Raw genomic sequence first — 72089 nt, 5'->3', positions numbered from 1 at the left:
CTGGCTGTGCTAGTATTCTATACATGCTATGGGTCTTGTACTTTTATTATTTGGATATTTTGATACTGTGACCCTTTATGATCCATTTTATATATGACCCAGAAATAATTTTGCATTATAGTTGTACTATTTACAATATATGGGGGTGCCTCCTTGGGGTATTTATACAATATTTCATCATGTTATACTGCATTTTGGCTGTTTTTTTGTTCAATCAATTATCCATGGTGGAATTCCTATTGTCCTTAATCTGCATCTCGTGTTTTTGTTATATTTTCTGTCTATACTACACATATCTTATACTAAACATATCTTATTGTGGCCTCTCATGTATATATCCACTTTTAGGTTATCTAGTTGGTTCTCTTTTTCTTATAATGGTTGTTTCTAATTTGCCCACACGTAATATGTCCCGTATTGTACCTGGTTTGGTCTGCCCAAGCGCCGTTTTCCCTTTACTGCTTTGGCTCTCGCAGTTCATTTGATGTCCGGCCACGTGGGGCGCCACGTGTTCTGGTATCAGCTGATCTGACGGTGATGCATCCAGCCGGTATAGTCGTCACTATGGCGACGCTACCTCATTTCCTGTCGCGGCTACACACTATACAGTTAGGTCCATATATATTTGGACAGAGACAACATTTTTCTAATTTTGGTTATAGACATTACCACAATGAATTTTAAGCAAAACAATTCAGATGCAGTTGAAGTTCAGACTTTCAGTTTTCATTTGAGGGTATCCACATTAAAATTGGATGAAGGGTTTAGGAGTTTCAGCTCCTTAACATGTGCCACCCTGTTTTTAAAGGGACCAAAAGTAATTGGACAATTGACTCCAAGGCTATTTCATGGACAGGTGTGGGCAATCCCTTCGTTATGTCATTCTCAATTAAGCAGATAAAAGGCCTGAAGTTGATTTGGGGTGCGGTGCTTGCATTTGGAAGGTTTTGCTGTGAAGTAAACATGCGGCCAAAGGAGCTCTCCATGTAGGTGAAACAAGCCATCCTTAAGCTGCGAAAACAGAAAAAACCCATCCGAGAAATTGCTACAATATTAGTAGTGGCAAAATCTACAGTTTGGTACATGCTGAGAAAGAAAGAAAGCACTGGTGAACTCATCAATGGAAAAAGACCTGGGCGCCCACGGAAGACAACAGTGGTGGATGATCGCAGAATAATCTCCATGGAGAAGAGAAACCCCTTCACAACAGCCAACCAAGTGACCAACACTCTCCAGGAGGTCGGCGTATCAATATCCAAATCTACCATAAAGAGAAGACTGCATGAAGGTAAATACAGAGGGTTCACTGCACGGTGCAAGTCACTCATAAGCATCAAGAAGAAAAAAACTAGACTGGACTTTCCTTAAAAACATCTAAAAAAGCCAGCACAGTTCTGGAAGAGCATTCTTTGGACAGATGAAACCAAGATCAACCTCTACCAGAATGATGGAAAGAGAAAAGTATGGCGAAGGCGTGGTACAGCTCATGATCCAACGCATACCACATCATCTGTAAAACACGGCGGAGGCAGTGTGATGGCGCGGGCATGCATGGCTGCCAGTGGCACTGGGTCACTAGTGTTTATGGATGATGTGACACAGGACAGAAGTAGCCAAATTAATTCTGAGGTATTCAGAGACATACTGTGTGCTCAGATCCAGCCAAGTGCAGCCAAACTGATTTATCATTTCATACTACAGATGGACAATGACCCAAAACATAAAGCCAAAGCAACCCAGGAGTTTATTAAAGCAAAGAAGTGGAATATTCTTGAATGGCCAAGTCAGTCACCTGATCTCAACCCAATTGAGCAGCATTTCACTTATTAAAGACTAAACTTCAGACAGAAAGGTCCACAAACAAACAGCAACTGAAAACCACCACAGTGAAGGCCTGGCAGAGCATCAAAAAGGAGGAAACACAGCGTCTGGTGAGGTCCATGAGTTCAAGACTTCAGGCAGTCATTGCCAACAAAGGGTTTTCAACCAAGTACTAGAAATGAACATTTTTAAAAAAATTATTGAATCTGTCCAATTACTTTTGGTCCCTTTAAAAACTGGGTGGCACATGTTAAGGAGCTGAAACTCCTAAACCCTTCATCCAATTTAAATGTGGATACCCTCAAATGAAAGCAGAAAGTCTGAACTTCAACTGCATCTGAATTGTTTGTTTTTTTAAATTCATTGTGGTAATTTCTATAATCAAAATTAGAAAAATGTTGTCTCTGTCCAAATATATATGGACCTAACTGTATATTCCTACGCACATGGGACTTAAGACACGCCCCGTGTGGAAGGTTTCATTCCGAAACGCGCATCGGGGTGAGCTGTGGACAGCGCGGTGGTTGGAGTTTACACTAAGGGTATGTTCACTGGCAATTCCCCCTTTTATGTTTTATTCCTCTCTATTGTTGAGGTGTCATTTAGTTCTGGGTGCTAGCTCATTACTGACTGTGCTATATACAAGCCTCATCATGACTTTGTTTGGTGGAATTGCCCTTTTTACACCTATGATTAACCCCTTGTGCTGTCCACCGCTCTTTTGTGCACATACATGTGCCGCATTGCTGCATGTCTCTCTCATGTTTTACCTTGTACCTGTTTGTACAGTTACAGTAGCGTAGCTCAGGGAGGGCCCCCTCAGAGCACCAGGTCCGGGGCGATGGCCCCCTCTGTTCCCCCGGTAGCTACGCTACTGGTGCAGCCTGAGAAATAAATTAAACACTTTTTTGGAGGGTTGCATTGGCTCCTATAAGAGATCAAAGGAGTTGCAGTAACTCCATTTACAAGATTTTAAGTGTAATAGTCATTGTTTATAAGGTATAAAACTGGTGACAGGTTCCCTGTAATTGGGCCATAATTATTATAATTAATAAATGATGGTAATTATAAATAATTATTTATAGTGCTGGTGTAAAAGAGCAGGAGGAAAAGTCTTGGATAGCATAATTTCCATCAGTGCGTTTGTGTTAGACACAATATGTAATGTTCATTTTAAACCTGGATTAAAAGATATTTTTAGCAACCTACGCCCATCGCTGGATCCTTGTTTTTTCCATATCCTGCTGTGGTTGCCTCACGCTGTTCCTTGCAAGGAGCTGGTTTGCATCGCGGAGTACACACGCCTATGCTGGTAAGCTGACCTTTTGCATTTTTCTCCTGCATCTTCACCATAAAATTCAGCATCAGAAGTATGCGAAAGAACATCTAAACAAGCCTGATGAATTTTGGAAACAAGTCCTGTGGACCAAAGAGATTAAAATAGAACTTTTTGGCCACAATGATCAAAGATATGTGTGGTGAAAAAAGGCCACAGAATTTCAGGAAAAGAACATCTCGCCTAACATTAAGCATGAGGGTGGATCAATCATGCTTTGGGGTTGTGTTGCAGCCAATGGCACGGGAACATTTCACAGGTAGAGGGAAGAATGGATTCAATGAAATTTCAACAAATTCTTGATACAAACATAACACCAGCTGTAAAAAAGATGAAGTTGAAAAGAGGATGGCATCTGCAAATGGCTAATGATCCTAAACACACGTCAAAATCCACAATACACGACCTCAAAAGGCGCACACTGAAGTATATACAATGGCCCTCAAAGTCCCCTGATCTGAACATCATTGAAAATCTGTGGCTAGACCTCAAAATAGCAGAGGATGGAAGACGACCCAAGAATCTCACAGAACTGGAAGAATTTCCCAAGGAGGAATGGGTGAAAATACCTCAAACACGAACTGAAAAAGTCTTGTCTGCCTACAAAAAGTGTTTACAGGCTGTGATACTTTCAAAAAGGGGGTGCTGCTAGGTACTAACCATGCAGGGAGCCCAAACGTTTGCATTGGACCATTTTCGTTTTTGTAATTTTTAAAATGTAAAAAATGAAAATATACAGTGCAGACCAAAAGTTTGGACACACCTTCTCATTTAAAGATTTTTCTCTATTTTCATGACTATGAAAATTGTACTTTCACACTGAAGGCATCAAAACTACGAATTAACACATGTGGAATTATATACTTAACAAAAAAGTGTGAAACTGAAATTATGTCTTATATTGTAGGTTCTTCAAAGTAGCCACATTTTGCTTTGATGATTGCTTTGCACACTCTTGGCATTCTCTTGATGAGCTTCAAGAGGTAGTCACCGGGAATGGTCTTCCAACCATCTTGAAGGAGTTCCCAGAGATGCTTAGCACTTGTTGGCCCTTGTGCCTTCACTCTGCGGTCCAGCTCACCCCAAACCATCTCGATTGGGTTCAGGTCTGGTGACTGTGGAGGCCAGGTCATCTGGCGTAGCACCGCATCACTCTCCTTCTTGGTCTAATAGCCCTTACACAGCCTGGAGGTGTGTTTGGGGTCATTGTCCTGTTGAAAAATAAATGATGGTCCAACTGAAAGCAAACCGGATGGAATAGCATGCCGCTGCAAGATGCTGTGGTAGCCATGCTGGTTCAGTATGCCTTCAATTTTGAATAAATCCCCAACAGTGTCACCAACAAAGCACCCCCACACCATCACACCTCCTCCTCCATGCTTCACGGTGGGAACCAGGCATGTAGAGTCCCTCCATTCACATTTTCTGCGTCGCACAAAGACATGGTGGTTGGAACCAAAGATCTCAAATTTGGACTCATCAGACCAAAGCACAGATTTCCACTGGTCTAATGTCCAATCCTTGTGTTCTTTAGCCCAAACAAGTCTCTTCTGCTTGTTGCCTGTCCTTAGCAGTGGTTTCCTAGCAGCTATTTTACCATGAAGGCCTGCTGCACAAAGTCTACTCTTAACAGTTGTTGTAGAGATGTGTCTGCTGCTAGAACTCTGTGTGGCATTGACCTGATCTCTAATCTGAGCTGCTGCTAACCTGCAATTTCTGAGGCTGGTGACTCGGATAAACTTATCCTCAGAAGCAGAGGTGACTCTTGTTCTTCCTTTCCTGGGGTGGTCCTCATGTGAGCCAGTTTCTTTGTAGCGCTTGATGGTTTTTGCCACTGCACTTGGGGACACTTTCAAAGTTTTCCCAATTTTTAGGACTGACAGACCTTCATGTCTTAAAGTAATGATGGCCACTCGTTATTCTTTACTTAGCTGCTTTTTTCTTGCCATAATACAAATTCTAACAGTCTATTCAGTAGGACTATCAGTTGTGTATCCATCAGACTTCTGCACAACACAACTGATGGTCCTAACCCCATTTATAGGGCAAGAAATCCCACTTATTAAACCTGACAGGGCACACCTGTGAAGTGAAAACCATTCCAGGTGACTACCTCTTGAGGCTTATCAAGAGAATGCCAAGAGTGTGCAAAGCAGTCATCAAAGCAAAAGGTGGCTACTTTGAAAAACCTAGAATATAAGACATAATTTCAGTTGTTTCACACTTTTTTGTTACGTATACAATTCCACATGTGTTAATTCATAGTTTTGATGCCTTCATTGTGAATGTACAATTTTCATAGTCATGAAAATACAGAAAAATCTTTAAATGAGAAGGTGTGTCTAAACTTTTGCTCTGTACTGTATATATATATATATGTATATATATATATATATATATATATACTTTTTGCCTAAAATACAAAGAAAATGTCTCATCTTTAACTGTAGCCCTTGAAGAGATCACTTCATTTTCAACTTGCTTAATTGTTCACAATAACAGTAATTTTGTCTAGTGATGCCCATTTTTCCATGTCACTGTACATAAGGAAAAAGCATAGAGCTCAAGTGTATAAAAAAAGCCTGTAAAAAATACAGGAAAGGTGTGTGGTAAAGGCCATTTTCACACAAAACCCACCACCCAGATAAAAACCATTCCATATATACCAGAAGAGATATTCTGCGAATACTACTGAGAATATAGACAAAATGCCTAAAATATCACAAGTTCCTAGGACCCTTGAATTTGTCAGGATAATATAACGCAGCCTTTTTATTCACGGTGACAGTTCACTTTCCAATTTCAATACATTTTTTTTTCCAGAAATGTGCTAATCTTCTTAAACTGCGATCAAATGTCTAGAAAGACTTTTCCCCAATTGTGACAGTTTCCTCGGAGCATCAAGTCATCCTCCACAAAGGCCTTCAATGGTTTGTTCTAAGTAGACGGCGACGATATTAGAAGCTAAAGGCGTTCCTATTAACAAAGTGATGTAGGCAATTCATACCGCACAATGGATCGCATTACCATGTTCAAACAGCAGGAGAAAATGGTCTGTGAAAATGGATTTTATTAAGCTATTCTGCAAAAAAAAAAAAAAGTGTCAGAAGTAGACGTGTATATCAAGGTTTCCGGAGTAAAAGTTTCCTAAAGTGGAAATAAGTTTGAGATATATACAGGTAATTTCATACTTTTCCGGTTGCCTCGTTAACAATGTACAGGCAATTTATGTATGGCGTCTTCTCTAAAGCTGCCCCATGTGTATGGAATTTTGCTATTGAAAGACGTTAATGTCAAACTGTAAATTGTACTGAGCTCCACGGGTAGATTAATCAGCTATAAATGGCAGCCAGGTCACCGGTGTTCAAACTTTAGAAAACTTTTAAAGATTCAATTTCAATTCTCATAGTAAAAAATTCAAAATAAATATGGCTCTTGGTAAAATAGGGATATTTACGTCCTGCCCCGAGACCCAATTCTAACTCCACCAAAGAGTAAAAGTGTCATCTCTTGTGCCCCACACAATAATAGTTCTCAATTCTCTCCAACAGTAAAGTAATAGCATGCGCCCCCAACTGATCCATCCTTTTGCCCAATAGACAGTAATAATGACCCTCGACGTATGAACCATAGAAAATAATTATGACCCAATGTTTAACCAATAAGAAATAAGGCCCCATTTTGACCCTAATAACCCTTTAAAACCTTTGAAAGTAATGATGCTTCATGTAACCCTTTAAAGGTTATAAGGTTATATTGCCCCAAGTGTCCCCTTCCAATACAAATGCTGCCTGAGCGCCCTCATACAGCAACAATGCTGCTTAAAAGTATCAATGCTCCCAGAGTGCCCCCATAAAAAGTAATAATGCCTTGAGTGTCCCCTTAAAACACAAATAATGTCCCCTAACTGACCCTTCAAACTTAATAATGCCACCTTTATTATTGAAAAACTGATGGGCATTCTCACTGAACCCTGATACACCGCCAACCACCGCCTCCGTGTCCTCTTCTGACTTACAGATAGTAGGACGGCACTCGAGGCCAAATGCTGTATTACACGTAGGCAATTGAAAAGAAGGGTCGGCGGTGTAAATCATGGAGGTGTCGGGTCTGACAGAGTCACTGTTTGTTAGAAACGCTCCACTTTGATTCACACGGGGGGTCCGAACCAAGATCCCCTTGCGTGATGTCTAAATACCCTAATAGAGTACATGTAAAGGTTGGGTTTGACAGTTTGTCAACCTGATAACCCAATAAGTGCCGTAAACTACTGGCATTTGGTTATGGGTTTTAATTCAGTGTTATTATGAATATACAGCATTAAAGGGGTTGTCCAGGCATCTGATATTGATCATCAATATTAATTAGATGATTGCAGGTTCTGTGACTGAGAGGGTGGAAACACTTGACTCCTTCCACAAATTGGATTTTAATAACCTCCAATAAAGCTTTGCTGCTTTTACCTCGAATGCTTGACAGATTTATTTCTTGAGAAGTCCTACGCACGACATGTCCACCGGTCAGCCATTATAAGCCTCAGCGCTGATGGCAAGAACTGCAGATCTGCTCCTATTCTCTTTCTGATCCGTAGCTGTCTGCAGCGGTCGTTATTCACCTGTTGTTCGTCTCCGTTCAATGATGCCATCGAGAGAATAGGAAATCATGTTAGGTCATGGGTCCTTGTGAATTTAGGGCGTTGGATTAAGGGGTTGTCCAGGCATCTGATATTGATGATCTACACTAAGGACCCATAGCTCCTATATAACTCCTACAGTCTATCAATAGCAGATCCGGTTTATAACCGCTTTTGTCTTCTCTTTCACCAAGTACATAGAGCTCAATGAGAGCTATATATTGAATAGATGCAGCATCATTAAAGTTGGCGCAAATCGATTCTCGGGGGCCCAGTACAGCGGACACGTCAGTAATCTGTGGCCATCGGATGGTCGCCCTCTAAGGAAGTGGAGATATTGCCCACAACCTCCCTTGGAGATATGTGATGTGTTATAATGGTTACAAACACTAGCAACAAGCTAACTGTCACTATATCAGTGCTCATAACCATGGATACCTAAGTTCCTGCAATGCCAGAACATGAGTAAAGAGACATAGAGAATCAGAAGAACTATACTACATTTCTAATTGGAGGTATTTGCTAATATTATTATTACACTTACTACATATTGGTATACGATCTTGGAAATGGGAATACCACTTGTAGGGATATCACTCACTCAGGTGCGACGGCTGACACTCAGGAGGCACGTTCCTTTAAAAGTTCACAGGGTTTATTACTTCATAAACCACATGACAAAATAACAGCAAACAAATAGCCTTTAGCTCAGGAAAAGAAAACAAAGTGTCCAGTCCATCAGGCTCAGTCCTGGAGCCTTGACACACTCAGGAGGGTTTTCACCTCCACACATATCTGCTGTGTTAAGCATTAGCCTGTCTTATATAAAGCTAACCACACCCAGTAACCCATCACATGATTAGCCATGTGGTCTGACATCACCACAGGTCCTGAAACACATATATATACAAGGTTATGTGCAAGAAAGAAATACTCCGGGCTACATTACAGCAACAAGGCACTTATGTGGCACATACCTCCCGTCGACTACACACCCTTTAGCCATGCTACATACCTCCCCCCTCTGCCTAAAGCCGTGGGGCTTGGCACTTTCCCCCACTAAACAAGGGATTCTTGATAGGGCATCCGCATTACCGTGCAGCTTTCCGGCCCTATGTTCCACATGGAAACTGAAGTCCTGCAGGGCTAAGAAACAACAGGTGACCCTAGCATTTCTACCCTTTGTTTCCCTCATCCATCTAAGTGGGGCATGGTCAGATATTAGTAACAAGACCAGGCAACATAATATAAACACGAGGGGAATTAAAAGCACTAGATAGTGCAAGAAGACCCCTCACCAGACACAAGAACCAACTCCATAAAGCTTATGAGAAAAGGAGTACGACAGGAGCATATAGGTAATCAAAAGAGTAACAATACTTTATTATATCACATATATTACTATAAAAGTGTAAACAGTACCATCAAAATAGTATCAAAAAATACGATGTGCAAGGATGATAAAAACCATGAGTGGGTATCCCCCCGGTGCGCACTGACTATGGGGCCAATACACTAGCTTAATAGCAGAGAAGTGCTGCTGTGGATTATATAGAGTATATTCCAATAAATCACCAGAGCCCAGTGGCATGGAAGGTAAAATAAATTATATAGAGCAGCGCTTACCAGTGCAAGATCCCAGAGCCAGGCGCACCGGGTGCGATCCACGAACGCAACCCCCAACGCACGTTTCGCCCACGAATTAGATAGCTTTATCAAGAGGAGATAGCGTTGTCTGGGTATGGCGTCATTAAATAAGGCCGGCCGGCCACCATGTAACTCGTCACCTGTTACATCCCAGCCAATGGCAGCGGAGTATTCGGCGCATGCGCGCGTGCCAAACGCCACGCGCCGCGTCGCAGAAAGCGTCACGCATCGCGAGGGTGCCTGGGACAGGACCCAGGACGCACGCGCGATGCGGGAGAGACGCCGCTGCGACGGGGGGCGGGCGGAGAGACACAGCGCATGCGCGCCACCGCAATAAGCCGGCTCAAGGATATTGAACCTCCCACTGCTGTGAGCTCCAGTACCAGATCTTACAGGAGGAGGGGACAGACACAGCATGGGATACGACACCAGAATACCGACCCTCAGAAAATCTGTAACAGCAGGTTTAAACAATATATAAACCCGGCGGTGCGGTCCAAAAATTGTCCAATTAAAACGGTATAAGCCGCAACACACTGGGCTCGTAAGGTCGGTTGTATATTCAAGATGAGATGGTGGCGTTCCCATGAGATTTAAGGAGGAGGTCCATTCCGGCCAGTACCGATGAAGCAGGTGAAATGCCAATAACCCAGTCATTGCTACGAAAAGCTAAAAGAAACAATAAACATATAGAAATAAATAAATGAAAATTAAAACATAAAGTAAAACCATAGCACGAAAAGGATCCCCAATGGGGACCCACTCAGAGGGGGAGATGTAAAAAGGATGGAGGGGCAGCAAGTGCATACAAGGAAAAGTCACATTGTAAATTAGAATAGATAAATGACAGACATCATCAAATAGCGTTATAAGTCTAAAAAAGAAACAAGTGCCACCATAGGGTCCCCGAACTATAGACGGTTTAAAGAAAAGAGGAAAAACTTAGGGACTCATTCAGTCCTTTGGGTACCATGGTATCAACTCGAATGATCCAACCTGCTTCCCGCTGGGCAAGGGCTTTCTTATAATTACCACCCCTAGCTCCAAGGTGAATACTCTCGATGCCCCTGACCTGAAGAGACCCCGCATCACAGTTATGAAATTGTTTAAAGTGGCGGGGAATGGTCTTCAGGTCAGAGGCATCGTCCAGAGCCCGCGCTGCCCGTATGTCCCTAACGTGTTCGGACACGTACCCGTAGCTCCCTGGATGTCAGTCCAATATAAATTAAAGAACACCCACACGTGGCGTAGTAAACCACGTTGGATGTGCACATCCAACATGGTTTACTACGCCACGTGTGGGTGTTTCAGGTCAGGGGCATCGAGAGTATTCACCTTGGAGCTAGGGGTGGTAATTATAAGAAAGCCCTTGCCCAGCGGGAAGCAGGTTGGATCATTCGAGTTGATACCATGGTACCCAAAGGACTGAATGAGTCCCTAAGTTTTTCCTCTTTTCTTTAAACCGTCTATAGTTCGGGGACCCTATGGTGGCACTTGTTTCTTTTTTAGACTTATAAGTAACGCTATTTGATGATGTCTGTCATTTATCTATTCTAATTTACAATGTGACTTTTCCTTATATGCACTTGCTGCCCCTCCATCCTTTTTACATCTCCCCCTCTGAGTGGGTCCCCATTGGGGATCCTTTTTGTGCTATGGTTTTAATTTATGTTTTAATTTTCATTTATTTATTTCTATATGTTTATTGTTTCTTTTAGCTTTTCATAGCAATGACTGGGTTATTGGCATTTCACCTGCTTCATCGGTACTGGCCGGAATGGACCTCCTCCTTAAATCTCATGGGAATGCCACCATCTCATCTTGAATATACAACCGACCTTACGAGCCCAGTGTGTGTTGCGGCTTATACCGTTTTAATTGGACAATTTTTGGACCGCACCGCCGGGTTTATATATTGTTTAAACCTGCTGTTACAGATTTTCTGAGGGTCGGTATTCTGGTGTCGTATCCCATGCTGTGTCTGTCCCCTCCTCCTGTAAGATCTGGTACTGGAGCTCACAGCAGTGGGAGGTTCAATATCCTTGAGCCAGCTTATTGCGGTGGCGCGCATGCGCTGTGTCTCTCCGCCCGCCCCCCGTCGCAGCGGCGTCTCTCCCGCATCGCGCGTGCGTCCTGGGTCCTGTCCCAGGCGCTCTCGCTATGCGTGACGCTTTCTGCGACGCGGCGCATGGCGTTTGGGACGTGCGCATGCGCCGAATACTCCGCTCCCATTGGCTGGGATGTAACAGGTGACGAGTTACATGGTGGCCGGCCGGCCTTATTTAATGATGCCATACCCAAACAACGCTATCTCCCCTTGATAAAGCTATCTATTTCGTGGGCGAAACGCGCGTTGGGGGTTGCGTTCGTGGATCGCACCCGGTGCGCCTGGCTCTGGGATCTTGCACTGGTAAGCGCTGCTCTATATAATTTATTTTACCTTCCATGCCACTGGGCTCTGGTGATTTATTGTAATATACTCTATATAATCCACAGCAGCACTTCTCTGCTATTAAGCTAGTGTATTGGCCCCATAGTCAGTGCGCACCGGGGGGATACCCACTCATGGTTTTTATCATCCTTGCACATCGTATTTTTTTAAACTATTTTGATGGTACTGTTTACACTTTTGTAGTAATATATGTGATATAATAAAGTATTGTTACTCTTTTGACTACCTATATGCTCCTGTCGTACTCCTTTTCTCATGGTCAGATATTAGTCTGAATTTACGACCCAGCAGATAGTACTGTAAAGTGTCCACCGCCCACTTTATGGCCAAACACTCTTTCTACGACTGAGTAGTTCCTCTCAGATGAGGACAGCTTTCTACTCAGATAGAGAACAGGATGCTCCTCCCCATGTAGCTCTTGGGAAAGGACTGCTTCTACCCCAACATCTGAGGCATCTGTCGGAAGAATAAATTCTTTCTTGAAGTCTGGGGCCATCAGAACGGGCTGCTTACATAGAGCCCCTTTCAACTCTTGGAAGGCTGACTCTGTCTCTTCGGACCATTTAACCATCACCGATTTTGTCCCCTTTAGCAGATCAGTCAGAGGCGCAGCCACTGTGGCGAAGTTCGGGATGAACCTCCTGTAATATCCCACGATTCCCAGAAAGGCTTTAACTTGCTTTTCGGAGAGTGGTTTCGGCCATGTTTGGATTGCCTCCACTTTCTTGATTTGGGGCTTTATTTCTCCACGACCCACTATATAGCCTAGGTATTTAGCTTCTTCCTTACCCAAGGCACACTTCTTCGGGTTTATTGTAAACCCCGCCTCTCTTAGAGCATCAAACACCGCTTGGACTTTCTCCAGATGACTCTCCCAGTCCGGGCTAAAGATGACGATATCATCTAGGTACGCAGCAGCGTAGGCCTTATGGGGTGCAAGGACTCTATCCATAGCCCTCTGGAAGGTCGCCGGAGCTCCCTGTAGGCCAAACGGCATCCGGACATACTGGAAGCATTCATCAGGTGTCGAAAAGGCCGTCTTCTCCTTGGCTTCCTGTGCCATGGGGATCTGCCAATACCCCTTTGTCAAATCCAAGGTGGATATACAGTGGGGCAAAAAAGTATTTAGTCAGTCAGCAATAGTGCAAGTTCCACCACTTAAAAAGATGAGAGGCGTCTGTAATTTACATCACAGGTAGACCTCAACTATGGGAGACAAACTGAGAAAAAAAAATCCAGAAAATCACATTTTCTGTTTTTTTTACATTTTATTTGCATATTATGGTGGAAAATAAGTATTTGGTCAGAAACAAACAATCAAGATTTCTGGCTCTCACAGACCTGTAACTTCTTCTTTAAGAGTCTCCTCTTTCCTCCACTCATTACCTGTAGTAATGGCACCTGTTTAAACTTGTTATCAGTATAAAAAGACACCTGTGCACACCCTCAAACAGTCTGACTCCAAACTCCACTATGGTGAAGACCAAAGAGCTGTCAAAGGACACCAGAAACAAAATTGTAGCCCTGCACCAGGCTGGGAAGACTGAATCTGCAATAGCCAACCAGCTTGGAGTGAAGAAATCAACAGTGGGAGCAATAATTAGAAAATGGAAGACATACAAGACCACTGATAATCTCCCTCGATCTGGGGCTCTACGCAAAATCCCACCCCGTGGGGTCAGAATGATCACAAGAACGGTGAGCAAAAATCCCAGAACCACGCGGGGGGACCTAGTGAATGAACTGCAGAGAGCTGGGACCAATGTAACAAGGCCTACCATAAGTAACACACTACGCCACCATGGACTCAGATCCTGCAGTGCCAGACGTGTCCCACTGCTTAAGCCAGTACATGTCCGGGCCCATCTGAAGTTTGCTAGAGAGCATTTGGATGATCCAGAGGAGTTTTGGGAGAACGTCCTATGGTCTGATGAAACCAAACTGGAACTGTTTGGTAGAAACACAACTTGTCGTGTTTGGAGGAAAAAGAATACTGAGTTGCATCCATCAAACACCATACCTACTGTAAAGCATGGTGGTGGAAACATCATGCTTTGGGGCTGTTTCTCTGCAAAGGGGCCAGGACGACTGATCCGGGTACATGAAAGAATGAATGGGGCCATGTATCGTGAGATTTTGAGTGCAAACCTCCTTCCATCAGCAAGGGCATTGAAGATGAAACGTGGCTGGGTCTTTCAACATGACAATGATCCAAAGCACACCGCCAGGGCAACGAAGGAGTGGCTTCGTAAGAAGCATTTCAAGGTCCTTGAGTGGCCTAGCCAGTCTCCAGATCTCAACCCTATAGAAAACCTTTGGAGGGAGTTGAAAGTCCGTGTTGCCAAGCGAAAAGCCAAAAACATCACTGCTCTAGAGGAGATCTGCATGGAGGAATGGGCCAACATACCAACAACAGTGTGTGGCAACCTTGTGAAGACTTACAGAAAACGTTTGACCTCTGTCATTGCCAACAAAGGATATATTACAAAGTATTGAGATGAAATTTTGTTTCTGACCAAATACTTATTTTCCACCATAATATGCAAATAAAATGTTAAAAAAAACAGACAATGTGATTTTCTGGATTTTTTTTTCTCAGTTTGTCTCCCATAGTTGAGGTCTACCTATGATGTAAATTACAGACGCCTCTCATCTTTTTAAGTGGTGGAACTTGCACTATTGCTGACTGACTAAATACTTTTTTGCCCCACTGTATATCTGGCGTGCCCAAGCCTTTCAATGAGCTCATCAACGTGGGGCATGGGATAAGCGTCAAACTTGGAGACCTCATTCAACTTCCGATAGTCGTTGCAAAACCTCCACTCTCCATCAGGTTTTGGGACCAGGACAATTGGGCTCGACCAACCGCTCTTGGATTCCTCAATGACTCCAAGCTTCAACATACGCTCCACCTCCTTGGAGATAACTTCTCGACAAGCCTCAGGAATACGATAGGGCTTCACGTTCACCCGCACATGTGGCTCTGTTAGGACCTCGTGCTCTATGACCTTCGTGTGTCCTGGCAACTCTAAAAACAGGTCCCTGTTTTTCTGGAGTAACTCCCGGCACTGCTGTTTCTGGGTCTTCGATAGCGTCTCCGCTATAGTAATCGCTCCAACCTCACCTTCTGGGTTGCTTAACAAAGATGGAATTACTGCCGGCTCTCTATCTTGCCATGGCTTGATGAGGTTGACATGGTATACTTGGAATGGTTTCCGTCTTCCTGCTTGGTGATTTTTATAATTTACTTCACCAAGCTTCTCGACAACCTCATATGGCCCTTGCCATTTGGCCAAGAACTTGCTTTCCACCGTTGGAACTAACACAAGAACTCGGTCTCCCGGATTGAACTGCCTCACTCTTGCAGACCGGTTGTAGACTCTGGCCTGAGCTTCTTGTGCCTGGAGGAGGTGTTCTTTCACGATAGGCATCACCTTTGCAATCCTCTGCTGCATCAGGTCCACATGCTCAATGACGCTTCTGTGAGGCGTGACTTCGGCTTCCCAGGTTTCCTTGGCTATATCCAGGAGTCCTCGCGGATGTCGGCCATATAGAAGCTCAAACGGTGGGAACCCTGTGGAGGCCTGTGGAACTTCACGAATGGAAAACATCAGATAGGGTAAGAGACAATCCCAGTCTCTACCGTCTTTCTCTATAGCTTTTCTCAGTATGCTCTTCAGTGTCTTGTTAAATCTCTCAACAAGGCCATCTGACTGGGGATGGTACACCGAGGTCCTCAACTGGGAGATTTTCAGGGCTTTGCATAACTTCCTCATTACCTTGCTCATGAAAGGTGTCCCCTGGTCAGTCAGGATCTCCTTCGGCAGACCTGTCCGGGAAAAGACATGGACCAACTCGCGGGCTATACTCTTCGAGGAAGAATTTCTCAAGGGAATTGCCTCAGGATAGCGTGTGGCATAGTCCAGGATGACTAATATATACTGATGGCCCCGGGCTGATTTAACTAAGGGACCAACCAAGTCCATGGCAATTCTCTCGAACGGCACCTCAATAATGGGCAGTGGCACAAGGGGGTTCCGGAAATGAGGAGTGGGAGCAGTTAGCTGACATGTAGGGCAGGACCTGCAATAGTTCACTATCTCCCGGTGACACCCAGGCCAATAGAACCTCTGCACAACCCGTTCCTGTGTTTTTTCCACCCCTAGGTGTCCACCCAAGATGTGTGAATGGGCCATGTCCAACACCTTCCGTCTATATGGACCCGGCACTACCAACTGCTCTACCAACTCCTCCCTTATTTTCGTGACCCGGTACAACAACTCCCCACTCATCAGAAAATGGGGAAATCTTGTGTCTGCCCCCGGCTCCTGTACCACCCTGTCAATAACTGTGACATTATTAAAGGCTTCCCTCAGAGTGGGGTCCCTATGTTGGGCAGTCCCAAAATTTTCACCGGTTACCTCTAACTCCAGAATGTCAGATGCAGGGGACACTTCCTCCTCATCCCCAACCAGAACACAAAAAGGAAAACTGTCTGGCTCCGGGTGTGGTGACACCCTTCCAGGGTTCATTGGTTCCCTACTCTTGCTAGGGAGCTCAGAACCTTTTCCCCACAAATCCCAAAACAAACAGAAATCCCGGCCAATAATTATAGGGTGCAACAAGTCCTGCACGATGCCGACTATGTGGGACTCAGTGCCACATGCCGTTTCAATGTCCACCCTGGCCATAGGGTAGTCCTTTGCATCACCATGTATGCACCGCACTCCGACCTTTTATTCCCGGGAGCAGGTGGAGAGGAAAAGTGGCCCTCACCAGGGTCACTAGGCTCCCCGAGTCTAACAGTGCCGTTACTGCTCGAACGTTCACCTTTACAGGACACGCTTGAGGTCCCTCGTTGGGCGGAGAGTTCACGCTGCAGGCTGGATACGCATAGTATGAACAACGGCGTCCCATGCTGCAGTCCATCTGCTCAGTGGTGTGGGAACAATGGGCAGCTATATGTCCTGGCCCGTGGCACCTCTAAGAAATAATATCACCCGTAGGGACCTTGGGCACCACCTCCCCCGCCCTTTGTGACCTTGGACGCGCCACCCCTTTTTGGGACTCAGCTCCCTTCTGGGACCCCAGTACGGCATGGGTGGTCTCCCAGAGGAGCCTTTCAAACCTTGGTATCTCTCAACTAGTCCGATCAGCTCGTCGGCATTCTGGGGATCACCCTGGGCAACCCAAGTCTGTATGGACCTCGGGAGGGAATGCACAAACCGATCCATCATTACTCGTTCCACCATCTGAGCAGGTGTACACGACTCTGGCTGCAGCCATTTCTGGACCAGGTGCAACAGGTCAAACATTTGAGAGCGAGGCGGTTTGTCCCGGTGATAGGCCCAGCAGTGAACTCGCTGTGCCCTGACAGTCAGTGTCACCCCCAAACGTGCGAGAATCTCAACTTTCAATTTGTGATACTCTTTGGCATCCTGCAAGGTCAAATCATAGTACGCCTTCTGGGGTTCTCCCATCAGGTATGGTGCCAGTACCTCTGCCCACTGCTCTGGCGGAAGTTTTTCCCTCTCAGCGACCCTCTCAAATACCGTCAGGAAGGCCTCAACATCATCCCCGGGAGTCATTTTCTGCAATGCGCATCTTACCGTCTTCCGGGCGTGAGTGTCACCAGCCAGACCTGGGGTTGGGGCGCTCGTCCTGCCCTGTATGGCGGTTGCCAGAAGCTGCATCTGCTGCCGTTGCTCCTGCTGGTTCTGTTGCATCTGTTGCCGTTGCTCCTGCTGGCTCTGTTGTATCTGCTGCATCAACAGCCTGTTGGTCTCTTGCTGCCGTTGCTCCTGCTGTGACTGCAACTGGACCAAGTGTTTCAGCAGGTCCTCCATTTTCCCCGGCAATGCTTGCTGGCTTACAACAGACTTGACCCAGGACATTCAATAGTAGACTTACGTCTTCCGCTGGGAACGCTGCCCGCACGTCTACCACCAATTGTAGGGATATCACTCACTCAGGTGCGACGGCTGACACTCAGGAGGCATGTTCCTTTAAAAGTTCACAGGGTTTATTACTTCATCATCCACATGACAAAATAACAGCAAACAAATAGCCTTTAGCTCAGGAAAAGAAAACAAAGTGTCCAGTCCATCAGGCTCAGTCCTGGAGCCTCGACACACTCAGAAGGGTTTTCACCTCCATACATATCTGCTGTGTTAAGCATTAGCCTGTCTTATATAAAGCTAACCACACCCAGTAACCCATCACATGATTAGCCATGTGGTCTGACATCACCACAGGTCCTGAAACACATATATATACAAGGTTATGTGCAAGAAAGAAATACTCCGGGCTACATTACAGCAACAAGGCACTTATGTGGCACATGCCTCCCGTCGACTACACACCCTTTAGCCATGCTACACACTTTAAAGACGTTTTCCACTACTATAACTTTTTTTTGCCATAAATCTTGCTATTATGTGCCACTCAAAACATCCACTGTGTTTATGTTAGCATTATTACCTTTTATCATGCTGTAGCAGCACATCCTCAGTGCTGGCTCCAGCTCTCATGGGGTTAATCGACAACTTCCTTTCTCCTGAGTTATTGTGCTCTAATACTACAAGTTCCATGATGCATTGCATTCGCCTGTAACTCTGCACCTGGCACACCCACTCCAAAACACACCCCAACCCCTCCCTCCTCTCCCCCTCTATCTTCAAAAAGATTTGTGATGTCATTTCTGTCCAACCTCCTCTTTTACATTTGTCCAACCCACACTCCATTACACACACAGAGATAGGTAGATAGATAGATAGATAGACAGACAGACAGATAGATAATAGATAGATAGATAGATAGATAGATAGATAGATAGATAGATAGATAGATAGATAGATAATAGATCGATAGACATTAGATAGATGATAGATAGATAGATAGATAGATAGATAGATAGATAGATAGATAGATAGATAGATAGATAGATAGATAATAGATCGATAGACATTAGATAGATGATAGATAGATAGATCGATAGATAGATAGATAGATAGATAGATAGATAGATAGATAGATAGATAGATAGATAGATAGATAGATAGATTGATAGACCATAGATAGATGATAGATGATAGATAGATCGATAGATAGACAATAGATAGATGATAGATAAGATAGTTTAACACCACAAACCAAAAGAAACCCTTAAAATATACCTTTTATTAAAATATTTTAAAATGTCAACGTTAGTGAGAATCAAAGAATTCACATATATCTACAAAACGTCAAATGACTAAGAATTATATTTATTAGGGAGGGAACGAAGACTATTTTTGCCCTAGAAGGTGCTAGATGATTCCCTACCTGACTGCGGAGGTTGGCACCCTAGTTATTGATGATATGGCGCCCCCGCTCAACGTCGGTATCCCTAGAGTCCCTATATCACCCTTAGATACCAAAAGAAAGGGACACACAAAAAACACACACACAAATCACCAAAAAAATACCCTTAGTGGGGAGGCAGTTAATGTCTCAAAGCGTATCAAGAACTTATCTCGTAGTACCCAAGATGCTGGGTGTGCTGTCACTATATGGTAGGGTCAGTGCCCACTTAGAGGTGTCAATTTAAATCCTCACCTCACAGTATTGAGCCTAGAAAACGTTTTCACAGATAGGCCCCAATCAGGGTCTCTATTGAGTCATTACAAGGCCGGTCTGGGACTAAAATTCAGCCCTGGCATTTAAAGTTACACAGGCCCACTTGTCACATGGTGACTGTATAATATCTTTGTACACTTGTAGGCAGGGCCGGTTTTATACGCCGGGTCTCGTCTTATAGGGCGGATGCATATGGTGGGTGGGGGGGAGTGGTCCCGATGACGAAGAGATGGGGCGTCTCACTGGGAAGGTGTAAGTGGAGTATACCCCATTACTGCATTGTGGCAAAGCAGTGATGCTCTCTGTGCTGGGGGGCGGCGTCAGCGTATCTCTGTGCAGCATCGGGGCTCCACCGGCATTTCCGCAAAGCCCCGAGGCACCGGCAGCTCCATTGCTGCGATGCGTTGGCCTCTGGGAAAATGGCCGCTGGGGGCGGTGTATGCTCAGATTTAGATCTCCCCCCGAGATCTCAGGAGACGAGATCTGAATCTGAGCATGCGCCTCCCCCAGCAGCCATTTTACCGGAGGCCACCGCATCGCAGCAATGGAGTTGCCGGTGCCTCCGGGCTTTGAGGAAATGCCGGTGGAGCCCCGATGCTGCACAGAGATACGCCGCCACCGCCCCCAGCACAGAGCCCCCACACTGCACAAAAAGAAGCCGCCGCCGCCCCCAACACAGAGACCCCACTGCGCATAGAGGAGCCGCCGATGCCGCCCCCACCAGCACAGAGAGCATCGCTACTACAATGAGGTAATGGGGGATACTCCACTTACACCTTCCCTGTGAGACGCACCCTCTCTTCGTCATCGGGACCACTCCACCCCACCATATGCACATTAGTTGTTGTGAATTCCGCTCTTGGGCTCCCTCCGGTGGTTGTAAGTGGCACTTTTGTGAGTTCTGCTCTTGGGCTTCCTCTTGTGGTTTCTAGTGGTATGGCTGCTCCTTGGAGTTAGCTGTCATCAGCTGCCTCCACTTATCGTCTCTTCTGCTCGGCTATTTAAGTCTGGCTCTATCTTCAGCCTGTGCCACTTGTAAATGGTTCCTGCTTGGATTCACATCTCTTTGGAGTTCCCTGTCATCCTGACCAGTTCAGCTAAGCTAAGTTTTTGCTTGCCCTTTTCTGTCCATAGATTGTGGACTTATCCATTCTGTGCTTTCTATGTTTGTCCAGCTTATCAGTGTGAATTAATTCTGTCTTGCTGGAAGCTCTGGGAGGCAGATTTGCCCTCCACACCTTTAGTCAGGTGTGGAGATTTTTTGTAAACTCTGCGTGGATTTTTGTAGTGTTTTATACTGACCGCACAGTATTCCATCCTGTCCTATCTATTTAGTTAGACTGGCCTCCTGTGCTCATCCTGGTTTCATTCTGTGTATGTCTTTTCCCTCTCCACTCACAGTCATTATTTGTGGGGGGCTAATCTATCCTTTGGGGATTTTCTCTGAGGCAAGATAGCTTTCCTGCTTCTATCTTTAGGGGTAGTTAGCTCTTAGGCTGTGACGAAATGCCTAGGGAGAGTTAGGAGCATTCCACGGCTACTTCTAGTGTTGTGTTGAGCTTAGGGACTGGGGTCAGTACAGTTACCACTTCCTTCAGAGCTCGTTCCATGTTGCTCCTAGACCACCGTATCATAACAATTAGTCACCCGCCCTATAAGACGACACACAGCGTATATGAAGACCCCTGACTTTTAAGAAGATTTTATATTTTAACTAGAAAAGTTGGGGGGTCGTCTTATACGCCGGAAAATATGGTATATGCTCACCCCGACAAATATATAAATCTGCATTAGATCCTTCAAAAATCAAAGGACTGCTTAGGTGCAAAAAGCACATCAGTGTGAACACCTCATCTCAAGGTATGAACAAAATATTCAAAATATTCCAAAAATAGATGGACCAAAAATTAATCCAGGCCAAAGGCCAAGGTAAGTATGGTGGACCTATCCAAATCCGTATTGTTCAAATAAAGCTTGTAAAATTGAATAATTCATTAAGGACTTTGGGGCTCTGTGATTCCAGCCAGAAGGTCCAGAGCGCTTCACGTTGTAATATTTTCTGGTCCCAGTCACGCTGTCTAACTGCAGGTTCCATTTTCTCAACTACCCGGAAAGAAATGTTGCTGACATCACCCCCATGCCTAGAGTTCACGTGGCGAGCAAGCGGAGTGTCCCTACCGTGTCTAATATCATCCAGATGTTCACTAATTCGAACACGTAGCTCACGTTTGGTTTTACCCACATAATCCAAAGGGCATGTACATAGATATACCACCTTTCATAGTATATACTCTTATCGTGTAGGAAATGGAGGATGTTTTAGGCTAATTTCACATTTGCGTTTAAATCTGCAGCGTATAAAACGCATCCGCAAGTGGTTGAAAAAACGCATGTAAACGTGCACAAACTCAGCGTTTTTTAGACGCATGCGGTAGCGCATGCGGTTAAAAAAACGCCGCGTTTGTACGCGTTTACATGCGTTTTTTTCCTGCGTTTGCGTTATTATATCCGCATGCGTTTTGTATTCCTATATTTATCATTAGGGACGCATGCGTTTTTGTTTGTTCGCGTTTTGCCGCGTTTGACGACGCAGTGTCTACACATGTTTTTTCTTGTGGAACGCATGCGTTCACGAACGCAAGTGCTTGTGAACGCATGTGTTCATATAGACAGCAATGCATTTTTTTGCCGCAAACCTTGCGCAATCGACCGCATGCGTTTCCAGGCGGCAAATTGACGCCTCTAAAAATTACTACATGTTGCATTTCCGCGCCAAGCCGCAAACGACGAAACGACGCATGCGTCGTCAAACGCGACAAAACGCGAGAAAACAAAAACACATGCGTTTTTAATGTTAAATATGGGAATACAAAACGCATGCGGATCTATGCGGTACAAACGCTGCAGACACAACCGCAAATGTGAAACCAGCCTTAGATGGACATATGTATTTGCAGAAACTACAGTTCCCGCACCTAAAGGTTCCAACTGATCTATTTTGCAACCAAGTCCCTTCTCTCTTGAGGCGTTGGAGGTGACTATGTACCACACAGTCCCTTAACGATTTTCCTCTTCTGTATGTAACAGATGGTTTGGGGGAGATATGATTAAAATTGCCCAGTGTTTTTCTAGGGCCTCCATTACTTTCTTAGATTGATCATCAACTGTGCCTATCAGCCTTGTCTGACTATTGGAATCTTGTTTTTCCTTTGGGACCAGTAGGGAGGATCTACTAGTGAGCTTAGCATGATTATACGCTGACTCAATAGTGTTCATCGGATATCCCCTATCCCCGAAGCGTCTCTTCAGATCCTTTGCCTCAATTTTAAAGTCTCCCCAATCCAAACAGTTCCTCCTGACCCCTGGGGATCCCTCTCTTCAGCGGGGGAGGGTGATAGATAGATGATAGGTATGAGATAGATAGATAGATAGATAGATAGATAGATAGATAGATAGATAGATAGATAGATAGATAGAAAGAAAAAGGTTCACATCTATTTGAACCAAAACATTGCTGAGATGGGCTAATAAAAGTAGCTCCTGCTTTTTCACTATGAACACAACACATTACCCGGATGATGGGACTACTACTGTCCCATCATTGGCTAATGTGTCACTCACTGTCACTGTAGCAGGCATAGCCGGATGGGACTTGTAGTCCCATTGGACGATGCCTGCACACACACACACACACCAATGTCCCCCTGCACAGTCCCACAGACCCCAGCACCGCCCGCCCTTAGACACCAGCACCACCCGCCCACAGACACCAGCATCGATTGCCCGCAGATTCCAGCCCCGCCCACAGACACCAGCATCGATCGCCCGCAAATTCCAGCACCGCCCGCAGACATCAGCATCGCCCGCAGACACCAGCACCGCCCGCAGACACCATCATCGCCTGCCCGCAGACACCAGCACCGCCCTCCCGCAGATCCCAGCATCGATCGCCCGCAGACACCAGCACCGCCCGCAGATCCCAGCATTGATTGCCCACAGATCCCAGCACCGCCCGCAGACCCCAGCACCGCCCGCCCACAAATTCCAGCACCGCCCGCCCGAAGACCCCAGTACCACCCGCCCGCAGATCCCAGCACCATCCGCCAGCAGATCCCAGCACCGCCCACCCACAGACCCCAGCACCGCCCGCCTGCAGATCCCAGCACGCCCGCCCGTAGAGCCCAGCACCGCCCACCCGGAGATCCCAGCACCGCCCACCAGCAGACCCCAGCACCGCCCGCAGGCACCAGCACCGCCTGCCCGCAGACAACAGGACCGCCCGCAGATCCCAGCACTGTCTGCCCGCAGACCCCAGCACCGCCCGCCCACAGATCCAAGCACCGCCCACAGCCCAGTCACTCTTGTGAAGTAATCCAGAAGCTGTATAGCAATCCAAAGTCAGAACAGAGACAGAGAAGAGGGAGTGTATTGAGGCCTCGGCCAGGAAGCCCAGAAGAACATTAGAGATTTTTCAGCTGTGAAGGTAATGGAACTGGAAAAGGAAAGGAAACAAAAAGAAGAGAAAGTGCACCACGTGGTAGTTCAGAAGCGTCAGAAATAAGGAAGCGTAGAAAAAAGGAAGCTGAGTAGCTGTCTTATTGGCACAGAGACTGTCCTACGGAGAGAAGGACGCAATATCGCGGGTTGGAGTTTAAAACTCTTGCTTACTGGACTTTAGTGAAGTTATTTGGGGAAGACTGAAGCTCCAAAGGAAGTGTGCTGGGCTGTGCTAAGAGTTGAGAGAAGAAATGAGAGAGACAGAGTGATTTCAGCAAGGTAGGAAACATGTGTGATGTTGTGTCCTACTAAAGAAATGTCCAAAGTTATTCTACAGTAAAAAGAAGTTACATTTTGAACTGCGGTCTCCCTCACATAACTCCTTAACATCTGGTCCTGGCCGACCGAATACATACGCCATGCGGTCTGAAGCGGCGTATCTCCAAAATACCCAAAGTGCACACACCCAGCTAGGACCCTCATGTTCATTCTATGTGCCAGAGCGTGAATGATGAGTACCTCGCTCACGGCTACCACTGCACACCATGTTGCACTTGGTGTAGTTGGCAGGATCAAGTCTTGCAAAGGAATGCGAGGAAGGCTCGAAATACATCGAAAATGGCAACTATGGTGCACTTTAAGATGGCTCAGAGAGTGGACCCTAAGATGGCTATTGGTGGCGCAGCACGAAAAGAAGAACCCGCACATAGAGAACACCAGAGGGTGTGAAGAATCGCCTCAAGAAAGGAGTGTCCTGCTGAGAATAACAGAAAAAGGAAAAGGCCTGCCCACCGAGATGTGATGAGAGAAAACGGGAGGAGACGCTAGTGAATTGGCATGACGCATCAGGGAAAGTTGTATATAGTTCTTAATAAGTTATCCTTCAGTAAAAAAGAAGACGTTCATTTTTGAATTGTGGTCTCCATAACTTAACTCTGTAACATCTGGTCCTGGTGGCCGAATGCAATGGCACAATGAGGTGGCAAAATAACTCAAGGCCACACACCAAGCCAGGACCACCATCTTTACGTAGGGTGCTGGGGTGTGGAACATGAATACCTCACCCACGGCTGCCGCATCGTGCCACGTTACAGCCTTGTAAGCCGCCCCCTACCTACATTCGTGACTCTTCTTTTAGTTAGCCAGTCTGCCATGGCATCATATGTGCGTCATGCCGCAACAAAGACTTAACGCCAGGAAGACTAATCAAAACAAAAGCCTTGGATGCCATCAGGTAAGAGGCGGTTCTCAGGTCCACAGATTAAAAGGGTTGTCCGGCCTAAATTGATAAGTCAACCCCTTTAAATGATTTGGCTGCTGGACCAAGTCCTGTGAATTGATTCACAGCATCTACAACTATAACGTCCAAAAATGATATGTTTCGTTTTTCACATGAATTAAATTTTATTACATATTCATAACTTAAAAGGAAAAACACATTAGTCATCCACCCGACTGTATTAACATAAAAAATTAGTTTGATGGGTTATTTAATTTGAAACGTGAACAGTAAAAAAAAATGGAAAAGAAAAACAATTCTAGAAATTGTTTTTATCTGCATTATTCAGTCATTTATATGTACATGTGTAATACAAAAGCTCATACAATGTCAGAAAAATAATAATTGAAAAAAAAAAAAAAAAAAGCATGGCTGCTTTCAGACCTGGTCATTAACAGATTAATTTAGTAAGTTCGTAGGGGAAAAAGGTAAAAAAAAAAAATAAAGTGGAAATAAAATGCAAAATAAAAAATGAACATCGTGTCACCTGTTTAAAACATTAGATTTGTGACTCGGCACAGAAAACATATTAAGATTCCAGCAGGGCTGCGGGAGAACACCAGATTATCTGCCCGTTGTGATGTATTTGATTGGGGAAGGAGAAAGCTACATGCAATTTGTCTTACTTAATGGCTGTACAGGCAGCAGAGCAGATTTGCTTTTTTTTCCCTCTTATTCTTTTTGTTAAAGCTTTACGTTTGCTAACAATGCAAAATAATAAAACACACAACCTGATAAATGAACTCAATTTACATTTTCTTCTATCAGTACACCAAGGAGAATGCAGAAAACAAGCCAGAGGAATAGTAAATCATTAAGTATTACAATCATATATTACTTTTTTTCTCAAATTTACCAGGTCACGTGTATCACCCATGACATTTTCTTATTAAGATCTAATGAACCAAATCTGAAAATGGGTTATAAGGCCTGGTGAGGCTCGAGAGCAATATTCATCTATTCTAGAGGCGGATATCAGCGCGGTCCTGTGATAGGACAAGTCCATTCGTAACATTTCTTCCTCCTAAATCTTCCCCCATCACCTGTGAGTGATATTACTGAGAAGTGGAAAGAACTCGGCGATGAAGTATTGACCTTGTAGCGGCACAGAGCGGGGGAGGAGCAGAGGGGAGAAAAGTCACCAATGTTCTGCTGACCCCGTAACTGCGGAGTCCAGACCTCTTCTGGTGTTAACATCATCACAAACACTGCGCCAGGTGTTGGCCTATTAGTTCCAGTGAAGGGAAATCGTGATGCTTCAGTACAAGACATTTTAAACAATTCTAGTTTCTAACTTTGTGGGAACAGTTTGGAGAAGGCCCTTTTCTGTTCCCCATGGCTGTGCCCAGTGCAAAGGGTCCATACAGACAAGGTTGGAGGAGTTTGGTGGAAAAACATGACCGGCTACATGAGCCTGGACTCCAATCCCATCCACCACCTTTGGGATGAGTTAGAATGGAGATTGCGAGCCCGGCCTCTCCACAACGTCAGTGTCCGACCTCACAAATGCTCTTCTGGATGAAGGGGCAAAAAGTCCTAAAGACATCTCCAAAATTTTGCAGAAATTCTTCCCGGGGATGAGGAAGCTGTTATAGCCTGATGAGAATAAAACATTTATAATGGATGAGGAGTCCTAAAAGTTAAGGTAAACCAGTGTGCAGAATTACAGCAGCTGGCCATACACGAGAGGTGTATGTAGCATTTAGGCAAGTCCTTTGGTCTTAGCCATGCAAGGAGGAACTCATCTTTAGGTTTGACACTATACCTGAAGACAAAAATGAAACATCAAATGTTGCAGCTTTTACTACAATTGCGTGTCCATCCCATTAGTTACCCAATATCAGCCAATCATGTCCCGGCAGGATTCCGTAAGCGTGATGTCACCAGCCCCCGCTTATCTCCTGATGCGGAAGTTGGTGGAGCAGCACTGGCCCTTTAACTTCACATGCAGCCTCTGTACATGGTTGGTATTCACCTAGGTGCTGTCATAATTTAGTGATGCTGCAGAAGCAATGAGGGTTAAAGTAGAACAGGCAAAAATTGGTGGCTGGGGGGTAATTAATTATTTCATGTTTGGGGTAACATATCATGAGTGCTAGTAACTTTTTTGCCTGACCCGATGCTCTGGCAAAATGTACCACCTGATGAAGATAGTGTTATGCTATCGAAACGCGTTGTGGAGATCGAAGGGTTAATAAAGGTTTGTTAACCAGATTGCTGCCCCTACATTTATCCCTTATCTCAGCCCTCCACAGACCACTACAACCTTTTTCCTCCAAAGCTTACAGGGAAGACATAATCTATTTGTTCACTGGGTTCCCCACAGGATGATCACTGATAGCAGTAATCTAAGGCCATGTGCACACGTTCAGGTTTTTTCGCACTTTTTTTTGCGCTAAAAATGCTATAAAAACTCATTAAAAACTCATACATTATGCATTATGCATTTTTTACGCGGTAAAAAAATGAGCATGTTCATTATTTTTGCGGATTTTCTGCGTTTTCCCCACAATTCTATGCATTTGGGAAAAAACGCACAAAAAACGCGTCAAAAACGCATCAAAAACGCATCAAAAAACGCATGCGGATTTCTGGCAGAAATGTCCGGTTTTTGTCAGGAAAATTTCTGCAAGAAATCCTGACGTGTGCACATACCCTAAGAGTATACAATGGGGAAAAAAAGTATTTAGTCAGCCAACAATTGTGCAAGTTCTCCCACTTAAAAAGATGAGAGAGGCCTGTAATTGACATCATAGGGAGACCACAACTAGCAAGCTATGTGCACACGTTCAGGTTTTTTCGCGTTTTTTGCGGTAAAAACGATATAAAAACTCATTAAAAACGCATAAATTATGCATCCTATCATTTAGAATGCATTCTACGTGTTTTGTGCACATGATGAGTTTTTTTTCCGCAAAAAAAAAATGCATCGCGGTAAAAAAAGCAGCATGTTCATTAATTTTGCGGATTTTATGCGTTTTTCCCTCTATTCTATGCATTTGGGAAAAAACGCACCAAAACGCGTGAAAAACGCAGTAAAATCGCGGTAAAAACGCATGCAGATTTCTGGCAGAAATGTCCGGTTTTTGTCAGGAAAATTTCTGCAAGAAATCCTGACGTGTGCACATACCCTGAGAGTCAAAATGAGAAAACTAATCCAGAAAATCACCTTGTCTGATTTGGTAAGATTTATTTTGCAAATTACGGTATGTTGTAAAATAAGTATTTGATTATTAACAAAAGTTCATATCAATATTTTGTTATTTATCCTTTGTTGGCAATGACAGAGGTCAAACATTTTCTGTAAGTCTTCACAAGGTAGGCACACACTGTTGGTGGTATGTTGGCCCATTCCTTCATGTGATGTTTTGGGCCTGTCGCTGGCCAACACAGACTTTCAACTCCCTCCAAAGGTTTTCTATGGGGTTGAGATCTGGAGACTGGCTAGGCCACTCCAGGACCTTCACAATTTTGGCCATGTATACTTTAGTATAATTCAGCAGTTTGGAGGGAAATAGAGATGGGCAGTCCAGCTCCCTCCCAAATGAAAGAAAGAGTGTATGGTATACTGGTCACTTATTAATAAACGGGGACCCTACAGAGTTCTTTTATTACCTTGCTCATGAAGTGGATTCCCTGGTCTGTCAGAATCTCCTTCGGCAGACCCGTCCTAGCAAAAATATAGACAAGTTACTCTTAGACAAAAGAGTTCTTTAGGGGTGCTATTTCAGGGCACTGGGTCGCATAGTCCATGACCCCTAGGATATATTGGTCCCTCATGCAGACTTAACTAAAGGACCTACTAGGTCCATGGCAATTCCCTCAAACGGGATCTCCATTACCGGTAACGGAAAGTGCGAAGAGGGAGCAGTTATCTGGCAGGTGGGGCAGGACTTACAATAATTCAGGATCTCCCGATAACATCCCGGCCAATAGAACCTCTGCAATATTCTCTCCTGCGTTTTCTCCACCCCCAGATGTCCCCCCAAAACATGTAAATGGGCCATGTCTAAACCCTTCGCCGGTATGGCCCTGGATCCAACAGCTGCTTGACTATTTCACCTCCCCCTAGTGTAGTCACTCTACACAACAATTCGCTATTGACTGCAAAGTGTAGGTACCTGGTGTCAGCAACCGGCTCTTGAGCAACCGCACACATTTTCAAAGGCCAATTTTAGGGTTAAATCCCACATTTGAGCAGTCCCCAAATATTCCCCAGAAACCCCCAGCTCAGGAACCTCGGCTTCACTGGTCACCGTTTCTTCCTCATCACCAGCTAGGACACACAATGAGAACTCCTCTACCTCCAACGGGGATTCATCAGGGTTGCGCTGGCTCCTAAGTCACTGGGCAACCCTGCCTTTCCCCACAAGTCCCAAAGCAGGCTGAAATACCGCCCGATTATCACGGGGTGTAGTAAGTCTCTGACTACCCCAACCTCATGGGACTCTGTACCCCAACTTGTTTTAATTAATACTCTGGCAACAGGGTAGTCTTTGGCATCCCCGTGGAAACAGCGTAAGCCCACATTTCCCTGGGATCAACTGGTGGGGAAGTGTGGCCCTTATCATGGTCATCAAACTCCCAGAATCTAAGAGGCGTGATACCAGTATTCCATTTATTGTCACAGGGCATCACTGTAGCCCCTCTCTGGGCTGATAGTTCACACTGCAGGCTGGGTAGGCACAATACGAGTAACGCCTGCCTAAGCTACAATTCATCTGCTTGGCAGACATAGGACAACGGGCCGCTATGTGTCCAGGACCATGACACCGCCAAAAGATCGTCTTTACCTGCAGCCTTTGGTAGCCCCTCAGTGGCTCCTCAGGACCTCGGACTCCCCCCAGTGGTGGCTCTGTAACCCCTCTTTTGGGACTCGGGTATCCCAGTATGGAGATGTATCACCCCCTGGCTTCCTCTGGGACCTCTTGACCACCTGATACCTTTCTACGAGGCCCACCAGGTCATCCGCATTCCGGGGATCTCCCTGAGCAACCCATGTCTGGCCTGGGGAGAGAGTGAATAAATCTGCCCATGACTACCCGCTCGACCATCCGGGCTGAAGTGGAGGACTCCGGCTGCAACCATTTCTGGACCAAATGCAACAAGTCAAACATTTGTGAGACGGGAAATTTGTCACCACAATACGCCCAGTGATGAACCCTTTGGGCTCTGACAGACATAGTGACTCCTGAGAATGCCAATATCTCCGTTTTCAAGTTGGCATATTCCTGGGCATCCTGTAAGGCCAAGTCAAAATAGGCTTTCTGGGGTTCACCTGTCAGATAGGGGGCCAGCACCTCCACCCACTGCTACGGGGGCAGACTCTCCCGCTCTGCCACCCGTTCAAACACAGTAAAAAATGCCTCTATATCATCTCCTGGGGTCATGTTTAGCTCATCTTACCGCTTTCCAGACGCACGAGTCATCACCTTGATGTGGGGGAGGGACAGTTTGGCTGCGTGTCCACATTCAGGATGGCCGGCGGTATCGTCGGAGCGGCTTAGCCGCTCTGCGGTAAGCCCCGCCCCCTTTCTGGGACGCGATGATGCCGGATGTGTTCACAGCACACATCCGGGATCATCGCTCCCCACCATAGGGCCCTGTGCTATATCTTGCGGCGACGGAGAGTCGCCGCAAGATATACGGACATGCTGCGATCTGAAAAGACGCGCAGCATGTCCGGAGTCGCAGGGCCGCCGCGTGCGTGTTACCACGCATAGTGGAGACGGGATTTCATTAAATCCCCTCCACTATGCTGTAACATCTGGACGCTGCGTGTCTGACGCTGCGTCCCTATGCAGCGTCAAACACGCAGCGTTTACTGCACGTGGACACATACACTTTCTCTGCTGCGGACATCTCCCATCAGGAGTTCCATCTGCCTTTGCTGTTGTTGCAGCTGTTGTATTAGGAGTTTATTAGTCTCCTGCTATACCTGGTGCTGTTGCTGCTGGCTCAGGATAAGGTGCTTGATTAGCTCCTCCATTTTGTCCGACCGCTGTTCTATCTCCATAGCCGCCTTAGCCCAGGACATATTGTTTATCCACCGCTGCTACTCGTGTTCCTGGAACGTTTGCCCACATCCGAAACACTATTTGTGGAAGGTCGGCTCACTTAGTTGCTCCTTGAGGTAGACGCAGACACGGGTAAGGTTAAAGTCTCTTGGTGGTTTATTGTGTCATAAACCCAAAATGGTAACAGAAAAACAACATTTCTGGCTCAAAAGAAAATAAATAGTTCATACACAGTCCTGCCAGTTCTTCTGGGACAACACATATAGCAGCTCTACAGGAGGGTCAGCCTGGAGACTTCATTGCCTCTATGCAACACAGACAGATAAGAAAAAACTGGCTGGACATTGATTTCCCCAGCCACACCCTTGAGGAGGAGATATGGTGAGTAGGCGTCCAGCCCATCTCTTACCTGCTCACCTAAAAACCCACCCATAACATGACCTCTTAACTCCTTCAGCACATATCATGCTGAAAAGAAACTTATGGGTTTCTAGATCACGGAGGAAAGCAATCTCCCCTCACATACAGTGCCAGTGACCTTGTCACAGGGGTTTATTCACATTAATATTATTTTTTCCTGAGGGATGTTGGAAAAAAATGTAATCCTTTAAACATCAATGCACTATTTAGTCGTCTTGCAGGACTATATGACGGCATTATCTGTGCACAATGCAAAATACTAGTGTGATTAAAGGGTTATTCCCATAATAGGGAGTTATCCTTACTGATCACTGTGGATGGGATGACTGGGGCCCCAGCGGTCCCGAGTATGTAGAGCCCCATCCTGAAAGGAGCGGAGGTGCAACTTTGTCTTTACAACAAGAAAAGTGATCCCCTATTTCCGGAACTCCCACTGATGGTTCCAGGATCATTAGGGGTCCCAGCAGTCAGACCACCAGTGATATTTTAGAAATAACCCTTTGAAGTAGTTATGCAACCCTTAACAATTGTTGTTTACCCATAGGATAAGCCATCGATATCAGTTTTGTGGGGGCCCGACTATCGGAGACCCCATAGCCTGAAGCTTATGTAAACATTGAGGATGCTGTTTATTTTTAAGGACGTATTCCCATCTCGTATATATATTTATGGTATATCCTACATTTACAGCATGTGCAGGTCTCAACAACCTGGAGAACGACGCCCGGACACACGCCAGCGGACAGGAAGTTTTTTTTTTTCAGCAAACCCTTTAATGCACCATATGGCTTTGTGGCACTACATAGCACCACTATTACACTGTATGGTGGCATTATTACATACTTTGCAGCAGTAGTACTTTTGTTAAAGGGAGTCCGTCACCCCCGAAATACAGGGTTGTAGGGGGCTAAGCCCCTATAAGAACCACACTAACACTGTACCTTCTCTCCAAATCACACCTCACCACTTGTGCACTTGACCCTATCCCATCCCATCTCACCTCCTCCCCAAGCTCACCGCCACATTAATCCCATCCCTAATCCATCTCTTCAACCTTTCACTAACGTCTGGTACCTTCCCCTCTGCCTTCAAACATGCCACAATCACACCTATCCTCAAAAACCCATCCCTTGACCCAGGCGCTATGTCCAGCTATCGCCCCATATCTTTGCTTCCATTTGCTTCCAAACTCCTTGAGCAGCACGTTCATGCTGAACTTTCCTCTCACTTTGCATCTAAGGGTACCGTCACACTAAGTGACGCTGCAGCGATACCGACAACGATGTCGATCGCTGCAGCGTCGCTGTTTGGTCGCTGGAGAGCTGTCACACAGACAGCTTGCCCTATCTTGGATCTCCTCATACCTTGCCAACCGCACATTTAGCGTTTCCTACTCCCATACTACCTTTTCATCTCACCCCATCTCTGTTGGAGTCAGCCAAGGCTCTGTCCTAGGGCCCTTACTCTTCTCAATCTATACACTCGGCCTGGGACAACTCATAAGGTCCTATGGCTTCCAGTACCATCTATATGCCGATGACACTCAGATCTACCGCTGTGGCCCAGATGTCTCCTCTCTGCTCTCCAGAATCCCAGAGTGTCTATCAGCCATATCCTCCTTCTTCTCCTCTCGCTTCCTCAAGCTCAATGTGGACAAATCTGAACTCATTATCTTTCCTCCATCTCGCATATCTTCCTTACCTGATCTATCTATCAAAATAAATGAAATCACACTTTCCCCTGTCCCCAAAATCCGCTGCCTCGGAGTAACCCTTGACTCTGCCCTGTCCTTCAAACCCAACATCAAAGCTAGAAAAAGAAAAGCGACTAGAAAAGTCGCAGCCAGCTCACCAACCAGACCATCAAACGCGGAGCGCGGAAGCCCGTCCTGATCAAGACGTCCAGCAGCAGCACTTCAAACAATGTAGACACTCCAGCTCCAGCAAGATGGGTTAAAAGTTGCAAATTTTATTAATCCAAAGTGGCAATAAAAACAGGAAAATTCCTTACAAAAAGTGGACCAAACAGGTGATGGTACGAGTACGGCTACGCGTTTTGACCTATAGCGGTCTCACTCATGCCTATGCAATTCCAGGAATGAGCGCGATATAAAGCCCATACAGGCCTAAACCCCGCCCCCATGTCACATGACAGGTCCGTAAGGTCCTAGAGCTGCATATATATGAACATATTAACAACATCCAAGCTCTTGCCACCTCCTGTTGCCTTAGTTCAAAAATATTTCCAGAATCTGTCCTTTCCTCAACCCACACTCTACCAAAATGCTTGTGCATGCCCTAATCTTCTCCCGCCTCGACTACTGCAACATCCTCCTCTGTGGCCTACCTTCTAACACTCTCGCACCCCTCCAGTCCATCCTTAACTCTGCTGGCCGACTAATTAATCTCTCTCCTCGCTACTCCTTCGCTTCTCTCTGCAAATCCCTTCACTGGCTCCCAATTTCCCAGCGTATCCAGTTTAAATTACTAATACTGACCTACAAAGCCATCCATAACCTTTCTCCTCCGTATATTTCCACACTAATCTCTCAATATCTTCCCTCACGTAATCTCCGGTCCTCCCAAGTCCTCCTCCTCTCCTCCACGCTTATTCGCTCCTCACTCAGTCGCCTCCAAGACTTCTCCCGAATATCCCCCATCCCCTGGAATTCTCTGCCCCAACACGTCCGGTTATCCACTACATTTGGATCCTTCAAAAGAAACCTGAAAACCCACCTCTTCAAAGAAGCTTACAGCCTGTAAAGACCACACGGCCACCTCAACACCATTGGAGCTACTGCAACCCTCGACCTACTGTCTCCTTCCCCATAATCCTGTAGAATGTAAGCCCGCAAGGGCAGGGTCCTCGCCCCTCTGTACCAGTCTGTCATTGTTAGTTTTGTTTACTGTAAGTGATATTTGTAATTTGTATGTAACCCCTTCTCATGTACAGTCATGGCCAAAAATATTGAGAATGAGACAAATATTAATTTTTCCAAAGTCTACTGCTTCATTTTTTCTAATGGCAATTTGCATATACTCCTAAATGTCAGAGTGTTCAGCTTAATAGCAATTACTGTACTTGCAAAGTCAATATTTGCCCAGAAAATGAACTTAAACCCCCAAAACACATTTCAACATCATTGCAGTCCTGCCTTAAAAGGAGCAGCTAACATCGTTTTAGTGATTGATCCATTAACACAGGTGTGGGTGTTGATGAGGACAGGGCTGGCGATCAATCAGTCATGATTAAGTAAGAATGACATCACTGGACACTTTAAAAGGAGGCTGGTGCTTGGTATCATTGTTTCTCTTCAGTTAACCATGGTTATCTCTAAAGAAACACGTGCAGCCATCATTGCACTGCACAAAAATGGCCTAACAGGGAAAAGTATCGCAGCTACAAAGATTGCACCTTACTCAACAATCTATCGCATCATCAAGAACTTCAAGGAGAGAGCTTCCATTGTTGTCAAAATGGCTCCAGGGCGCCCAAGAAAGACCAGCAAGTGCCAGGACTGTATCTTAAAAATGTTTCAGCTGCGGGATCGGACTACCAGCAGTGCCGAGCTTGCTCAAGAATGGCAGCAGGCTGGTGTGAGTGCTTCTGCATGCACTGTGAGGTGGAGACTCTTTGAGCAAGGCCTGGTTTCAAGGAGGGCAGCAAAGAAGCCACTTCTCTCCAGAAAAAACATCAGGGACCGACTGATATTCTGCAAAAGGTACAGGGAGTGGACTGCTGAGGACTGGGGCAAAGTCATTTTCTCTGATGAATCCCCTTTTCGATTGTTTGGGACATCTGGAAAACAGCTTATTCGGAGAAGAAGAGGTGAGCGCTACCACCAGTCTTGTCTCATGCCAACTGTAAAGCATCCTGAAACCATTCATGTGTGGGGTTGCTTCTCAGCCAAGGGAATCGGCTCACTCACAGTCTTGCCTAAAAACACAGCCATGAATAAAGAATGGTACCAGAATGTCTTCCAAGAGCAACTTCTCCCAACCGTCCAAGAGCAGTTTGGCACCCAACAATGCCTTTTCCAGCATGATGGAGCACCTTGCCATAAAGCAAAGGTGATAACTAAATGGCTCATGGAACAAAACAGATTTTGGGTCCATGGCCTGGAAACTCCCCAGATCTTAATCCCATTGAGAACTTGTGGTCAATCATCAAGAGACGGGTGGACAAACAAAAACCAACAAATTCTGGCAAAATGCAAGCATTGATTATGCAAGAATGGACTGCTATCAGTCAGGATTTGGTCCAGAAGTTGATTGAGAGCATGCCAGGGAGAATTGCAGAGGTCTTGAAGAAGAAGGGTCAACACTGCAAATATTGACTTGCTGCATTAACTCATTCTAACTGTCAATATAACCTATTGGTACTCATAATATGATTGCAATTATATTTCTGTATGTGATATAAACATCAGACAAACACTAATAAAAACCAGAGGGCAGCAGATCTTGTGAAAATATAATTTTGGTGTCATTCTCAAAAATTTTGGCCATGACTGTACAGCACCATGGAATTAATGGTGCTAAATAAATAATAATAAAAGTACCTGTTACTAGTACAGGGTCGGAGAAAATAACTTTTAATTCGTATGCAAATGAGGGGCTTCGGTGCTCCTTGGCGTAGCCGAGTCTAGGGCACAGTTACGCCAGTGCCAGCATGGTTGCTAGAGGGTTAAGTCCCCTAGAACACTGTAGAGCACATTTAAAATACATTTTGACTCCTTACAATACCTTGTAGTATGAATTTTGAACAAAAATGTTTTTGCCCACGGTAACCAATCGGAGCGCAACTTACATTTTTCAAAACCACAAAACGAAATAAAAGCAGAGCTGTGATTTGTTGCCATTGGAAACCAATAACTTGCTGACCAACTAGGGTGAAGCCCCGCCCCTTTGTTTGAACTACGCCCAGTCCGCTCGCGCGGTGCCCTCACTTATTATAGTATTGTTTATTACACACCGCCTTACTGTTTATATCCCAAATCATGACCCCCCTGAAATAAACATTCATATTGTAAACAGTATTCTTTCCGTGTTTTACCTTAGTTCCCTCAACCAAAATGGCGTCTTCGCCTCCTGACTACACCCCGCCCTTTCCTCCCGATGACGTCACACGCACGTCGCCGCTCTGCCCCGCTAGCTCTCCGCCCTCTCTATGGTTACGCTCGCTGCCTGTGGTTTTTCATCAGTAAACATCCTGCGGATTTGAACGCGCTGTTTGGGCGGCAGGAAGGGCCGCGGCCGCCATCTTGTTTGTGTCAGTGTGGGCCCGAGAGGCGGAAAGGGAGCCAGGAACCGAGCGGCGGCCGCCTCAGTGCAGAGCGGGGGCAGCACACGGCGGCGAGTGTCCGGCAGGGGGTGAGTACGCGGGGAGTAGTGAGGAGAGGGGCGGCCGTGTGCGCGGAGTCCTCCCCGGGGCGGATTTCCAATATGGCGGGCAGGAGGAGGAGGAGGCCGCGCTCGGTCCTCGGCGGCTTCCACCGCCCGTGTGCCCGTAGGTGCAGGCGGAGGCCGCGGGAGGTCCACGGAATGCAGGCGCCATCCTCCGCCCGGTACCGGCCGCTTCTCCTCCGCGCTCGGGCGGACATGTTTATTTAAAGGGGCCGCGCACCTCCAGCAACATCAGACCTCACCTGTGGACTGTACCGGTGCCCGGGCCTCCGGAGGGGCTGATAACAGAGAGCAGCAGCTCAGCTTCTGATGCTGGAAAGGTCATTGTGATCCGGTTCAGAGGTGTGTGATCTGCTGATCTCCAGCTGTTATGGCACTACAGCTCCCAGCATGTCTTGTGAATGAGAAATGCTCCGGTATCTTATTAATCTTTTTTTCATATTCTGTAATTAGTTTTTTTTTTTTTCTGGTGATGGAGCTGTAAGGGATATTTTCTTTCTCTTTATAACTTTTATCAAATCGTTTTGATGTTCTCCATCATGAGCACACGCACCCTCTGCCTCCCGGCTCGCCCCACAGGGTTTGGGCGCAGGGCAAAATATGTCTGTGAGAAAATACACATACAAATGTAAGAGCGGGGGAGGTGAAGTGCTCTGGAATAATTTACCTGAGACCCTGGCAGTGCATTGGGCTTCTAGGACACTGTTTAACTTTCACACCTTGGTCAGCCACAGGCATTGTTCCATTTCAGGATTTTGTGCTTTGCAAGTTTTTTGCACAATAGAGCATGTCCCTTTTTTTTCAACATTTTCCATCCATTAACATGAATGGTTGGTGAAAAAAACACTGAAAATCCGCAGGTGTCGGTTTTTTTGTACATTAAACTTTTAGCATGCGCAAGAGACAAATTTTGCATGACAAAAGAAGAAAACAAACAAATAAAACCTGCATTTTTTTTCTGCAGTTTCTTTCCTGCGAAGGGATCAGGTTTTGCTGCAGAAAACAATGCCTAGTGTGAGCTTACCCTTTAGGCTATGTGCACACGGTGCTGATTTTGCTGCGGATCCGCAGTGTTTCTGCAGCTGCGGATTCGCAGCAGTTTCCCATGAGTTTACAGTTCAATGTAAACCTATGGGAAACCGAAAACGCTGTGCAAAAAAATGCGCGGGAACGCAGCGGTTTACAATCCGCAGCATGTCACTACTTTTGTGCGGAATCATAGAAATGCATTGATCTGCTTTTTTCCCGCATGGGGCTGTGCCCACCATGCGGGAAGTAAGCGGATCATGTGCGGGTGGTACCCGGGGTGGAGGAGAGGAGACTCTCTTCCAGGCCCTGGGAACCATATTTGTGTAAAAAAAGAATTAAAATAATGATATACTCACCTCTCAGCGCTGCACGCGGCCGTCCGGTCTTGGGTTGCTGTGCGAGCAGGGCCTGTGATGACGTCGCAGTCACATGACCGTGACGTCACGAAGGTCCTTCTCGCACAGCAACTTTGGAACTGGACCGCCGCGTGCAGCGCCGAGGAGACCGGGACGTCAGAGGGTGAGTATATAACCATTTTTTTAATTATTTTTAACATTACTATTGATGCTGCATATGCAGCATCAATAGTAGGGGTAAACCCGCAGCGGAAACCGCAAGACAAACCGCGATAAATCTGCAGGGATAACCGCAGCGGTTTATCAAATCTGCTGCGGGAGAACCCGAAGGGACCCTTCCTACGTTTGCACATAGCCTTACTGTCAATGGGTAAAAAACGTTGAAAGTGACGTGCTCTATTGTGCAAAATAAAAAGCAAAGGATAAAATACTGAGGGCAAAAAAAAATCAAGCTGTGTGCATGAGATTTCTGAAATCTCCTAGACTTTGCTGGTACTGTAAAATGCAGCTGAAAATTGCCTAAAAAAAGCTGAAAAAACCGCCCAGTGTGAACATAGCCTAATAGGTCTAATGTGGTGACCGATTCCCTTTTAATAAGTTAAATTGCGCAGTTTCTTCTACAAGCACCTTGCAGATTTAGGCTATATTCACACTTAGCGGTTTTTACCGCGGAACCGCCGCGATTTTGATGCTGCGGGTCCGCAGCAGTTTCCATAGCGTTTACAGTAACATGTAAACCCTATGGAAACCGCAAACCGCTGTGCACATGCTGCGGGAAAAACCGCGCGGGAACGCAGCGGTTTACAACCCGCAGCATGTCACTTCTTTGTGCAGAATTGCTGCGATTCTGCACCCATAGGAATACATTGATCCGCTTACTTCCCGCATGGGGCTGTGCCCACGTTGCGGGAAGTAAGCGGATAATGTGCGGGTTATACCCGGGGTGGAGGAGAGGAGACTCTCCTCCAGGCCCTGGGAACCATATTTGGGGTTAATAAATAAAAAATCTGGTTATACTCACCCTCTGATGTCCGGAGCTCCTGGGCGCTGCACGCGGCCGTCCGGTCAGAGTTGCTGTGCGACCAGGACCTGCGGTGACGTCGCGGTCACATGACCGTGACGTCACGAAGGGTCCTTCTCCCACAGCATCTTAGGCTATGTTCACACTTTGCAGATTCCACTGCGGATTTTTCCGCAGCGGAATTGCAAAATCCGCAGTGAAAACCCATCGCGGTTTTTACTGCGGATTTATCGCGGTTTTTACTGCGTTTTCTTCTGCGGATTTTCAACTGCAGTTTTCTATTGGAGCAGCTGAAAATCCGCAGAAAAGAAGTGACATGCTGCGGAATGTAATCCGCAGCGTTTCCGCGCGGATTTTTCTGCAGCATGTGCACAGCGTTTTTTGTTTCCCATAGGTTTACATTGAAATGTAAACTCATGGGAAACTGCTGCGGATCCGCAGCGGTCAAATCCGCTGCGGATCCGCAGCAAAATCCGCAAAGTGTGAATATAGCCTTAGGAACCGGACCGCCGGGTGCAGCGCCCAGGAGATCCGGACATCAGAGGGTGAGTATAACCAATTTTTATTATTTTTAACATTACTATTGATGCTGCATATTGCTGCATATGCAGCATCAATAGTATAGGCGGAAACCCGCAGCGGAAAACGCGGAACAAACCGCGATAAATCTGCAGGGAGAACCGCAGTTGTTTTGCCCTGCAGATTTATCAAATCCGCTGCGGGAGAACCCGCAGGGACCCGACGCAAGGTGTGAACATAGCCTTATACATTTGTGAAAATGAAATTGCGCAGGAAGGTGAGCAAGAAAATGGCGGCCTTTCTCCTGAGGTGCGGTGTCGCTTTCAGGTTCTGTTTGCGTTCGTTTAGGATTCTGTAGATAAGGAATAATTTTGGGGAAAAAACATATTTATAAGGAAAAGATTCCTAACTGAAACCAAAGTTTGTTACAATGATCCATGAAATGTATTGCTCTTTGCACAGGTTCGTTCCTAGGGTTTGTGTCCAAGGGCCGGATTACATCCGAATTAGCTACGGATTGAACGCTGCGTACAGCCGCAACGTTCAACCCACAGCGTCCAGATGTTACAGAATAGTGGAGGGGATTTTATGAAATCCCGTCTCCACTATGCGTGCGAACCCGCACCTGGTGGACCTGCGTTTCCGGACATGCGGAGCGTCTTTTTAGAACGCAGCATGTCTATCTTGCGGAGATGCTCTGCTATGCGGTTTTTTTTTTTTTTTCGCGGAAAAAAAACGCATCATGTGCACAAAACATGCAGAATTCATTCTAAATGATGGAATGCTTATTATATGCTGTTTTTTTGCGGTTTTATAGTGTTTTATCGCGAAAAAAAACACGAAAAATCAGCAACATGTGCACACAGCCTTATGAGGACTTTTTTTGTGTGTGAGTTGTAATTTGGTACAATTCACTTTATCATATTATGTGCAGGAAAATAGAGAAAAGAATGTGATAAGGGCAGGTGGAATGGTGACGAAAAGACTGCCATTATTTTGAACCTGCAGTAGAAATGAGCTGGCAGCACGTATGTCCATGTCAGTGTGAGGCACCAGGGATGCCAGCAAGTGAAAGTTGTCATCTAAGGTCTCCCATCCGGTGACCACTGGCCCAGGGTCCTGCGGGATGATGGCCCATGTCTAGTTGCAGCACTCGGTGGTTGGCGTCTACGGTTGTCATGTTCGGGGCCCTTTATTCTCATGTGGCTCCAGAGAGCAGTAATTACGGTACATGTTGTGCTGGTGATTTTTTTTTTTTTTTTTTTTTACTTGCCTGTTCTTTTATAGCTGAAAGTTTTGTTGCTATCAATGCATGAACAGTGTCCTATGTACATCTGTGTATGTATATAATATATACGCATCCAGTCCTGTATCCGGTGGGGTGATCTGGAGGACAGATGCATTTCTATGGCTGACAAGTTGCAGTGTGTGTCTGTCCCATGATGACGTGTATAAGAACTTGCTGGACGTCTGTGGTTAGGGGATGGTGACCAGAGAGATGCTTAACAAGTGACGGGTTAACAAAATACGGCTTATCAGAAAGAACATCCTTCTAAAACATAATTTATGAAATCATAACATTAAAATAGTCAAAGACCAAATTAAGGCATGAGACTATAGAGATGAAAACAATCAAAGTTTAAGGACAAAGCTCTGTATTACCTATAAAGAGAGAAACCTGAAATAGTTTTCTATCTCACCCTAAAAGTGCTCTCAATTATGTCCCTTCCTAACGGCAGAGGTTGGCACCTTATCTTGGCACCTCCGCTCACTGACTGCTACCCCTAACAGTTCCTAATCTGACTCGTTCCACATTAACAACTGGTAGACATATAACCCGTCTCCATAAACGGAACAAAACTTCACTAATACGGTGGTGAGTCAAAGAAAAAACAGATTAGTTAGATGGCTTAAAGATATTGAAACGACAGCATGGGCGAGACAATCACACAAATATTCCAGTTTAAATTCCATAGAAAACACTTAAAATAGGGCCTAAAGGATAACCTCAATTATTTTAGCCCCAGCCTCTACACATACTGCCAGAACAGATAATGGATTGAGAATTAAATGCCAGGACGATCAGTATGGATATTTAGCCTGGCTTAGGCTACGTTCACACTAGCGTTCTGCTAGTGTGCGTCGCCTTAGCGTCGGGCGACGCAGCGGCGACGCACGCGTCATGCGCCCCTATGTTTAACATGGGGGACGCATGCGTTTTTGTGTGTTGCGTTTTGCAACACTTGCGTCTTTTTTGCCGCTAGCGTCGGACCAAGAAAACGCAACAAGTTGCATTTTTCTTGCGTCCGATTTTCGGCAAAAAACGACGCACGCGTCGCAAAACGCAGCGTTTTTGCGTGCGTTTTGCTGCGTTTTTGTGTGCGTTGCGTCGCCGACGCAGCGGCGCGCAATGCTAGTCTGAACGTAGCCTAACCCTGCCAGGTCCCTTGTACGTGTCCTGCCTTGCTGCGGAGGGTGGCACCCTATCTTGGATGCAAAAGTGGCTTTCCCTCAATCATCCTATTATTCATCCCGTGCTGAGATATAATTAAGGAAATTAATGAGATCTCAGACAATATTACCTGTAAACATTGTTTTGATCTCTATAGTCTCATGCGTTAATTTGGTCTTTGACTATTTTAATGTTATGATTTAGCAAATGTTATGTTTTATCAGGATTTTCTTAATGATAAGGTCAAGTTATCCCCTAATCCAGTGGGTAGGTGATAACTTACTATAATAACCATTTAATAGCCGGTTGAGATGTATCAGCCGCCAGTAACCATTCAGCACATTGCCTCTTGTCTATAGACGTGGTGGTTTTATGCTTCAGCGGTGACATGTTACACCAATCCATTTTACCTTTTTATTTATTTTTTTCAATGGCAAATCTGTCCAGAGTGAACATGTTGCAGGAATACGCTGACCTTATTCCATCAGTAGCCACAATACTTTGTGGGCGGTCTGTGATATGGAGGGTCCTCGTGTATATATGACAGCACACCGTGGACACTGAACCAGGGTGGGTCATCTGTTTCATGGTTCATTTACAGAATACAGATGTAAATCTAGCAGGGAGACTACAAGGTCCAGCATGTCTAGATGCTGTCAGTAATGTGATACCTAAAAAGAGCGGAGTATTGGAAGTCTCGGCTCCTGCCTCGCTGATGGGAAGTTTATGAACCGCGTGGTATTGGTATCAGTCACCATAAAGTTTTTAGTTTGGGGTCCATCACAACAGTCACCCGCTATGTGCATCGTTCCTAGAGGCAAGTACATTAATATAGTGTTTGAGCTGCAAGACACGAGATCAGTGTGACAGGCCTGGGGGCCTCTGATTAACATGTTGGCAAACTTCATCCATCAGAAGGGGCCACATTTCAGTCACTTAGTGAATGAGCAGCTAAATAATTTACACTTGTTTCAATATGAAAATTGTCTCTCTAGAGAGGAAGCTGATTGCTGCTTCCAATAGGTGGCGCTACAGTTCTAGTTCTCCTTCTCTGAAGTGACAATCTGCATAGTTAGTTATTTCCCCAGAGGAGCATGCATGGCCTGTAAGTCTCCTCACTCTGACATGCCAGGCCTGGCTTGTTACTCCCCTCAAGGAGAAACGTTGCCCCTTAGACACTGGTTGCAACAAATTTATGGCCAGTTGCTGCGATCAAAGTTATCCAAGAAAGGCTGCTCGCTGCTATTGTAGGCGGTTGCAATTTGGGATCTGTGTGAAGTAGATGCAACTATTTTTTTTGGCATTTCAGAATTGTCAAACTCTTGGCCAACCATGACGGTGGCCACTCTTAACACACATGGCTGCTTGTGGAGACAGCACAGAGCTCAGTTTGGCTACGTTCAGATTAGCGTTTCCCGACGCTGTGTCGGGTGACGCAGCGGCGACGCACGCGTCATGCGCCCCTATGTTTAACATGGGGGACGCATGCGTTTTTCTTGTTGCGTTTTCCGACACGTGCGTCGTTTTTGACGCTAGCGTCGGACGCAAGAAAATGCAACAAGTTGCATTTTTCTTGCGTCCGATTTTCGTCAAAAAACGACGCACGCGTCGCAAAACGCAGCGTTTTTGCGTGCGTTTGCACGCGTTTTGTCGTGCGTTGCGTCGCCGACGCAGCGGCGCGCAACGCTAATCTGAACGTAGCCTTTGATTGTTGCTTTGTATATAAATGTTATTGCCCGTGTAGCAGAGCCCCGACAATCAAACTGTGTGGTATTGAGTTGACGTTGGTGAAACCATTTGTTTGTTCACTGAAATGTCATAAAACTGGCTCTGTGAAGACCCCAGAGAGTCAGACTAGTGGGGGGCTACTCTCTCTCCTACTTTGCAGTCAGTATTTGTAATTCCTTTGTCCCCTTACCATTTTTTTCCCAGACCCACTACTTTTTTTTTTTATTTCCGTCAATATAGCTGTACTAGATGGTGGCCCGACTCTAACGCATCGGGTATTCTAGAATATGCATGTCCACGTAGTATATTGCCCAGCCACGTGGCATACCAGGGTTGGTATGAGCGTAGGACCTGTGATGACGTCGCGGTCACATGACCGTGACGTCATGGCAGGTCCTTCGCGCATAGCATGCTTGGCACCGGAGCCTGCCTCTTGCACTGCCGAGGAGGGGACGCCACGTCGGAGGGTGAGAATAAGGGTTTTTTTTAATTATTTTTAACATTAGATCATTTTACTATTGATGCTGCATAGGCAGCATCAATAGTAAAACATTTGGTCACACAGGGTTAATAGCGGCGGTAACTGAGTGAGTTACCCTCGGCATAATGCGGTCCGTTACCGCTCGCATTAACCCTATGTGAGGGGAGTATGGAGCGGGCGCTGGGCACTGACTGCAGGAGAGTAGGGAGGGAGTAATCGGACTATGGCCGTCGCTGATTGGTCGCGGCAGCCATGACAGGCAGCTGGCGAGACCAATCAGCGACTGGATTTCCATGACAGACAGAGGCCGTGACCAATGAATATCCGTGACAGACAGACATACGGAAGTGACCCTTAGACAATTATATAGGCACCATTGATTTAACCATATAGTGTACTGGAAAAGTGTGTATTTGTGGGGGTGGAGGGGGGGGGGGGGAGAGGGTTCGGAGGGTCCAAGTGCTGTGAAGTTGCAAAAAAAAGGTGAATTTTTTTTTTTTTTTTTCTTCCTGTTACTTTAACAGTCCCCTTAGGAGACTTGGATCTGCAGTCATCTGATCACTTGTGCTATATGTATAACAGAAATCACAATCTCCTATGAACGCCAGCATTCACAGGAGTATCGTAACGATAGGCGTGGGGGTCTTAAGCAGACCCTCGACTGTCATGACAACTGTTTGGTGCCTCGTGATCACTTTCACTTTCCAATGGGAGCATGGAACGACGGGCGCTCTGCCGTTTCTTGGTATATCTTGCTGTCAGAGATCTACAGCAGGATTTTAACAGGTTAAGCCGCGTGTGCAGCACCCACCCGTGACTGTTAAAGGCACATGACGGCTAATTAAATCAGATGTCATGTGCGGGGAAAGGTGTGTGTTCAGCGCCGTTACTAGCATCAGTCAGGGACATGACATAGGATGTAAATTTGTCATGTGTAGTGAAGGTTTTAAGGTGGAATCGGTCCCTAAACTACGCCAGGTTGGGCACTCAGCCGGCAGGTGTTGCCCAGGTTGGCCACATTTTTGGGCTCCTGTACTCTTCACCTTGTGGTTTGTACACTTTTGTAAAAGGCCTCATTTCTAATTCTTTCAGGTAACTAAAAGCGTTGGAAAATGTTCTACGCACACTTTGTCCTGAGCAAGAGGGGGCCGCTAGCCAAAATCTGGCTGGCGGCCCACTGGGACAAGAAGCTGACGAAGGCCCACGTGTTTGAGTGCAACCTGGAAAGCAGCGTGGAGAGCATCATTTCACCCAAGGTAACGAGGCCGCGCATTATAACGACTGTATGGGAGCTGCCCCTTCCATCTGTAACCCGTCCCTGTCGTTTCTCTAGGTGAAGATGGCTCTACGGACTTCTGGTCACCTCCTTTTGGGCGTCGTAAGAATCTATCACAGGAAGGCGAAGTACCTCCTTGCTGACTGCAACGAAGCTTTTATCAAAATAAAGATGGCTTTCCGGCCCGGTGAGTAAAGGCGCTCTGCCGTGTTTTCTGATCTTTTTTATCTTATAAGTAATTTTCCATCAGAGTAAAGGAATCGCTTCTTGATTGATTTATTTTTCTTTTTTGGGTCTGTCTATATCTAAGTGATGGGCGTCCCATTTATCTGCCAAACCCCCCGCCCCCTGCGAAATGACATTTCATGTTATCACTACTGAGCAGAGCACAGGAAGCAGTGTCCATGATAAGATCGGCTACGAACTGATCCGTTCAGACATTTAGATTTCAATTTGCGGGGAGATGGTATCTGCGGGTGCTATAATTGAAGGTGGCATGTAATCGCTGCTACTAATCAGGGACTGGACGTGTGCCCGGGACACAGGGTCCCAACCTCCCGTTACCTAACTAAACACATCATGGCACTTTCTATTTTCAGCAGTCTTTCATTATTCTGCCATTTAACAAAAAAATATTTCAAGGTTTCTGTACGCAAATAATAATTTTTGCAGCATTTCATAAGTGGCAACGGTCCAAATAGATATGATGCTCACCAATAGGAATCCCGTTCAGTCCAACATAAATGGACTATTTTTGACTATCTCTCCGCATAAATATATATATATATATATATATATATATATATATATATATATATATATATATATATATATATATATATATATATATATATATATATATATATATATATATATTATACACAGTGGGGCAAAAAAGTATTTAGTCAGTCAGCAATAGTGCAAGTTCCACCACTTAAAAAGACGAGAGGCGTCTGTAATTTACATCATGGGTAGACCTCAACTATGGGAGACAAACTGAGAAAAAAAAATCCAGAAAATCACATTGTCTGTTTTTTTAACAATTTATTTGCATATTATGGTGGAAAATAAGTATTTGGTCAGAAACAAACAATGAAGATTTCTGGCTCTCACAGACCTGTAACTTCTTCTTTAAGAGTCTCCTCTTTCCTCCACTCATTACCTGTAGTAATGGCACCTGTTTAAACTTGTTATCAGTATAAAAAGACACCTGTGCACACCCTCAAACAGTCTGACTCCAAACTCCACTATGGTGAAGACCAAAGAGCTGTCAAAGGACACCAGAAACAAAATTGTAGCCCTGCACCAGGCTGGGAAGACTGAATCTGCAATAGCCAACCAGCTTGGAGTGAAGAAATCAACAGTGGGAGCAATAATTAGAAAATGGAAGACATACAAGACCACTGATAATCTCCCTCGATCTGGGGCTCCACGCAAAATCCCACCCCGTGGGGTCAGAATGATCACAAGAACGGTGAGCAAAAATCCCAGAACCACGCGGGGGGACCTAGTGAATGAACTGCAGAGAGCTGGGACCAATGTAACAAGGCCTACCAAAAGTAACACACTACGCCACCATGGACTCAGATCCTGCAGTGCCAGACGTGTCCCACTGCTTAAGCCAGTACATGTCCGGGCCCGTCTGAAGTTTGCTAGAGAGCATTTGGAAGATCCAGAGGAGTTTTGGGAGAATGTCCTATGGTCTGATGAAACCAAACTGGAACTGTTTGGTAGAAACACAACTTGTCGTGTTTGGAGGAAAAATAATACTGAGTTGCATCCATCAAACACCATACCTACTGTAAAGCATGGTGGTGGAAACATCATGCTTTGGGGCTGTTTCTCTGCAAAGGGGCCAGGACGACTGATCCGGGTACATGAAAGAATGAATGGGGCCATATATCGTGAGATTTTGAGTGCAAACCTCCTTCCATCAGCAAGGGCATTGAAGATGAAACGTGACTGGGTCTTTCAACATGACAATGATCCAAAGCACACCGCCAGGGCAACGAAGGAGTGGCTTCGTAAGAAGCATTTCAAGGTCCTGGAGTGGCCTAGCCAGTCTCCAGATCTCAACCCTATAGAAAACCTTTGGAGGGAGTTGAAAGTCCGTGTTGCCAAGCGAAAAGCCAAAAACATCACTGCTCTAGAGGAGATCTGCATGGAGGAATGGGCCAACATACCAACAACAGTGTGTGGCAACCTTGTGAAGACTTACAGAAAACGTTTGACCTCTGTCATTGCCAACAAAGGATATATTACAAAGTATTGAGATGAAATTTTGTTTCTGACCAAATACTTATTTTCCACCATAATATGCAAATAAAATGTTAGAAAAACAGACAATGTGATTTTCTGGATTTTTTTTTCTCAGTTTGTCTCCCATAGTTGAGGTCTACCTATGATGTAAATTACAGACGCCTCTCATCTTTTTAAGTGGTGGAACTTGCACTATTGCTGACTGACTAAATACTTTTTTGCCCCACTGTGTATGTGTGTATATATATATATATATATATATATATATATATATATATATATATATATAATTTTGTGTGTGTTTCAGCATTTTTTCCTTATTTACGTAACTGTCTGCAGTTCCCATGAATTGAGACAATAACCCTTACATTACTTTTATTGTAGGGGTGGTGGATTTACCGGAGGAAAATCGTGAAGCCGCATATAATGCCATCACACTACCGGAGGAGTTCCATGATTTTGACCAGCCTCTGCCAGATCTGGAGTAAGTAAATTAATATGTACGATTTGCAGCCTAGGTAATATTCATCCACACACTGCCAATAATCTCCGTATGGGTATTGACCAGGCTTGCAGTTTTAATATTTCCCCCTGATGAATTTCAATGATTTCACCCTTTTGTATGAATTATATTAGAGATCCTCAACACAGAATTTTTCCGTCATGTGTGAACATCTTCATCAGCCGTTTTTACTATGTCAGAAAAGTGAATGATCGCCTTCTCTTCCCTCAGTGACATCGATGTAGCCCAGCAGTTCAGCCTGAACCAGAGTCGAGTGGAAGAAATCACCATGAGAGAAGAGGTCGGAAACATCAACATTCTGCAAGACAATGATTTCGGTAGGAATTTGCTTCTTTTGTCTCCCAATCCCTTCGTTCAATCGGGTAAATTTGCAAAGTGATTGTAAAAATGAGCAACTTTACAGAGTGGACTGTGTCCCAGCAAGCTGGAAAGTAAAAAGCTGTGGAGCGGTGATCTCCTGTAACTAAGTATAGCCCTCTAGAGTCTTAAAGGGTGGTCCCGTTCAGGAAACTTTACCTGTATTCACAGACCTTAGTTACAAAAAGGGGTTGTGCTCTTAGTCCAGCGCAAGTCTCCACTGCTGCCCCGTGTTAAGGTTGCATTAGCATCACGGAGCTCTGTGGCTCATGCCATCTGCATAGTCATTGCCACAGGGCTCAGTGATTGGCTGCAGCGGTATCGATGTGACATCACTGCTGCAACTGAGCCAGCAGCAGACACTGCTGGACCCAAGGAGGGTAAGTGAAGCACACATTATTTATTTTCAGTGAATTGTACTTATAGGAAAACGTTTTCTAAAAGGGAAATGAAACTCTTTAATGGTTGTGTTCAGTTTGTGCTGATTACCTGAAGAACGACCAAGTGACATTAGCTCATCACATGCTAACAAGTACAACAAGCCACAGTATGTGATTGCCGTCCTCAAGCTGCGGGATATTATGCACAGTGGCCAATGTCTAAAAAGGATTGATAATATAGGTGCACAATTGGCCCTTTTTTTCCTTTCTTTGTGATCTGGATTACATATTTGCTACTAAACTCTTAGTTCACTTTTTGTATATAGATTCTTGCTGCATTAATGGATTATCGATATTGCAGGTGACTTTGGCATGGATGACCGAGAAATGATGCGGGAGGGCAGCGCGTTTGAGGACGACATGTTGGTCAGTACCAGCGCCACCAACCTGTTACTGGAGCCGGAGCAGAACGCCAGTGAGCTCAATGAGAAGACCAACCACCTGGAGTTTGAGGAGCAGTACAAGGATGACAACTTTGGAGATGTCAACGACGGCGGCATACTGGGTATGGATCACAGCTTACCGACCAGTTAGTTGTAGGCAGGATGAATGTTGGTGGTCTTATTATAAAGGTCAGGCAGGAGACGTGTGTGTGTGTCATAAAAAAAACTATAAAATTATATTCTTATCCGATTTCTCCCATTCTGTTTCATCAGATGATAAACTCTTAAGCAATGATGGAGGCGGCATCTTCGACGATCCACCAGCGATTCCGGAGGAAGGAGTTGTAATGCCAGAGCAGCCTCCCCGCGACGATGACATGGATGATGACGATGTTGTTTCAAGTGAGTGTCGTCTGTCTTACACGTGCTTTAGATGTTTGCTCCTTGATGGCGCATCTGACCCTCATGCCCTCTCTTGGCTTTCAGTGGGTGGACCAGACAGCCCTGATTCTGTGGATCCTGTTGAGCCCCTGCCCACCATGACCGACCAGACTACTTTGGTTCCCAATGAAGAGGAAGCTTTTGCACTGGAGCCTATCGACATTACAGGTAACATTACAGTTTAAACAGTCGTGGTTAATTAGGTGATCAGGTGGGAATGGAACTTAATAAAAGATGGCGTTCTAGATTTTCGTTAAAGGGGCATGTGTCCTCAGAAACGACTTACTGGTTAAACCAGGTATTAGGCTGGTTTGACACTTGCGGTTGTGTCCGCAGCGTTTCATACACATACATCCGCATGCGTCTTGATTTCCTATCTTTTACATTGTAGACGCAGGTGCATGCGTTTGCTTACGCATGCGTTTTTTGTGGTCTGCGGCTGACGCACCATGTTACAATTTTTGTGGCGGCAAATTTCGGCCACCGTACACATGCAGATGCTTGCGGAAGGAGTGCATCAAATAAACGCATCACAGTCTGTGTATGCAACTGCTTGGGTTTGCACAAGGGTTTATATACAGAAATCCCATGAGACATGCCCATTGGGCGTGGCTTGTCAAGGAAATTCTTCTTGAAACAGTTTTTCCTATCAAACGCATGCGCATAAACGCGAATGCGTGCAAATGTTTGTTTTTTTTTATCCGTCATGCGTAAGTTGATGCGGAAAAAAATGCAGCATTATCATGCATGCGTTTTTCATTGTGGTTGCGGAAGGGACGCTACAGGCTCAACTGCAAATGTGAACCTAGCCTTCATGTTGATTTATTTGTATTCATTTTTTTTTTAATGGTTACGTTTTGTACTTCATATCTTGCAATATCCCAGTGGTGACCTGCGCTTTAAAAACAAAAAAAAGCCAAATTGACACTGGCAGCAATAAAGACCCAGACCAGATTTATCACTATGACTAGTAAACGTGCTGCTCTTTAGTCCTCCATTTGCATGAGCTCTGTATAACCCCCTCCCCCACCAGTGACTGGTAGTTTGGCAGATTTGTGCCTATGCAGAGTACACCAATCAGTGGTGTGTTCATGATTATACACCGCTCTGTATTTTGAGAATTGAAAGATCAGCTCAGTAAGTGACACTTTGCTGGAATGCGGGTCTCTGCCCCTACATCAAGCTGCTTTTAGATGGGGTAGCAAAATCTGGTGACAAATTCCCTTCAGTGTGGGATGAAAAAGGATTCTGATGATTAATTCCTTTGGGTATGCCTTGCTTATATAGCGTTATCGTATTCCGCAGCAGTTTAAAAGACATCACTGTCCCCGATGGGGCTCACAATCTAGATTCCCGATCACTGTCTTTGGAGTATGGGAGGAAACCAGTGTACCCCAAGGAATCCTACACAAACATGGGGAGAACATACAAACCCCTTGCATATATTGTCATTGGTGGGATCTGAGCCCAGGACCCCAGCGCTGATTAATCTGTACTGAATAATCCCTTTTAATGTCACAGTTAAGGAAACTAAAGCCAAGCGGAAAAGGAAGCTGATTGTAGACAGTGTAAAGGAGTTGGACAGTAAGACCATCCGTGCCCAGCTGAGCGACTACTCTGACATCGTCACCACCCTGGACCTGGCGCCCCCCACAAAGAAGCTGATGATGTGGAAGGAGACGGGTGGCGTGGAGAAACTCTTCTCTCTGCCTGCTCAGCCTCTGTGGAACTCACGACTTCTGAAGGTAAATTTTTCCTGTTTGTAGCCACAAGACTTTTTTCTATTATTATTATTATTATACATTTCTATAGCGCTATTTATTCCATGATGCTTTACATGTGAACGGGGCAAATATAGGCAAGTACAATAAACATGAGTAAAACAAGGCACACACAAGTACAGAAGGAGGGAGGACCCTGCCCGTGAGGACTCAAGTCTGCAGGGGGTGGGTGTGGATACACTAGGAGGGTAGAGCTGGTAGTTCGGCGGTTCAGTAGGTTGAGGATCACTGCAGGCTGTAGGCTTGTCGGAAGGGGTGAGTCTTCAGGTTCTTTTAGAAGGTTTCCGTGGTAGGCGAGAGTCTATGTTGGGATAGAGAGTTCCAGAGTATGGGGGAAGCACGGGAGAAGTCTTGGATGCGGTCATGGTAAGAAGAGACGAGAGGGGAGTAGAGGAGGAGATCATGAGAGGATCGAAGGTTGCGTGTAGGTAAGTACCGGGACACCATGTCACAGATGTATGGAGGAGACAGGTTGTGGATGGCTTTGTATGTCATTGTTAGTGTTTTGAACTGAAGCCTCTGGATAATAGGAAGCCATTGAAGGACTTGGCATTGGGGAGAGGCTGGGGAGTAGCGAGGAGATAAGTAGATTAGTCGGGCAGCAGAGTGTAGGATGGATTGGAGTGGTGCCAGACTGCTAGAGGGGAGGCCAGAGAGTAGGAGGTTGCAGTAGTCAAGATGGGAGATAAGGGCGTGCACTAGTGTTTTTGTGGTTTCTTGGTCAAGAAATGCACGGATTTGGGAAATGTGCGACTTTGAGTCGGCAGGAGAAGGCAAGGGCTTGGATATGTGGCTTGATAGAGAGGGCAGGGTCAAGAATCACCCTGAGGCACCAACCATGCGGTACCGGGGAAAGTGAGTAGCCATTGACATTGATGGATAGGTCTGGTGGAGGGGTAGAGTGAGATGGGGGAAAGATGATGAATTCTGTTTTGTCCATGTTCAGTTTTAGAAAGCGAGCAGAAAAGAAGTCCGAGAGCAGACAGGGTGGGATTTTGGTCAGTTAGGAAGTGAGGTCGGGTCGAGATAGGTAGGTCTGCATGTCATCAGCATAGAGATATTGTAAACTGTGGGATTCTATGAGCTGTCCCAGGCCGAAGGTGTAGATGGAGAAGAGCAGGGGCCCTAGGACTGGACCTTGTGGAATACAGACAGGGGGCGAAGTGAGGAGGTGGGAGACACTGAATGTTCGGTCTGTTAGATATGAGATCCAGGATAGGGCCAAGTCAGTGATGCCAAGAGATGAGAGGATCTGTAACAGGAGGGAGGGGTCCACAGTGTCGATGGCAGAGGACAGAGTAGTGGAGGAGGACAGAGTAGTGTAGAAGGCAGTGGACAAGTCCAAGAGGAGGAGGACGGAGTAGTGTAGAAGGCAGAGGACAGGAGGAGGAGGAAAGTAGTGTAGAAGGCAGAGGACAGGAGGAGGAGGACGGAGTAGTGTAGAAGGCAGAGGACAGGAGGAGGAGGATGGAGTAGTGTAGAAGGCAGAGGACAGGAGGAGGAGGACAGAGTAGTGTGGAAGGCAGAGGACAGGAGGAGGAGGACAGAGTAGTGTGGAAGGCAGAGGACAGGAGGAGGAGGACAGAGTAGTGTGGAAGGCAGAGGACAGGAGGAGGAGGACAGAGTAGTGTAGAAGGCAGAGGACAGGAGGAGGAGGACAGAGTAGTGTAGAAGGCAGTGGACACATCCAGGAGGAGGAGGACGGAGTAGTGTCGCTTTCTCTTGGTTAGTAGGTCGTTCGTCACTAGTTAGGGCAGTTTCAGTTGAGTGATGTGGTCGGAAGCCAGATTGTAACAGGTCAAAGAGGGAACAGGAGGAGAGGTGGGAGGACAGTTCTGTTCCCAGTTTTGTTCTGGGCTAATGTCTTAGTGTTTGCTCCTTTACTCAATACCCGTCTGTTTTGTCCTGTCAGCTGTTCACTCGATGCCTCACCCCTGTGGTACCTGATGAGCTCCGAAAGAGAAAGAAAGGAGGTGAAGCCGACAACTTGGACGAGTTCCTGAAGGAGTTTGAGAATCCTGATGTTCCAAGAGAGGAGATGAGGCAGCAGGATGTTATCGGTACGTGCTCAGCATTTGCCACTTCTGCTTTACCTTCTAATAACAATGGGGTCAAATACTCCATGATGGTGACGTGTGGGTTGAAAATGAAAGGGGTCGTCCCATCTTATTAAATTGGTAAAATTGCAATGTACTGGTTAAAAGCTGCCTCTGCTACCAAGATGGGTGAAAGCAGTTCTGAGCTGTGCCGTCACATCCTCTGGAGGATGGAAAGTGAGAACCCGTTGACTGTCATGCAGTGATGTATTGATAACCTGACACATGCACCAATTGTTTGTTTGCTGCTTCCGCGATGGCTAAATGTAAACTGTATTTATGGAGACTACTCGCCAGCACTCCACACCGAACACTGATGGGCTTTAATCTGGCCTTTAATCCCAAGACTTTATAAGTAGACGGCTGCTCATTATGTTTTATTAAAGTCTTGTCTTGTGCCCTGCAGATCAGCCCATCTTGGAGGAAGCTAGCAGACTACAGGAGTCCATGATGGAGGGAAGCAGGACTCATCTGGATGAAACCGTGATGCCACCACCTCCTCAGCCACAACAGCAAGGCGTGAAACGCGACTCCCAGCAAATGGAGCCAGAGCCATTACTGCCAGTGAGTGCCAGCCTTCCGAATCGCTGATTGTGCGCAGCGTACACCAGATACATTGGAAACGCTCGCCTGTATCTGGCAGGTGTGACATCTACGTATAATTGCACATTCACATTGTGGGTTTTTGTATTGCAGCAGGAGCCAGAGCCTCAGATCGAGATGCCACCAGTGGAGCTTCCTCCTGAGGAACCTCAGAATCTTAGCGACCTGATCCCCGAACTCAACCTCATTCCTGAGAAAGAGAAGGAAAAAGAGTTTGAGGAGGAGGAGGAGGTACGGATCGTCGTGCTTGTGTGCTAAAGATAACCACCTAAAAGGGGGAGTTTGTAACTCACGGGGGTTAATCAGGGGCTTCAGAAAATTATCTCCTTATGTGTTAAAAAACAAAAAAAATGGCTCACTAAGAACAGCATTTATAGGGGCTCTTGTCACCAACTTTGTGCATCAGCAACAGACCCCATGGCCATGTAGGTCTTAAAAATACAAGGTAATGGATGATGTGAAGACTCCAAATCTCTCCAACCCTGTAAGAGTCTTTTTGTTTTAATGTTGTTTTCCTGCCGCGTGGATCTCTGCCGAGGTTGGTGTCTTGTCATGTTTCCAGCACTTTGCCCTTTGTGCTCGGGGTCTGCAGCCTTCACTATTGTCCCCATCTGTAATTTCCACCTGCAGTATTGCTATTGGCACAGTCACCGATGTCTGTGCTCCTGAAATGAAAACAGTACGTCGTAATATCTCCGGCCAACTAAAAACATCTGTGGTTTTAACATCTCAAAAAAAAGTGCTTCACCAAATATTTTCTGAGGAGACTGGAGAGTCGTTTGCGATGTACCAGACAAGCGGGTGGTTTAATACGAGAGCTCGGTGCTCCGGAGATAGTGAGAAATATGATTTTGTTTTCTCCTTGGCTTGATATCCTATGAATATTGATCAGGACTCGCAGATGTTCCTCATTGCTGTTCTTGTTACCGCAGGAGGAAGACACCACCGGGACGGAGCAGGACCAGGAGGAACGGCGCTGGAACAAGAGGACTCAGCAGATGCTGCACGGCCTTCAGGTACTGTGCCGATAGTCATGGCTGACTCCTCGTGTCTGTATAGTTTTCACTCTACGCTGGTGGATGAGTGACGCGCACCATCACTGCATCCTCATCCATTATAGCCCTGCACGTGAAAAAATATATATATAACTCTATCTAGCTCTTGGGGTCCTTTGTGCTGTTTTATTGAACTATAAATTATTCCACAATTGATCCCATTATACGCATCAGTTTTTCCCATTGCATATACAGACGTGTACAAATACATTTTTTCTGTCAAGACTTTTTACTAAATAAACTTTCTGAGCATACACCTTATCATGCCGATCCAACAGTAAAGGGATTAATATTGGCCCTTCGCATTTAAAGCCATTTCATAAGTTTACCTGGGGAATAATCTTGACTTTTTTTTGTAAGATTGTGGGATAGTGTTTGTTATAAGGCCAGGTACACCCGTCTCGGTACTCACATCCTAGGCCCAATAATAAATATGGCCTTTATGGGCCCCATCCTGTACCTGCGCCATTCTACCTCCACATACACGGTGCGATGTAAGTGCAGCATCTGGAGCTCCTGGTCTGAACGCCAGGATCCCCGCTACATGGGTCAGGGCACAGTGTACATGTAGCTTTATAGATGGTCACTGACAAGTTGGCCCTCCCCATTGGATAAGTATATAAATATTCACCTGGTTACTAAAGGACTGTCACCCGCTCTTCAGATTTGCTAAAGCTCATCCACCATGGCTTATCTCGCTTGCTAAATGGGTCATGGTTCTCAAGTCCAGGTAATGAAGGTAATAAATCTACCCTTTAATTAAAATAGTTTAAAGGGATTGTCCAGCAGAGATACTTGTTTTTAGGCATGGATGCTTTTAACATTATAAAGGCACACTCTCCTAACAGCAGCTCCTTGTATCCAGTGTAGGCCGCTCAGTATGGAAGTCACATGACCACTGAAGCCAGGGATTTCCTGCATCGGTCACGTGACTAGCAGAGGGGCGTGTCATTGGATGATTCTCTGTTGTAGTCACCTGACTGCTCCAGCCAATGACATTCTTCAGTGGTCCTGTGGCGTCTGAGAGGACAGATTTTTCTTCCTGAGCCAGCGCAGATCCCCGGAACATCCTACACTAGATCGATGCAGCTTCTAGTAATGGATTATACCTCCGTTTATTATTTTAAAAGCATCCGATAAAAAAAAACTTTTTGACAACCCCCTTTAAATCTTCTCAGGTTTTTGGCTTTGCTGATTTTTTTTTTTTTTCTTCTGTTTTTGATTTGCAGCGAGTCCTCGCCAGAACCGGCGCCGAGTCCATCAGTTTGCTTGACCTGTGTCGAAACACAAACCGGAAGCAAGCGGCGGCCAAGTTCTACAGCTTCCTGGTCCTTAAAAAGCAACAGGCCATTGAACTTACCCAGGAGGAGCCCTACAGCGACATCATCGCCACGCCAGGACCCAGGTTTCACGTGGTGTGATTTGGCTTTCTGCATCCGCCAAAGCAAGCGACTTCACAGCCTGTCCAAATCCTGCCTGCCGGAGCTCGCATGGCAGAGCGGCGTAATGAAAAGTGACCCCCATGCCGATCAGCACCGGGTCACGCTGGTCATGTCACACAAGGCTATCCTATTGGCTCATGGCTGGTTTCAAATGTAAAAAGTTTGTCCCGTTTTTATTTTATTTTTCCAATGCAACATCTATTTTTTATGGGTTTTAAATGTGGATGGGTGAATGTGATCTCCATCGTCTTTAGTCACTGACTCATCTTACAAGTTCTGAGGTAAAAGGAAAAAAGTGTTGAGAGCGCGGTGAGTAAATGCGGAGGGCAGCAGTGTGCAGTGTTGGCCGCCGTAAGCATCGCAAAACCCAGTTTTACTTGGATAGAAGTTACCTCTATTTTCTAAGTTTTTGGTTTTAAAGTTGCAGAAATCTTTCCTACTAAGTATTTACTATCTGGATCTCCTCCTCTTTCACTTGCTCTTTGATTTTTCACCGTTGGCCTTTTTTCTTTTTTTTTCACACAGTTTTTTGTTCTTCTGAGTTTTCTATTTACCCTTCTATGTTCCTGGTAGTTCCAGACAATTCTTTTAGGTTTTTTTTTTCTATTTCCAGTTTAATTACTTATGGTCAACAATTAATATTCCTGACACTTTCTAATTCACGACTAGTCCGACGTGGTCCCGTGGAGGAATGCATCTATAGATCTGGGTCTTCGGGGGCCGGACAAATCTGTCATGACTATCAATATCAAGTCTATGGCATCCACGTGTATCGATAATATCCTTAAGACTTATCTGCAATGGTAATCTACAGCAATGATATCGGATGCAGATTTTTGATGCGGAAATGCGGCAGATTTTCCACACTGCGTAGATGTTGGCGACATAATTCAACAGCACAAATCATTTAACATTGCGGATTTCGGGAAATTTCATTCACCGCCCAGCTTCTATAATGTGGAGCTGAGACAGGAATATTTTCTGCCTACGCAGAGAACATGCTGCTGGCAGGATTCCCACTCGTTTATGGCTCAGGCCTATGTGACGTTATAGAAGTGTCTGTACTTTTAGTACCAAATTAAATGGCTTCTGGGCATATAACCGAGGACTAATCTTCCCAGCCCACCAAGCTGTGTAACTTCCCTCACTACTCACCCGGGACCCCCAGAACTAGAACACAAGGCGGCATCCCTAGGAATGGCCAAATCTGTCTTTGTTTTGCTTTCATTTGGGGTTTTTATTGGCTTTTATTCTGCTTTTGTAAATGTAAACTGAGTGTAAATAATGACATTTTAGTAGTATTTTAAGGCATTAAAGGAAAGCTAAGTATTGTATGTTTTGGTTTTTTTTTTTTGTTTAGCTTATTTTTTCATTTTTATTTTATTTTGCATTGAAGCATAAAATCTTAGTTTAATTTCCCCAAAATGTACAGAGGGGAGAAGATTACCCCCCTGGAGAATGAACGCTTTGTCAATCTTTGTATCTGATCTGGCAGCATTTTTCACGCCGACTGGATGTTCTTCTTATTTTCCAGTAATAATAGTTATAGTTCTGTGTCTTATGTAGACATTTCCAGGAGAGACTGCAGGGGAACCGTGACACAGTTCTTTAAAATTAAAGATTCTTCATTGTGTATTTTTGTATAACGACCTTTCTGCTGAGAAAGTCCACTAATTTCCCAGTCTGTCCGGCCGTACTGTAGGACGTGCGAGGCCGATGTGAAGGCGATGCCCTGCTGGACCTTACTGGTATACAGCTCCTGTATCATGTCTCACATATATCTGGATGTGTACCTTCCGGCCATGAATACTGCACACTGCTGTGTTTTGCCACTTTTGATTTCCAAAAAATACACAAATTTAAAATCTTTATCAAGCATGGCTGACATTGTAGATCATTTATTATTATATGTGTATAAAGATCATGTTCTACTACAGCTCCCAGCATGCCCTGACAGCTGTAGCCTCTCTGTTTATGCTGGAAGGTATAGTTTTGCAGTGGGAAATGGCAGGTCAGTACAATATTTCACTAGTGGTCCCTTTAATTTCCTATTTAAGATCTTTTTAATTTATTAAAGTGACTACAAAAAAAAAATACAATTTCATAAATGACTAAGATATCTGAGCTAAAGTTTTGGCGCTGTTTAATATTTCCTTAAAGGGCTGATCCCATCTCCAAGATCCTATCCCAATATGTAGTAGGTATAATAGCAAATACCTACAAATTGCAATTTAGTACAGTTCTTCTGGTTCGCTGTGTCACTTACCCCATTTGCAGGGCATTACAGTAGCTTGGGTATCCATGGTTACGACCACTGATAGTGATTGTTAGTTTTTTACTGGTCATAACCATGGATACCTAAGCTGCGTCAATGCCCTGCACATGGGGTAAGTGACATAGCGAATCAGTAGAACTATACTACAGTTGTAATTGGCGGTATTTGCTAATATTATACCTACTATATATTGGGATAGCATCTTGGAGATGGGAATACCGCTTTGTCTATGGGCCCATACACTGCTGAGTAATTCTATCCTGCGATTTACACAATCGCTGACCCACCGCATTTAAGGGCATCCAAAATATCAAAGTTACAAAGGTTTAGTCACACCTAAGTGCTCTGCATTGGCCAAGTTGAATTTTAAGTCTGCGTGCGTATCTGCCAGCCACCACTAGAGGGAGCCTAGAGCATCCTGTATGCAGTAACCTCTTCAGCTCCCTCTAGTGGTGAAGGTTTTCATCATTCAGTTTGTCTATGGAGGTAATTTGGAGCTCTGACCGCTATACAAGGGATTTCGAGAGATAAACGGCACAAAATTTCTGGCTTTTAAATATGAGTTGCTGTTAAAAAGATCTTCACTTAATTTTTTTTTTTTACAGTCTTTCATTTTTCATCCACCAGGCTTTTAAAGGCTTTACTCTTCTCCCCCCAACCGCACAGGGGAGAAAAAAAAGTCAACAAAATTAATATTTTAAGCATTTTTTGTGCAGTTTCCCCGTCCACAATAATGTAAAAATAAAAAAAAAAGCTTTAAGCGTGCTTTGCTCTTTTCTATATGACGTGCCTCCGAGCCCCCTCCCCACTTTGTATAAAGATATTGTAGATAACGTGGATGTTCTAATTATAGAGATTAATCTTGTTACACCATTTGGTCGGTTTTCATCGCTTCTTGAGAATAATTGTTCCTGAATATAGTTGATATGCCGTGTTATGTATAACTTTTCTAATAAAAGCCTTGATAATCTGCGCTCCCGTGTTGGTTTCATTATCGGGGAATTTACAGTAAGATGACGTGATCGCCGGAGTCTTTATATAGGGAAGTCCCTTTGGCAGTAGGAGGTCGGTCCCGGCATGGGTGTGCAGTAAAAAAGTCCCCGGAGAGCGTCCCCGCACCAAACGCCATCCAGTTACCACCGAACACAATTGTACAGTACAGACCAAAAGTTTGGACACCTTCTCATTTAAAGATTTTTCTGTATTTTCATGACTATGAAAACTGCAAATTTCACACTGAAGGCATCAAAACTATGAATTAACACATGTGGAATTATATACTTAATTTCAGTTGTTTCACACTTTTTTTTGTTACGTCTTATATTCTAGGTTCTTCAAAGTAGCCACCTTTTGCTTTGATGACTGCTTTGCACACTCTTGGCATTCTCTTGATGAGCTTCAAGAGGTAGTCACCGGGAATGGTCTTCCAACAATCTTGAAGGAGTTCCCAGAGATGCTTAGCACTTGTTGGCCCTTTTGCCTTCACTCTGCGGTCCAGCTCACACCAAACCATCTCGATTGGGTTCAGGTCTGGTGACTGTGGAGGCCAGGTCATCTGGCGTAGCACCCCATCACTCTCCTTCTTGGTCAAATAGCCCTTACACAGCCTGGAGGTGTGCTTGGGGTTATTGTCCTGTTGAAAAATAAATGATGGTCCAACTAAACGCAAACCGGATGGAATAGTATGCCGCTGCAAGATGCTGTGGTAGCCATGCTGGTTCAGTATGCCTTCAATTTTGAATAAATCCCCAACAATGTCACCAGCAAAGCACCCCCACACCATCACACCTCCTCCTCCATGCTTCACGGTGGGAACCAGGCATGAGCCAAAGATCTCAAATTAGCACAGATTTCCACTGGTCTAATGTCCATTCCCTGTGTTCTTTAGCCCAAACAAGTCTCTTCTGCTTGTTGCCTGTCCTTACCAGTGGTTCCCTAGCAGCTATTTTACCATGAAGGCCTGCTGCACAAAGTCTCCTCTTAACAGTTGTTGTAGAGATGTGTCTGCTGCTAGAACTCTGTGTGGCATTGACCTGGTCTCTAATCTGAGCTGCTGTTAACATGCGATTTCTGAGGCTGGTGACTCGGATAAACATCCTCAGAAGCAGAGGTGACTCTTGTTCCTTTTCTGGGGCGCTCCTCATGTGAGCCAGTTTCTTTGTAGCGCTTGATGGTTTTTGCCACTGTACTTGGGGACACTTTCAACGTTTTCCCAAGTAATGATGGCCACTCGTTTTTCTTAGCTTCTATTTTTCTTGCCATAATACAAATTGTAACAGTCTATTCAGTATGACTATCAGCTGTGTATCCACCAGAGTTCTGCACAACACAACTGATGGTCCCAACCCCATTTACAAGGCAAGAAATCCCACTTATTAAACCTGACAGGGCATACCTGTGAAGTGAAAACCATTCGCGGTGACTACCTCTTGAAGCTCATCAAGAGAATGTCAAGAGTGTGCAAAAGCAAAAGGTGGCTACTTTGAAGAACCTAGACTATAAGACATAATTTCAGTTGTTTCACACTTTTTTGTTAAGTATATAATTCCACATGTATTAGTTTAAAGTTTTGATGCCTTCAGTGTGAATGTACAATTTTCATAGTCAAGAAAATACAGAAAAATCTTTAAATGAGAAGATGTGTCCAAACTTTTGCTCTGTACTGTATTTATAGCTCCCTAACAGCTACATACCTGTCGCCTTCCAGAAGAAGCAACCTTGCGAAACGCCGCTCGTCGGACACCGCACAGTTTCACAGTACCAGGCCCTTTTGGCAGATACTTAACCATATGAAGATTCTGAACTTTTTGGACATTTAAAGGGAATCTGTCACCCCCCAGCCACCCCCCCCCCCCCCAGGCGTTTGTAACTAACAGAGCCGTCTTGTGCAGCACTAATGCTGCATTCTGACAAGGTGGCTCTTATAGTTATTGCAGAGTGATGGCTGTGTTTTGTCTGGATGAGGGGGGAAAGACCTACCTCCTGGACGATTTGAAGGTACGAGGGACCAAATTCAAAAGCGATTATTTCTGCAGTGCAAAGAACAATAACTAAAAGAGCCACCTTGTCAGAATGCAGCATTTAGTGCTGCACAAAATGGCTTTTAGTTACAAACGCCTGGGGGGGTGGGGAGGGGTGTGATAGGTTCCCTTTAATACACCTGCTTTTTTACTGTGATCAGCCAGTACATGTGATGTACAGAATCTAGCTTCTATGGCATATAACCCATAAGCGCCTAACCTTGTTCTTGCTTCTCCTGGGCTTTTGTTTTTCTCCATAGACAGCTACTTAATATTGCATCCACAAAATTTAGCATGTAAAGCAACACTGGTGCTTGCTAAGTCTCGGCACTTCTGCCTGTTCTTGAATTTAAGGACTATACATCTGCCCGGGGCTTTTGTGTGTGGTGCTTGTATTATATTCTTTAACTCCTACTGTGCAGTTTAGTTAGGTGTTTTGATAACTCCGTTGTTTATATTTTTCCTTATTACTATTAAAAATAAAAATCTTCGTTTGCACACTCCCACCCACCCCCAGGTGTTATCCTTGACTAATATTTCCTGTTCTTTACAGAAGACTTCTCGGCGGTCTCGTTTACCATTCACAATAGGTGATATCACAGCTCACCTCCTCCTGTACAATGACTAATAAGACTTCTATATACAGTAGATAATACTGGATCCACCATTCACAATAGGTGATATCACAGCTCACCTCCTCCTCCTGTACAATGACTGATAACACCTCTATATACAGTAGATAACACAGGATCCACCATTCACAATAGGTGATGTCACAGCTCACCTCCTCCTGTACAATGACTGATAACCCCTCTATAAACAGCAGATAGCAGAGGATCCACCATTCACAATAGCTGGTCACAGCTCACCTCCCTGACCTTGCCATAATTACAGCACCCTGATATAGGGATGATCCACAGTCAGCCCTGTCCTAACAAGGCATCTGACCAGATAGACTGCCCTGAGTTTACGCCTGCTTTTGGGGAGAACTGCATGTCTTACAGCAAGCCTTAAGCATGTAGGCAGATGCAACGTATATCCTAAGTCACGAGCATCCGTGGGATATCTGGGAAGAGTGTAAGGGCAGCGCTTTGGACACAGCAGATACCCCCTCTGTCCAAAGCACTGCCATTTTTTTTTTTTTTTAACTCAGGTGATTCTGCATGTGTTCATGTGCATATACGCAGGTCTGCCACCTGCATCTTTGAACGCATATTTCATAAAATCACATCCACTATGCTGTAACATTTGGACGATGCGGCTGTACACAGCGTCCAATCAAAGCAAATACTGAACGTTAAAACGTACATTATGGGCGGCTCTGAAATCTCAGGGATGAGTGTAATGCGGGACTGGGATTTTGGGATGAAAGCAAGGGCAACTCTGGGCTCTTGGGATGAGAGTAACGGTGGCTCTGAGATATCTGGGAAGAGTGTAAGGAGCGGCTCTGAATATTGGGATGAGAGTAAGGGTGGCTCTGAGATATCGGGGAAGAGCGTGTAAGGTGCGGCCCTGGGATATCGGGGAAGAGCGTGTAAGGGGCGGCTCTGGGATATCGGGGAAGAGAGTGTAAGGGGCGGCTCTGGAATATCGGGATGATAGTGTAAGAGCGGCTATGGATATCTGGATGAGAGTAAACGCGGCTCTGGGATATCGGGGAAGAGAGTGTAAGGGGCGGCTCTGGGATATCGGGATGATAGTGTAAGAGCGGCTATGGATATCTGGATGAGAGTAAATGCGGCTCTGGGATATCAGGGAAGAGAGTGTAAGGGGCGGCTCTGGAATATCGGGATGATAGTGTAAGAGCGGCTATGGATATCTGGATGAGAGTAAACGCGGCTCTGGGATATCGGGGAAGAGCGTGTAAGGGGCGGTTCTGGGATATCAGGGAAGAGCGTGTAAGGGGCGGCTATGGATATCGGGATGAGAATAAGGGTGTCTGGGATATCGGGGAAGAGAGTGTAAGGGGCGGCTCTGGGATATCGGGGAAGAGAGTGTAAGGGGCGGCTCTGGGATATCGGGGAAGAGAGTGTAAGGGGCGGTTCTGGGATATCGGGGAAGAGAGTGTAAGGGCGGCTGGGCTCTTGGGATGAGTGTGTAAGGGTGCTTCTGAAATCTCAGGGATGAGCATGTAAGGGCGGCTCTGGGCTCTTGGGATGAGAGTGTAAGGGCAGCTCCTGGATATCGGGGTAGAGAGTGTAAGGGCGGCTCTGGGATATTGGGGAAGAGTGTAAGGGTGCTTCTGACATCTCGGGATGAGAGTAAGGGCATCTCAGGGTATCGGGGAAGAGTGTGGTGAATCTGGGCTCTCAGGATGAGCGTATAAGGGTGCTTCTGAAATCTCAGGGAAGAGAGTAAGGGGCGGCTCTGGGATATCAGGTATGTGAGTGTAAGGCTGGGGTCACGCTAGCGTAGAAAACCGCATAGCACTCGGACCACTGTTAATCTATGGGGCAGCTCACATCACCGTTTTTTTTTCTTGGGCGTATTCAACATGCTGCGATTTTATCCGTATATCACCCAAGTATCGCCAATGCAAGCCTATGGGTGCGACAAAAACTTGGACACCACACAGACCATCAGTGTGACTTCTGAGAAATACGCACTCATTTTCCACATTTCTGCCCATTGAGCCATTAAATTCAATGGGGAAAAGCAGTGAGAAATGTAAAGCCATACGGATGTCATACGGACACATATGAGCAAGAAAATCACATCACATTGCAAACGCATTACACACCGATGACCATACAGCGAACACTTGTGCGACTCTCAGCAAAGAGACGATTTTCCATACGTTTAGTGCAGTGTTTCCCAAACTCCAGTCCCCACAGGTTATTATTATTATTATTTATTGTTATAGCGCCATTTATTCCATGGCGCTTTACATGTGAGGAGGGGTATACATAAAAACAAGTACAATAATCTTAAACAATACAAGTCATAACTGGTACAGGAGGAATGAGGACCCTGCCCGCGAAGGCTCACAATCTACAAGGGATGGGTGAGAATACAGTAGGTAGGGTAGAGATGGTCATGCAGTGGTTTGGTTGATCGGTGGTTACTGCAGATTGTAGGTTTGCGGAAGAGGTGGGTCTTCAGGTTCTTTTTGAAGGTTTCGATGGTAGGCGAGAGTCTGATGTGTTGTGGTAGAGGGTTCCAGAGTAGGGGTGATACGCGAGAGAAATCTTGTATACGATTGTGGGAAGAGGAGATAAGAGGGGAGTAGAGTAGGAGATCTTGTGAGGATCGGAGGTTGCGGGTAGGTAAGTACCGGGAGACGAGGTCACAGATGTATGGAGGAGACAGGTTGTGGATGGCTTTGTACGTCATGGTTAGGGTTTTGTAGTGGAGTCTCTGGGCAATGGGGAGCCAGTGAAGGGATTGACAGAGGGGAGAAGCCGGGGAATAGCGGGGGGACAGGTGGATTAGTCGGGCAGCAGAGTTTAGAATAGATTGGAGGGGTGCGAGAGTGTTAGAGGGGAGGCCACAGAGCAGGAGGTTGCAGTAGTCAAGGCGAGAGATGATGAGGGCATGGACTAGGGTTTTTGCAGATTCATGGTTGAGGAATGAACGAATTCGTGAAATATTTTTGAGTTGAAGTCGGCAGGAAGTGGAAAGGGCTTGGATTTGTGGTTTGAAGGAGAGATCAGCGTCAAGGATCACCCCGAGGCAGCGAGCTTGTGGGACTGGGGAGAGTGGGCAGCCATTTACTGTAATGGATAGGTTCGTTGGGGGGGTCGCGTGAGATGGGGGAGAGATGATGAATTCTGTTTTGTCCATGTTAAGTTTCAGAAATCTAGCGGAGAAGAAGGATGAAATAGTGGACAGACATTGAGGGATTCTGGTTAGAAGGGAGGTGATATCTGGTCCAGAGATGTAGATCTGTGTGTCGTCAGCATAGAGGTGATGCTGAAAGCCATGAGATTCTATGAGCTGTCCCAGGCCAAAGGTGTAAATGGAGAAGAGCAAGGGCCCAAGGACTGAACCTTGTGGGACTCCGACAGATAGAGGGCGAGGTGAGGAGGTGGTGTGTGAGTGGGATACGCTGAATGTCCGGTCTGTTAGGTATGATGAGATCCAGGATAGGGCCAAGTCTGCGATGCCAAGGGATGAGAGGGTTTGTAATAATAGGGAATGGTCCACTGTGTCAAAGGCAGCCGACAGGTCGAGGAGGAGGAGGACAGAGTAGTGTCGCTTGCTCTTGGCGGTTAAGAGGTCATTGGTGACTTTAGCTAGGGCAGTTTCGGTGGAATGGTGTGACCGGAAGCCAGATTGTAGGCGGTCAAAGAGGGAGCAAGAAGAGAGATGGGAGGACAGTTCAAGGTAAATGTGTTGTTACAGTAGTTTGGAGGCATAGGGGAGAAGTGATATAGGGCGATAGCTAGATACAGAGAAGGGGTCAAGAGAGGGCTTTTTGAGGATAGGTGTGATGGAGGCATGTTTAAAGCTTGAGGGGAAAACACCAGTTAATGATAGGTTGAAGAGATGGGTTAGGGTTGGGATGAAGATTGTGGTGAGGTTTGGGATGAGGTGGGATGGGAGTGGGTCAAGTGCACAGGTGGTGAGATGCGATCTTGAGAGTAGAGTGGAGAGTTGATCTTCTGTAATGGTGGAGAAGTTGGTTTTGGAGGTGGAGGGCAGGGAAACCGGGAGGAAGGGCTCTGGGGGTTGTTGACCAAAACTGTCTCTGATGTTCTCAATCTTCTGCTTGAAAAATGAGGCAAAGTCTTCAGCGGAGATAAGTGGGGAGGGAGGAGGTGCTGGGGGACGGAGGAGAGAATTGAAGGTGTTGAATAACTGTTTAGGGTTGTGAGACAGGGAGGATATGAGAGATGAGAAGTAGGTTTGTTTAGCTGTGGCGAGTGTGGTCTTGAAAGTAGTGAGGGACTGTTTGAATGCGATGAAGTGCTGGTTAGAGTGGGATCTTTTCCATCTGCGCTCAGCAGCCCTGGAAGCTTGCCTCAGTTCTTTGGTCAGGCTGGTGTGCCAGGGCTGTCTGTTGATTTTACGAGCTTTGGTATGTGTGAGTGGGGCAGCAGATTCCAAAGCTACAGCTATTGTGGTGTTATATAGAGCAGCAGCGTCATCCGCATTGTGTATGGAACTTATGTCTGTGAGGGGGAGGAGGGATTCAGAGAATGAATGTAGGTCAAGATGTTTAAGATTTCTGCGAGGGTGTGAAAGTTTGTGGGGTGGGGATTGTAGACATGGAGTGGAGAGGGATGAGAATGTGAGAAAGTTGTGGTCAGAGAGTGGAAGAGGTGAGTTGGAGAGGTTAGATAGAGAGCAGAGGCGGGTGAAGATGAGGTCCAGTGTGTGACCGTCTTTGTGAGTGGCTGCAGAAGACCATTGAGTGAGGCCGAAGGAGGAAGTGAGAGTTAGAAGTTTAGTGGCAGCTGAGAGGGAAGTGTCAATGGGTATGTTGAAGTCGCCCATGATGATAGTGGGGATGTCCGCAGAAAGGAAATGAAGTAACAGGTCTAGTTTTCAGGATTTCTTTAGTATTAAGTAGTGGAAGTATCATCAAGGCATCAGGAATTTTCTCACCTGTGCAACACTATGGAAATCCTGAAAACCTGACCCCTAGGGTCCGCGAGGACTGGAGTTTGTGAAATACTAATTTAGTGTGTGCGGCCTAAGTGCAGCTCTGGGATCTCGGGGATGAGAATGTAAGCGCAGCTCTGGGATCTCAGGGATGAGAGTGTAAGGGCAGCTTTGGGATCTCGGTCACGCCTCAGTGGGCCTGCTATCTGGAGATTGGGCAGGACTGATCCATACGTAGAGTGCGCATTTTGGATTAGTCAGAATATGCTGCAAAAGAAGTTAGATAAAAGAAGTAATGTAATGTGAATTTGTCCCACACAATGGGAGTCTGCAATCCGCTTTAAAAGACAAATGCAGCCATGTACTGTAATTGGTTTATAGGTGGTGTTCCTGCTGTCACATTCCCTTTAATCGTGGACCTAGGTGTTGAAACAAGAGGGTTCCTCCGTTGAGTGCTAGGCCCATCACCTTAAATCAGTTGTCTTTGGGTAGCAGTGCAGAGGATCTTAGAAGCTGATTAGTCGTGCACTATAAACTCCTACTACTAAATCTGCTTTTTTTAAAAAAAAAAAAAAAAGCCTGCCCCAAAAACACATGGACAATTCTTCTATTAATCATTTATATGGGAAATGCACCTTGTTTTAAAAGTCTTTTCCTTTCCTGAAAAGCTTTGGAAAAACACCTGGCGGAAAATAAAAAGTGCCTGTCGCTTCTTTGAAGCTGATCCTAATGGAATCCGATCAAAAGCAAGCACTGTTCAATCAAAAGGCTAAAAACAAAATTTTTCCAAAACGCATCAAAACCGCTTAAAAAGAAATCTCCAAAGAAGGAACGTTTCCTGAAGTGGTTTCTGTTTGAACACCGGTTATTGTTGAACACCTCGAAAAGCTGTGTGTGAATGTCGCCTTAGAGATTTGGCCCTTATAGTTTCAGCACTTTTCAAAACTTCGGACATCTTTGTTATGTCAAAAGTTTCCTGAAATCGCAGTTACTTTGAAAGGTGAAACTTGGATCACCTTGAATTGTACAAGTCTCGGAGAAGTTTTCCATGGCGGAGCTGACTCTTCCTTTTCTCAGTCAGATAAGTCTGTCGTTCTGTTCCTAATCCGATCTAGCTTTCTGCCAAATACCAAGATGGTAACAAACATAAGTCATATATTAGATAAGAGGGGCCTGTTCCAATCTAAGAGCCGTCGGCTTCCGCAGCCTGATGTGGATATAGATTTTTCTGCCACGTAAAGGAAATCTGAAGATGCCTCGCTTTGCAGTTTTGTCAGATGAATCTCTTGCCGGAATCCTCCTAGTTCAGTGTGAATAATTTTCCTACAACTTCCACAAACTTACATTTCTGTACTATATGGATTACTATCTGGATTATCAAATGTCATGGATATTCCGACGCCAATATAAACATTCCGGCCTAAGCCGATACAAATGTTCCAAACCCTACCCAACCTTAGGACTCATTCAAGAGGCAGTATTTTCCACGTAGGAGAAAAATGGTGCGATTATTCTGATCAGATGTTCATCAGTGTGGGCTGAAGTGTCATTAGTTTTTCTTGTCCGTGGAGAGAAGAATATTTTTCCATTCTGACAGTCCGTGAAAATTGGACCTCACCTGGATGTCATCTAAGTACGGTTCAAATTTTTCACGGACCTATAGATTTGTATTCCCAATTCGGTCTATGAAAGTAGGACCCCACCTGGATGTCATCTAAGTGCGGTTTGAATTTTTCATCGACGTATAGATTTGTATTCCCGATTCGGTCTATGAAAATTGGACCTCACCTGGATGCCATCTTATTGCGGTTCGAATTTTTCACGGACCTATAGATTTGTATTCCCGATTTGGTCTATGAAAATTGGACCCCACCCGGATGTCATCTAAGTACGGTTCAAATTTTTCATAGATGTATAGATTTGCATTCCCGATTCGGTCTATGAAAATTGGACCCCACACGGATGTCATCTAAGTGCGGTTTTAATTTTTCATCGACGTATAGATTTGTATTCCCGATTCGGTCTATGAAAATTGGACCTCACCTGGATGTCATCTTATTGCGGTTCGAATTTTTCACGGACCTATAGATTTGTATTCCCGATTCGGTCTATGAAAATTGGACCCCACCCGGATGTCATCTAAGTACGGTTCGAATTTTTCATAGATGTATAGATTTGTATTCCCGATTCGGTCTATGAAAATAGGACCCCACCCAGATGTCATCTAAGTACGGTTAAAATTTTTCATAGATGTATAGATTTGTATTCCCGATTCGGTCTATGAAAATTGGACCCCACACGGATGTCATCTAAGTGCGGTTTTAATTTTTCATCGACGTATAGATTTGTATTCCCGATTCGGTCTATGAAAATTGGACCTCACCTGGATGTCATCTTATTGCGGTTCGAATTTTTCACGGACCTATAGATTTGTATTCCCGATTCGGTCTATGAAAATTGGACCCCACCCGGATGTCATCTAAGTACGGTTCGAATTTTTCATAGATGTATAGATTTGTATTCCCGATTCGGTCTATGAAAATAGGACCCCACCCAGATGTCATCTAAGTACGGTTCAAATTTTTCATCGACGTATAGATTTGTATTTCCGATTCGGTCTATGAAAATTGGACCTCACCTGGATGTCATCTTATTGCGGTTCGAATTTTTCACGGACCTATAGATTTGTATTCCTGATTCGGTCTATGAAAATTGGACCCCACCCGGATGTCATCTAAGTACGGTTCGAATTTTTCATAGATGTATAGATTTGTATTCCCGATTCGGTCTATGAAAATAGGACCCCACCCAGATGTCATCTAAGTACGGTTCAAATTTTTCATAGATGTATAGATTTGTATTCCCGATTCGGTCTATGAAAATTGGACCCCACCCGGATGTCATCTAAGTACGGTTCAAATTTTTCATAGACGTATAGATTTGTATTGCTGATTTTGATCCGACCCTTGACTATAAATCAGACATGGCACCAATGTTTTCTGTGGACCACTGGGTTCAAAGAAAAAATCAGACATGTGCACAGCCCAATAGAATATCATGGGTACAAGTGCTATCTGTGCAAAACATGGATAGCACTCGTACGAGAAAATCTGATGTGTGAACGAGCCCTTAGGCTACTTTCCCATGGTTTATTAGCAAGGACCTTGTCTTTTTACCGACTTTGATCCTATAGTCATCCACACCTAGGACAGCAGAGCTGTTGGAGATCTCTGTGTTTACAGGTGGTAAAATGTCCTTTACGGTTTGTGCACATCAAGGATTGACGATAAAATGAGTAAAATCTCCACTGCCGGCAGAAGAGTGATAAGGAGTCAGGAATTCAGAAATGCGGTTTATTGATTAGCGCGTCTCGAAGTGTCACACGGCTTCATCAGGGCAAACCACAGCGGTTTACGGTACGTGCACGTTTTCTTTGGTGCGTCTGAGCCACTGAGTATTCCTGGGAAAAGCCACTCCAAAAGAACATTGTCAATCCTTTTCCTGATTGTACTCGTGGGCGCCATCGTTTTTTCTTTCTCTTCATTTTACACCATATTGGCGAGCGACTTTGAAGAATGAACGTGTGACTTTTATCCGCTTCACGGTTTCCAGACCCTGAAGGCCAAAGAAGTAATAAATGAATGAACATGTGCACACAAGGTCATTTTCAAAAAGTCACCGTGTGCACATTCCCTAAGGGTTTGTTCACTTCTGAGGTTTTTTCAGGAGTTTTTGAAGCTGAAAATTCTCTAAAATCCTCCTCAAAACCAGGTTACAAAACCCTTTCAATTCATTTCTATGGCAAATTCACAGTTTCTAAAGGAGGATTTTGGAGAGTTTCCATCCTAAAAACTCAATGTGGATACAACCTGTGGGTATGT

General features: G+C 45.3%; 1 protein-coding gene across 1 annotated transcript; it reads left to right on the top strand.

Annotated features, from left to right (window-relative positions):
* The first annotated feature begins 36946 nt into the window (after positions 1-36946).
* Positions 36947-60614, top strand: RAD21 (RAD21 cohesin complex component). The gene is made up of 14 exons (XM_069731804.1): positions 36947-37091; positions 45803-45966; positions 46044-46173; positions 48630-48729; positions 48979-49085; positions 49867-50070; positions 50222-50350; positions 50435-50557; positions 51911-52134; positions 54083-54230; positions 54673-54830; positions 54963-55100; positions 55802-55885; positions 57154-60614. The coding sequence occupies exons 2-14, from the start codon at positions 45823-45825 to the stop codon at positions 57343-57345; spliced, it is 1881 nt and encodes a 626-aa protein (XP_069587905.1). The 5' UTR covers positions 36947-37091; positions 45803-45822; the 3' UTR covers positions 57346-60614.
* The last annotated feature ends 11475 nt before the right edge of the window (positions 60615-72089 follow it).

The sequence above is a fragment of the Ranitomeya imitator genome, chromosome 6, assembly GCF_032444005.1.
Source record: "Ranitomeya imitator isolate aRanImi1 chromosome 6, aRanImi1.pri, whole genome shotgun sequence".
Taxonomy (NCBI): domain Eukaryota; kingdom Metazoa; phylum Chordata; class Amphibia; order Anura; family Dendrobatidae; genus Ranitomeya; species Ranitomeya imitator.
The sequence above is the reverse complement of the archived record's forward strand: the minus strand, read 5'-3'. Positions and strand labels throughout refer to the sequence as shown.

Coding starts and splice junctions, on each gene's coding strand:
- RAD21 (XM_069731804.1), top strand. CDS start 45,823: ATGTTCTACGCACACTTTGTCCTGAGCAAGAGGGGGCCGCTAGCCAAA. Junction 50,071..50,221: donor CAACGACGGCGGCATACTGG/GTATGGATCACA, acceptor CTGTTTCATCAG/ATGATAAACTCTTAAGCAAT. Junction 55,886..57,153: donor AGATGCTGCACGGCCTTCAG/GTACTGTGCCGA, acceptor TTTGATTTGCAG/CGAGTCCTCGCCAGAACCGG.